The sequence below is a fragment of the Bombina bombina genome, chromosome 3 (assembly GCF_027579735.1).
Source record: "Bombina bombina isolate aBomBom1 chromosome 3, aBomBom1.pri, whole genome shotgun sequence".
Lineage (NCBI taxonomy): Eukaryota > Metazoa > Chordata > Amphibia > Anura > Bombinatoridae > Bombina > Bombina bombina.
In genome coordinates this window covers 1,097,489,429-1,097,561,517 of record NC_069501.1, presented here as the reverse complement: position 1 = coordinate 1,097,561,517, position 72,089 = coordinate 1,097,489,429, and the positions used below count along the sequence as shown (strand labels likewise).

The 72,089-nt window shown below is 37.8% G+C and overlaps 1 protein-coding gene across 3 annotated transcripts; it reads left to right on the top strand.

The window, feature by feature from the left end:
* Window positions 1-29,670: 29,670 nt before the first annotated feature.
* On the top strand, window positions 29,671-60,453 carry RFXAP (regulatory factor X associated protein). Of its 3 annotated transcripts, none has more exons than XM_053708437.1 (3): window positions 29,671-30,230; window positions 31,805-31,912; window positions 57,534-60,453. In XM_053708437.1, exons 1-3 carry the CDS (start codon window positions 29,769-29,771, stop codon window positions 57,639-57,641), a joined length of 678 nt encoding a protein of 225 aa, XP_053564412.1. In that variant the 5' UTR covers window positions 29,671-29,768; the 3' UTR covers window positions 57,642-60,453. The 3 variants fall into 3 exon arrangements, with proteins under 3 accessions (XP_053564412.1, XP_053564414.1, XP_053564413.1); XM_053708439.1 differs by lacking the exon at window positions 57,534-60,453 and adding an exon at window positions 40,296-40,384; XM_053708438.1 differs by lacking the exon at window positions 57,534-60,453 and adding an exon at window positions 40,051-40,287.
* Window positions 60,454-72,089: the final 11,636 nt, after the last annotated feature.

Sequence of the window (72,089 nt, the reverse complement as noted above, 5' to 3'; positions counted from 1 at the left end):
GACATAAATTACAAAAAACGATTGAATTGATTATCAAGTCCTACTATATAAACCTAATACTGGATTCTTAACTCAATCCCGACAAACAAACGTGTATATTCTAGTGCATGTAATATCTCATACCGCCTCACCAATGATTGATATTACTGTGAATACCTAAGTGTTTTATATAACGTATTCATGGTAACGTGAAAATATTATAATGTTAAAACTAAAAAATCTTCAACAATATAAGTGAACAATAGTAATCACATACATTCTTTAAATCATCTATCTATCAAATGTATATACTTAGGAAAAATTGTCCTTAGATGTAAAGAAAGTCCGGCAGCAACCTTTGGGCCGAAAAAACGGCAAAAAGTACAAACAGTTCAGGATAACGTCCTCCTATGTGGGTGCGCTCAGGGAACAAACAAAGATGGTGAGCAATATAACTACCGTAGACCCCATGTGAATGAGCAATGGCACAATACTAAATCAGTCCCTAGGGATCATTCTTCTTATTTAAGAATGCCTTTAGGGGTTGATAATCTTAATTCCCCACAAGATAGAAGAGAGGTCTTTTTTCCTGAGATGAGTACATCAAATAGGTTCAATGCTTTGAACAATATTGATTCACAAGAATATGATGGTAGACCATCTGATTGTACGGGGATTAGGAATGACCAACAAATAACAACTTCACACCATTTTTTTAGATCAGCGCCCCAGACAGCCAATATGGAAACAAAAAAAGATTGCCAGCTACTTGGAGCCTGTCGTCAGCCTTACATCTACCCAAAAAGGAAAAAGGCCTCACACAAACGAGGATGTAGAGGACGAAATACAGCCCTCAAAAAGGCAAGATTACGGGCCCTAAGCAGTGGAATCTTTAATTTGTCTTCCCATCACCTAACCAACGATGAGGTGAGGGTTTTAGGGAAGGGATTGTCTTTCAGCCCGTCTAATTCGCACAATGTATTTTCCCTTTTTGTGGATTTGAACAGGTTCACCCAGAAGCTTTCTATGCAAAAATATTTTGCAGAGAAAAAATTAAAAGAGGAATCTAGTCTACCAATTTTAACAGATAATATGGACCCTAGGCTCAATAATCAAATTCTCCCGGTTTTTGAACCTGAATCTTTGGTGGATCATTTGTGTGAAGGATTTATCCACACATCATTCAGGAACAAATCTAACTATGCTCCAAAACCAGTAAACAATTCCCATATAGAAATATTTAGACAACTTGTGAGTGACGAATTTGATCGGATCCCCAAAGGTATAGATAAGAACAAAAGGGGTAACCTATATAGAAATGAGCAACAAGCTTTGGAAACCTTAAGGAATGACAAATCTATTGTCATTAGACAGGCCGATAAGGGTGGAGGAGTTGTCATTCAGGATCTGACGGACTACTTGACAGAGGCCGAAAAGATCCTGAATGACAAAACCTACTACATAAAATTAAAATCTGACCCCACATTGAAATATTTGGCAGCTTTGCGAGATATAGTCGAATGTGCCTTTAAGGAAGGTATTGTGAATAAGAAAGAAAAAGAATACCTTGTACCCATAGAACCTAATCGTGCATTCTACTATCACTTGCCAAAATTACATAAGGACCCCAGACGCCCCCCTGGCCGCCCGATAATATCGGGAATAGGCAATTTAACGGACAATGCTTCCTCATACGTGGATTTCTTTTTACAGAAATATGTCGTTGGCCTGGACTCGTATATACGAGATTCATCAGATCTAATCAGTAAACTTGAACAGATTCACATCACACGTGACCTGATTTGGATCACGTGTGATGTCCAAGCTTTATATTCCAATATTATACATGACTTAGGAATAAAGGCCGTATATGGATTTCTTGAAACAGACTTATACTTGCCAGATTCTCAAAAACAATTTATCATTTCATTAATCTCATTCATTTTACATCACAATTATTTTATTTTTCAGGATGAATATTATCTCCAGGTCAAGGGGACGGCCATGGGTACCAGGTTCGCCCCAAGTTATGCCAATCTTTTTATGGGGTCATTTGAACAGGAATATATATATGACTCCAGATTTGGGGCAAGCCTGGTATACTATGGCCGTTTTATAGATGATTTGGTAGTAGTATGGAGGGGCGATAGGTTATCAGCTGAGGAGTTTGTGAGACACCTCAACAACAACAATAAGGGTCTGAAATTTACTTGCACAATTGACACAAAAATGGTTGTTTTTCCGGATCTCAATCTATCCTTTGATGATGATAAGATTATTACTAATACCCACTTCAAACAAGTGGATTGCAATAGCTACTTAGATTATAGAAGCAATCACTATCTCCCCTGGAAAAAGAACGTACCATACGGTCAGTTCAAACGGGTTCGGAGAAACTGTAGTAGTCCACAAGATTATGAAATACAGAGCAAAATCCTAAAGGATAGATTTAAAGAAAAAAGATACCCAGAAGGAATTGTTAATAGTGCCTATGAAAGAGCAAAGAAGGATGATAGAAATAAATACTTTGAAAAAAAGCAAGTGAATACACAGTATCAGGATAAGAATAGGAACCAGCCACTCTTTATCACAGAATATAATAACAACTATGATGTGATCAAGAAGAGTATTAACAAGCACTGGAAAATTCTATTGAAAGACCCTATATTGGGCCCAATGTTAGACCCTACACCGAAGATTGTCTACAAAAGAGCACCCAATCTAAAAAGAATTCTGGCACCCAGTAAAATAGTGAAGAATAAGAACACAGATAGAAATAACTTATCTAAGGTAGGAAACGTTAGAAAAAATAATACAACTTGTGGGACACTAAGAAAGGGTAGTTATAAATGTCGCAATAAGAAATGTAAAATGTGTAAGTATATAACACACAATGTGAACACTTTTCAGTCCACTGTAACGTCCAGAACATACAAAATGGGGAGCCGGATGACTTGTGCATCTAATTATGTAGTCTATCTTCTGTCTTGTATTTGTGGGTGCCAGTATGTGGGGCGTACCTGTAGAAGGCTAAGTTTGAGATGGTCTGAACACTTTAGAAACATTAAGGCTAATTTTAAGCTACACAGTGTGTCCAGACATTGTAATCTAAAACACAGTGGGAACCTGCATTGTATGAAAATTACACCTATAGAACATATCCCTAGATCTGACTTCTACAACCGCTTTTTTAGGCTAAGACAAAGGGAGACGTTTTGGATCTATAGACTCCAAACGTTGTATCCCTCAGGCCTAAACATGAATATTGATCTTGCTGCATTTTAAGACTAAAAAAATAAAAAAATAAAAAAATGATAGCTTTTAAGTACATTCTAATGGCAGCGGGGATCATTCAATAAGACTGGTCTATAGTGACTTCGGTATATAGAACCAAGGTTCTAGAGAATACCAATTGGCACCCAACAAGTGGGACCTCCCAGTTGTCGAGTAATATTTTTACTCAATACAAGTGAATACACAAATATATAATTTGTAGCAGTAAGGAAAATAGAATGGATCACACCTAGGACTGATATGGGAATGGTTGGCATATAAAACAACTGTATGTATATGGGTAGGCTTTAGGGAGTCCAAAATAATCATCATGTATAGTGTTGTTAAAACGATTAAATTAAAACAAATCAAAACAAATTAAAACAAATTAAAACATTATTATCAACTAAAAAATATGACATACATATAAATAGTAATTTGTTTATCAGTTTTAGGTTCCTTTAACGTATAGGTATATCAGGTGCCCGTCTCACTGTTTAAATATAATGACAATAGAAGTATTGGTTAGACCCACAAAGAGCTGTAAATGATACATAAATAGATGGTATATGAACTGATATGGGTTGAAGTATGTGCTTCAAGGTATTTTTACAATTTTTACTGTAATGTGTAAATAATTTTAATTTTTTCTTTTTTTATTAATTTTACTTATTTTATACTATTTAGTGTATTAGACGAATTTGATTGTTACAGATTATATTTGTATGAAATGCATTTGTTGATATATGTTGTGCTTTTAATATGATAGCACTATATTATTTCCAAGCACTCAAGGGTTAACAAGAGTAATAAGTTACAGAGAATCCACTAAATTGGGTGTGTGCACTAGGACTGTTTTGATTGGATAGAGGAGGTTTATAAGCAGTAGGCTGTTTAGTAGATGTATTATAGCCTGATGAAACGGCTCTGTGTAGCCGAGAAACGCGTTGCTTTTTAAAAACATTTTAATAAAACTTGTTTTTATACCCTGCTGGAGTTCGTTCTCCCCTTTATCCAAGAATAATCCCTATATCACTACTGAGGAATCGGAGCTATTTCCCGGCACCTGTAGTGTATCATCTATCCTCAGCTGGAAGTGTAGAGACCCGTAGGTTTGAAAGGAAGGTGTGTTGCCGCTTTGGGCCCTGATTGGCTGTCGGCAGCTTGTTCCTGATCCATCGATTGGATTTCGCCTGGGTTGATCTTCCGGGCGACGCTGAGGTCCCGGTCCGCTTGTGAAGGCACGATTCAGTGCCGCTCGGCTTGTGAGTAATAGTCTTTGTTACTTTGCCTTTGTATGTGTTTTTTGCGATATCACCCTATTTGGCGCCTTCTTTCCCTCGCTACAAATACCATATTCCTTGTTTTCATCGGAAGAGCAGCCTGGCTTCTATGATATTGGAAGCCGTCGACCACCATCTTTGTTTGTTCCCTGAGCGCACCCACATAGGAGGACGTTATCCTGAACTGTCAGTCTTGACGTTTCAGCTTGTGTGTCTTGTTCAGTGGTGGTCGTCTTTCAGCCTTTCTTACCTTGGCCATGTCTCTGAGTATTGCACACCTTGTGCTTTTGGGCACTCCAGTGATGTTGCAGCTCTGAAATATGGCCAAACTGGTGGCAAGTGGCATCTTGGCAGCTGCACGCTTGACTTTTCTCAGTTCATGGGCAGTTATTTTGCGCCTTGGTTTTTCCACACGCTTCTTGCGACCCTGTTGACTATTTTGAATGAAACGCTTGATTGTTCGATGATCACGCTTCAGAAGCTTTGCAATTTTAAGAGTGCTGCATCCCTCTGCAAGATATTTCACTATTTTTGACTTTTCTGAGCCTGTCAAGTCCTTCTTTTGACCCATTTTGCCAAAGGAAAGGAAGTTGCCTAATAATTATGCACACTTGATATAGGGTGTTGATGTCATTAGACCACACCCCTTCTCATTACAGAGATGCACATCACCTAATATGCTTAATTGGTAGTAGGCTTTCGAGCCTATACAGCTTGGAGTAAGACAACATGCATAAAGAGGATGATGTGGTCAAAATACTCATTTGCCTAATAATTCTGCACACAGTGTATATATATATATAATAAATATTATTTATATATATATATAATATTATATATATATATATTATATATAATATATATATTATATATATACTGTGTGGCGGACACCTGGCAACCCTAGCTATAATGGTTACTGTACCAAAGTGGGGCTTCGCACAACATAGTAAACCAGTGGTGGTTCTGTATAATAAATCAAACTGTGGTGACAATATATAAAACACACAACCCTGAATGCTTTTTCACCATTATATCTAGACTGATACTAGCATTTCTAACAGGAAAATCAATCAATTTTCCTATAAGTATAAATTCCTCCAGCCCGACAATAGATAAAATTAATTTGCAGTGGCGTACTGGCAAGTTTTTGCCAGGGCACCTGTACAAATCCTATTTATTTAGCAAAAGTGTCACTGTATATTGATGATGATGAACATTTATACACTAATAAACACAACAGTCTGTAGTGCATTATATGATCACGTTAGGCATCTATTTAATAGTAAACATGCTGCACTGTATAATAAACATTGCAGAGAACCTATACTCTGATAACATATATGGAGCACTGTATAAGTATGTTGAGGGTTCATACACTAAAAATCAGAGCAGGCTGCCCTCTATAATGATAATGGGTGCATATACACTGATGGTGAGCACTCTGTGATGCATAATATACACAATAAATTAACACACTATACTGTATAATTATGCCAAGTATATTCACACACATATATAGGACGTTGTGCAGCTTAAAGGGACACTGTACCCAAAAAAATTATTTCGTGATTCACATTGAGCATGAAATTTTAAGCAACTTTCTAATTTACTCCTATTATCAAATTTTCTTCATTCTCTTGGTATCTTTATATGAAATTCAAGAATGTAAGTTTAGATGCCGGCCCATTTTTGGTGAACAACCTGGGTTGTCCTTGCTGATTGGTGGATAAATTCATCCACCAATAAAAAAGTGCTGTCCACAGTACTGAACCCAAAAAACCTTAGATGCCTTCTTTTTCAAATAAAGATAGCAAGAGAACAAAGAAAAATTGATAATAGGAGTAAATTAGAAAGTTGCTTAAAATTACATGCTCTTTCTGAATTACAAAAGAAAAAAATTGGGTTCAGTGTCCCTTTAATGATTATAGCTATCTATCCACTTTAAAGGGACATAAAATTCAACTTTTTTCAATATAATTCAGACTGAGCATGTAATTTTAAATTTACTTCTATTATCTAATGTGCTTTGATCTCTTGCTATCTTTTGTAAAAAAGCATACCTAGGTAGGCTCATGAGCAACAAAGTACTACTAGGAGCTAGCTGCTGATTAGGGGCTATACTTGTATTCCTGTTGTAATTGGCTCACCTAATGTGTTCAGCTAGCTCCCAATAGTGCATTGCTGCTGCTTCAACAAATAATAGCAGGAAAAATTAAGCACATTTGATAATAGATGTAAATTGGAGAGAAAAAAATGTATGCTCTATCTATATCATTAAAAAAATGGGGTTTAATGTCCCTTTATTTATAGATATTAAGAGTAGACAGTGCAATTATGACTTTTATGTTTACAGCTCAGGAAAACGACCACTGCAAACTTATCAGTTTCTCTGGTTTTGATATTTATAAGTATGTGTTTGAGTAAAATTACCATTTTTCTTTTGTTCTATAAACTACTATTTGTCATTTAGAGCATTTATTTGCAGAAAACGACAACTGGCCAAAATAACAAAAAATGCTGTTTTTCAAACCTTGAATAATACAAAGAAAACAAGTTCATAATAATTTTGAATTTGTTTAACTTATCAAGAGTTCAGAAATCAATATTTTGTGGGATAGCCCTGATTTTCAATCACAGCTTTCATGCATCTAGGCATGTTCTCCACCAGTCTTTCACATTACTGTTGGGTGACTTCATACCACTCCTGGCACAAAAACTCAAGCAGCTCGGGCTGCTCGTGTCTCTATGATATCTTGGGACCATCCATCTTCCTCTTGATCACATGCCAGAGGTTTTCAATGGGGTTCAGGTCTGGAGATTGTGCTGGCTATGACAGGGTCTTGATCTGGTGGTCCTCGATCCACACCTAGATTGACCTGCTTTGTAGCATGGAGCATTGTCCTGCTGGAAAAAATAATCCTCAGACTTGGGGAACGTTAGAGTAGAAAGAAGCAAGTTTTCTTTTAGGATAAGTTTGTACGTGGCTTGATTCATACATCCTTCACAAAGATAAATCTGCCCAATTCCAGCCTTGCTGAAGCACCCCCAAATCATCACTGATCCTCGACCAAATTTCACAATTGTTGCATGACACTGTGGCTTGTAGGCCTCTCCAGGTCTCCGTCGAACCATTAGATGTTCAGTTGTTGGGTAAAGCTGAATATTGGACTAATCAGAGAAGATGACCTGAAATCGGGCAGATTTATCTTTGTGAACGACGCATGAATCAAGCCATGTACAAGCTTATCCTGGAAGAAAACTTGCTTCCTTCTGCTCTGACAATGTTCCCCAACTCAGAGGATTGTTTTTTACAGCAGGACAATTACTGGAGATTAAATCCTTTTTCATCTGGCCTTAAACTATAAATATATTTGTATAAAGTAATCAAATCACCTCTAAAGTGCCTTTTTTTCTAAAATAAATCGACCCATAGCATGCATTACATGCAATATATTAGGCTATCATCATTAATATTGAATTATCCGTCACGTCCTACTTTTGATTTGGCCAAGAATATTTTAACTTCTACTAATAATCTACATGAAAATCTTCTTTACAGTTTGTTTTTCACGTGTTTACATACTAGATTTAAAGTGGCACACTAAAGTTATTGCGGGCTGCGATAATCAATATGGCGACCATGCAAACTAGTGCTCCTAAAAGTAAATGGTGTTTGAATATAAACAAACGGCTAGATTACGAGTCTTGCGTTAGGCTTAAAAAGCAGCGTTGGCCGGTCCCAACGCTGCTTTTTAACGCCCGCTGGTATTACGAGTTTTGAAGGTACAGGTGTACCGCTCACTTTTTTGGCCAGACTCGGAAATACCACAAATCCACTTACGTCAATTGCGTATCCTCTTTTTTCAATGGGACTTGCATAGCGCCGGTATTACGAGTCTTCCAAAAAGTGAGCGGTAGACCCTGTCCTGTCAAGCCTGGTACTGCATTTTTAAGTCAGTAGTTAAGAGTTTAACACTACAACGCCGTAGCATTAAACTCTTAACTAAAGTGCTAAAAAGTACACTAACACCCATAAACTACCTATTAACCCCTAAACCGAGGCCCTCCCACATAGCAAACACTAAAATAAAAATTTTTAACCCCTAATCTGCCGAACTGGACATCGCCGCCACTATAATAAATATATTACCCCTAAACCGCCACACTCCCGCCTCGCAAACATTAGTTAAATATTATTAACCCCTAATCTGCCGTCCCTAACATCGCCGACATCTACCTACATTTATTAACCCCTAATCTTCCACCCCCAATGTCGCCGCCACTATATTAAAGTTATTAACCCCTAAATCTAAGTCTAACCCTAACCCCCCCCCAAATTAAATATAATTTAAATAAATCTACTAACTAAATTATTCCTATTTAAAACTAAATACTTACCTATAAAATAAACCCTAAGATAGCTACAATATAACTAATAGTTACATTGTAGCTATCTTAAGGTTTATTTTTATTTTACAGGCAAGTTTGTATTTATTTTAACTAGGTACAATAGTTATTAAATAGTTATTAACTATTTAATAACTACCGAGATAAAATAAATACAAAAGTACCTGTAAAATAAAACCTAACCTAAGTTACAATTACACCTAACACTACACTATAATTAAATTAATTCCCTAAATTAAATAAAATTATCTAAAGTCCAAAAACAAACAAACACTAAATTACAGAAAAAAATAAACAAATTACAAGATTTTTAAGCTAATTACACCTAATCTAATCCCCCTAACAATATTAAAAAAAAAAAAAAAAAAAAAAGCCCTACCCTACACTAAATTACAAATAGCCCTTAAAAGGGCCTTTTGCGGGGCATTGCCCCAAAGTAATCAGCTCTTTTACCCCCAACATTAAAACCCACCACCCACACAACCAACCCTACTCTAAAACCCACCCAATCCCCCCTTATAAAAATCTAACACTAACCCCTTGAAGATCACCTTACTGGGAGACGTCTTCATCCAACCGCGCAGAAGTGGTCCTCCAGACGGGCAGAAGTCTTCATCCAAGCCGGGCAGAACTGGTCCTCCAGACGGGCAGAAGTCTTCATCCATACAGCATCTTCTATCTTCATCCATCCGGCGCGGAGTGGGTCCATCTTCAAGACATCTGACGCGGAGCATCCTCTTCTTCCGACGACTAACACAGAATGAAGGTTCCTTTAAATGACGTCATCCAAGATGGCGTCCCTTCAATTCCAATTGGCTGATAGAATTCTATCAGCCAATCGGAATTAAGGTAGAAAAAATCCTATTGGCTGATTGGATCAGCCATTAGGATTGAACTTCAATCCTATTGGCTGATCCAATCAGCCAATAGGATTGAGCTGGCATTCTATTGGCTGTTCCAATCAGATTTTTTTCTACTTTAATTCCGATTGGCTGATCACTTTTTTGTGGTTAACGCCGGGTTTGTAAAAACCCGTAATACCAGCGCTGTCTGTAAGTGAGCGGTGAGCATAAACTGCTCGTTAGCACCGCACCCCTGTTACCGCAAAACTCGTAATCTAGGCGAAAGTTTGCATTCAACGGATTAGTGTAACTGAAGACCTAGCATAAAGTGTAAGGGTTAAAAAAAAAGTTGCACCAAGCACAACATAAAATACACTTTCTGATAAAAAAAAATATTTAATATACTGTAAATATTAATATTTATTTTATAAGGGTTAAAAGGTTTATGACAAGGTATTTAATGGGAAGTGGCTATATTATAATGTATGCATGCATGTATATATATATATATATATATATATATATGTATTTATGTGTATATACAGTATGTGTATATATGCATATACCTACATATATATACACATATAAACACATGTAACTCTGGCCCTAATAAAGTGAAAAATGTCATAATTATAAATATCAGAATGCACCTTAGGTGTTTTTCCAATTGATTTGCCAGTTTCACTGATTTATTAGAAATGCAATAAAATTGATAATAAAAAAAAATAACCTGAGAAGCTTATCAATTAATTTCTGTGACACGTAAAAAAGAATGAAATTCAGGTCTTTGTTTGCTAAAGCATGGAGGCTCCACTTCATCCGATGTCCGTTGTAGACTGAAGATTGAATGCAGAGTATTAGCTCATCATAGACAATACTCTGTCAAAATGGTACTTATTAGAAACTAGGCAATAAGTCTGCCCAGAGGGCACTCTATGTTTAAAAACTACAACCCCCCCAAGCTAAAGTTACAAAAAAAAAAAAACAAAACTAAAATTACAGAAAAAAATAAACAAAGGTAACCAAAATAAAAAATTTAAACCTAAACTAATACCCCTATAAAAATAAAAAATCCCCCAAAAATAAAAACACCCCCTAATCTAATACTAAACTACCAATAGCCCTTAAAAGGGCCTTTTGTAGTGCATTGCCCTAAGTTAAACAGCTCTTTTACCTCTAAAAAATACTAAATCTCCCCTAACAGTAAAAAAACACCCACCCACCAAACCCCCCAAAATAAAAAAACTAACACAAAAAAAACCTAAACTACCCATTGCCCCTAAAGGGGCATTTGTATAGGCATTGCCCTTAAAAGGGCATTCAGCTCTTTCACTGCCCTTAAAAGGGCAAGCAGCTCTTTTTCAAGACCAAAAAAATCCTAATCTAAAAAAAAACCTCCCCAAAAATTTAAATAAAAAAGCCTAAACCTAAGCCTCAATTAGGTACTCATTGTTCCTGAAGTCCAGCGGAGAATGTCTTCTTCCAGACGCATCTATCATCTTCTATCTTCATCTGGAGTGAAGGTGGCGCGGAGGTGCAGAGCTGTGTTACCGATGCCTGGATCCTCAGCTGCAGTCCTCAACGGCAGGGGTCCTTGGCGGCAATCAACGGCAGCGGCGGTATGGAGGCTCCACTTCATCCGATGTCCGTTGTAGACAGAAGATTGAATGCAAGGTACCGTAATCATATTTGGGTACCTTGCATTCCTATTGGCTGAAATTTTGAAATCAGCCAATAGGATTAGAGCTACTGAAATCCTATTGACTGTTCAAATCAGCCAATAAGATTTCATTAGCTCTCATCCTATTGGCTGATTTTAAAAATACAGCCAATAGGAACGAAAGATACCCCAATAAATATGGGGTACCTTGCATTCAATCTTTATTGTGCGGCGGACAATTGCATGAAGAGGAGACTCTATGCTGTCGAGTAGCGCCACCACCGAGGATCACCGCTGAGGATCGCCACATCTGGGAAGACCGCTCCACACCTCCGCTCTGCGCCGCCTTCTCTGTGGATAAAGATAGAAGATGATGGACCTGTCTGGAAGAAGACCTTCTCCATCGGACTTCAGGAACCATGAGTATCTATTTGGGGCTTAGTGTTATTTTTGGGGGGGGGGTTATTTTTAAAATTAGGGATTTGGGCGCTGTAAAAGAGCTGAATGCTCTTTTAAGGGCAGTAAAAGAGCTGAATGCCCTTTTAAGGGTAATGCCCATTTAGGTCTTTTCAGTGTTAGGTTTTATATTTTGAGGGGTTTGGTGGGTGGGGGGTTTTACTGTTTGGGGAGACTTGGTTTATTTTTAATGTAAAAGAGCTGATTTTTATTTGGGGGGGTAATTTCATAGGGATTAGGTTTAATTTTTTATTTTAGATAATGTGGTTTATTATTTTGTGTAATGTTAGACTTTTTTATTTTCTGTAATTTTAAATTAGTTAAAACTTAGTTTTCTTTATTTTTAAAGTAATGTTAGTTTTTTTTTAATTTTAATTGTAATTTAGGATTATTTTAATTTATGCAACTGGGTTAATTTAGGGGGTGTTAGGTTAGGGGGCTCAGTGATTAGTTATTTGCGTTGTGGGGTTTGGCGGTTTAGGGGTTAATAGATTTATTATGCTAATTGCGATGTGGATTAATGGCGGTTTAGGGGTTAATAGATGTATTAGGTAGTTTGCGATGTTGGGGTTTGCGGATTTAGGGGTTAATAATTTTATTAGGTAGTTGGTTATTGTTTTTTTATTATTACTTATTGCGGGCGGTTAGGTTTTTTCTTAATAGTTATTGCGGGAGGTTAGGTTTTTTTCTTAATACTTATTGCGGGCGGTTAGGTTTTCTTTTTCTAATGCTTATTGCGAAGCTGCATCCAGGTGAATTATTTTGGCTGCGCACGCAGTCAACATTCTTTTGGCTACCTCACTCTGCCAGCATTCCTTTTAGGATGCCTGCGTAACTGGCGATGGACGTGTTACAAACGCGATTATAGTATAGATGCCTTGTGATTTTTAAGACCCTTTCCCCACTGGCATCAGTACATTTTGTTGGGATTTTTTTCTAAACCAGTCAATTAAGTTGGAGGGCTGAATAATGGCATTGACATTTATTTCTGATTAGAGGTAGGGCCAGATTTATAATTAGACAGAGTATGCATGTGCCTACAGGCGCCTCTCCATAGAGTGGCCCCTGTCTCTGCCTATTATAAATATCAGTCAGCTTAAAATTACCTTCCTGAAACCACTGTAGTGAGAGCTGGAAAAAATAGTAACAGCTAGTTTGTTTTTATCTAAAGGACCTCTGATGTCAGAGCTAGCTGCTTCCTGCGCCTTCTATCATTTGTTAGCAGCTATCATGCGCCTACTCTGACATCACAGGACAGGTGACTTAGTTAGATGGGAGCTCGCTGCTACCTGCAATATGATATCTTAAAGGGACAGTAAAATCCAAATTAAACTTTCATGATTTCGGATAGGGCATGTAATTTTAAACAACTTTCTAATATACTTTTATCATCAAATTTGCTTTGTTCTCTTGTTATTATTTGTTAAAAGTTAAATCTAGGTAGGCTCATATGCTAATTTCTAAGCCCTTCAAGGCCACCTCTTTTTTTCACAGCTAGAGGGCGTTAGTTCATGTATTTCATATAAATAGCAATTGTGCTCACGCATATGGAATTATTTAAGAGTCAGCACTAATTACCTGAAATGCAAGTCTGTCAAAAGATCTGAGATAAGGAGGCAGTCTGCAGAGGCTTAGATACAAGGTAATTAGAGAGGTAAAAAGTATATTTCTTTAACAGTGTTGATTATGCAAAACTGAGGAATGGTACATTTTTAAACAATAACATTTTGGTGTTTAATGTAGGTAACTATAAGCATATTATTATTTATAATAAAATAATATAATATAAAAATAATTTATGTTCTAATAGGGTCTGCACCATATTATTGATGCTATTATGTGTTAAATAATATTACATGATTTTTGTAGCCCCCACAAATAGAAGTCTTTAACTATAAGCACAGCTGTGTTTCCAGTTGGTAATCTGTCTGTATAATTTAATGTATCTTTATTCTTTATAAACTAAATACAGGATTTACATTGCACTTTCGTATACCCTTATCCTAATGAAAGTATGGAGCCTGCAGAGGTGCTGTTATTTCACTGCCATTAACCATCTTAGTTAAGGTCCCCGGCACAGCAGTGAACAGGGAGCTCTGATTAGAGAATGACTTTTCCACACCACTCAATAGATGCCAAAATGTGTTGCACTAATGGTGCTTTTAGGAGTTTTTATTTTATTTTAAATTCACGCCCATGACATGTCACTATCACAAGCCCTTCCTGCCATGGCCCTGTCCACAAGTCCTTAAAGGGACAGTATAGTCAAAATTAAACTTTCATGATTCAGATAGGCCATGCAATTTTAACCCCTTAAGGACCACAGCACTTTTCCATTTTCTGACCGTTTGGGACCAGGGCTATTTCTACATTTCTGCAGTGTTTGCGTTTAGCTGTAATTTTCCTCTTACTCATTTACTTTACCCACACATATTATATACAGTTATATACATATACAAATTATATACAGTTTTATCTCTTAATTTACTATAAAAAATTATAAAATATGATGAAAAAATGGAAAAAAACACACTTTTTCTACCTTTGACCCCCAAAATCTGTTACACATCTACAACCACCAAAAAACACCCATGCTAAATAGTTTCTAAATTTTGTCCTGAGTTTAGAAATACCCAATGTTTACATGTTCTTTGCTTTTTTTGCAAGTTATAGGGCAATAAATACAAGTAGCACTTTGCTATTTCCAAACCACTTTTTTTCAAAATTAGCGATAGTTACATTGGAACACTCATATCTGTCAGGAATCCCTGAATATCCCTTGACATGTATATATATATTTTTTTTTTTTTTAAAGACAACCCAAAGTATTGATCTAGGCCCATTTTGGTATATTTCATGCCACCATTTCACCGCCAAATGCAATCAAATAAAAAAAAAAATCATTCACTTTTTCACAAATTTTTTCACAAACTTTAGGTTTCTCACTGAAATTATTTACAAACAGCTTGTTCAATTATGGCACAAATGGTTGTAAATGCTTCTCTGGGATCCCCTCTGACTTATTTGGCTTTGGCGTTGCTTTTTAGTAATTAGAAGGCCGCTAAATGCCACTGTGCACCACACTTGTATTATGCCCAGCAGTGAAGGGGTTAATTAGGGTTCTTGTAGAGTTAATTTTAGCTTTAGTGTAGTGCAGTAGACAACCCAAAGTATTGATCTAGGCCCATTTTGGTATATTTCATGCCACCATTTCACCACCAAATGTGATCAAATAAAAAAAAATGTTCACTTTTTCACAAACTTTTTTCACAAATTTTAGGTTTCTCACTGAAATTATTTTAGCTTTAGTGTAGAGATCAGCCTCCCACCTGACACATCCCACCCCCTGATCCCTCCCAAACAGCTCTCTTCCCTCCCCCACCCCACAATTGTCCCTGCCATCTTAAAGGGACATTATACACTCATTTTTTCTTTGCATAAATGTTTTGTAGATTATCTATTTATATAGCCCATAAAGTTTTATTTTAAAATAAATGTATAGTTTTGCTTATTTTTAAATAACATTGCTCTGATTTTCAGACTCCTAACCAAGCTCCAAAGTTTTATGTGAATACCGTCAGCTACCTTCTTCAGCTTGCTGCTGTTTGTGTAAAGGGTCTTTTCATATGCAAAAGAAGGGGGAGGGGGGAGTGCCTTATTTGCCACTCGCAGTGGGCTTTCCAGCTACCTTTTCAACAGAGACAAACTGACAGCTTATAAGTAAGTTTTTAAACAGTTTTATACTGGATTTTTATATCAGTATCTGTGCATCTTATTCTTTATAGTAGTGTCTATTACATGCAGTTATATGAAAATGAGTGTATACTGTCCCTTTAAGTACTGGCCGAAAGTCTGCCAGTACTAAAATAAAAGTTGTTTTTTTTTAAACTTATTCTGCTGTGTAGGATCCCCCCTTAGCCCCCAACCTCCCTGACTCCCCCCCCCCCAACCCTCCAAACAGCTCTTTAGCCCTCCCACTCTACCTTATTGTGAGCCATCTTGGGTACTGGCAAAATTCGGTAGTTTAGCTGCCCCCCCTCAATATCCAACCCCCCACCCGCTCCCAGATCCCTTAGCCAAAAATTCCCACCCTTCCCAGTCCTTTCCCCCACCGTATCCTAGAAATTAATTGTTTCATAATGTAGCGTTCCCACCCATGACCCCGCCCCCCTCTGACTCAGATCCTACCATCGATGGCCGCCCACCCGCCTCCCACATCGGCTCCCACCCACCCACAACAACAGATTGGCTCTCTCTGCATCGGGTGGCTAACAAATGTTATTGCAGGATGCCTCGATATCGAGGCATCACTGCAATAACATGAAAGCACCTGGAAGCGATCAGGATCGCTTCCACCGCTTGGAAACACCAACAACGACATTTTTTTTGTAGGACGTAACCTGTACATCGTTGGTCCTAAAGGGGTTAAAGTGAATGTAAAGTTGAGCGTACTTGCTCAAGTCATAGGATAGAATTTAGAAAATTAGTGAGACTTTCATACATCCAATTGGTAATATATCCTAAACTTCTGAGATTTTTACCTTTTAATGCTATAAGGATAAGTGCTGTTCCTCCGCCTGCCATAGTCCTCAATTGATTGACAGATGACGAATCTGCAGGGGGCGGCATTGCACAAGCAGGTCACAAGAACTGCTTGTGCAATGATAAATGCCGACAGTATATGCTATCTGCATTTGTCGATGTGCGGCCGACATGATACGTTACATTGTATCATGTCTGTCCGCACTTTAATAAATCGGCCCCATAGTGAATAATTCAGAATACTGTCTAAAGTCATGGTAATTAATCTGCTTAATGTAATGGAAGTATCAGTATCTAGTTTATTGTACCCAAACCCAAGTGAACAGAGACCAACACTGGAATAATAATAATAATTAATTAGATCATAAGTGCACAGCTTAAAAACAGTAATAGTACTTTCTCTGTTTAGCTATTACCTCACACTCTAGTAAAAAAAACCTGCATGAAACCACTGCTGTGGGGAGAAAAAAGAAAGAAAAAAAGAAAAAAGCCTTTAAAATCGTTTGAAGGCTGCATCCCATTTTTTATTTATTTTTTTATCAGCTTTTTAGTTAATATAAGTGGACTTGTGTTAGGGGAGGCAAACAGATTGATTCTACTAAAGTAAAGTAGATGCTTTTATGCATTTTAAGTTTACACAGAAAAGATTAAATATCTTCACCCCAGTGAGACATTAAAAAAATCATTAATAAATGGTTCTCCTTTTCACCAGTAAAATCACTTGTCTTTATGTGTTATGATTAGTGATAGCTAGCTATGCTACAATTATTGATCTGTATGTGTTTCTGGTACTTTGTGCACAGTGGTGTACTTCATTTTAGAGCCCCCCTCTAAATACTGACAACTCTGCTACCCCCACACCCAGATATTTTAGCTCATTTTGCTCTAGGCAGCGGCTATATTGTCCTAGGCCACAGTACTTCCCTGCTTGTGCAAGCTGAAATCACTCATTTGTATGTGCTACTGAGTGCTGGCAAGGGGGTAGATGATCACTCTAATCTGTATGTGTTACTGGCAGCTGGATAGGACAAATCACTTAAATAAATATATATATATTATAAACAGTTTGTTTAGTTTATGAAACTATTATTTTTTTTATTTTAACCCCTTTGCTACTGGGAATGTCAGAGAAAAACTTGCCCAAAGTACAGGAGAATTTTTAGCATTTTTGCTATCACTCTGTTTAAAGGGACACTAGACCCAAATTTTTTCTTTCGTGATTCAGATGAAACATGCAATTTTAAGCAACTTTCTAATTTACTCCTATTATCAACTTTTCTTCCTTCTCTTGCTACCTTTATTTAAACAGCAGGAATGTGATGCATAGGAGCCGGACCATTTTTGGATGAGAACCTGGGTTATGCTTGCTTATTGGTGGGTAAATCAAAAAGTCAAATTGATAATAGGAGTAAATTAGAAAGTTTCTTAAAGGGACAGTCTAGTCCAAAATAAACTTTCATGATTCAGATAGAGAATGTAATTTTAAACAATTTTCCAATTTACTTTTATCACCAATTTTGCTTTGTTCCCTTGGTGTTCCTAGTTAAAAGCTAAACCTAGGAGGTTCATATGCAAATTTCTTAGATCTTGAAGGCCGCCTCTTCTCTCAGGGCATTTTGATAGTTTTTCACCACTAGAGGGTGTTAGTTCATGTGTGTCATATAGATAACACTGTGCTCACGCACGTGGAATTCAGGTGAGCCAGTTCTGATTGGCTAAAATGAATGTCTGTCAAAAGAACTGAAATAAGGAGGCAGTTTGCAAAGGGTTAGATACAAGATAATCACAGAGGAAAAAAGTGTATTGATATAACTGTGTTGGTTGTGCAAAACTAGAGAATGGGTAATAAAGGGATTGTCTATCTTTTTAAACAATAACAATTCTGGTGTAGACTGTCCCTTTAAACTTTCATGCTCTATCTGAATCATGAAAGAGAAAAATCGGGTTCAGTGTCCCTTTAAACAGAGATAGAGCCTGTTTTTTTGTTTGTTTGTTTTTTGTTTAGTTTTTTATTACCTATGAAAACTACATATATATTTAAGTAAACAAACCAAAAGATGTTCATCTAGGCCCATTTTGGTATATTTATTGCCACTATTTGGCTGCAAAATGCTATCATATAAAAAAAAATTATTTGCACATCACTATTGCAGTCATAAGACAAATGGAGTCCCCTTTGTTCAGAAACAGCAGACAATCATGGCTTTGCATGTTAAACACCATATTTGTTACTGTCTGTCTGGCTGCCAGTAGCATTTAACCCCCCCTGCAAACTATCATTCATTTTCTGTAGTGTAGGGCTCACTTCCCTCTCCTTCCAAGAACACAGTTTCTGTGGTGTAGGGTCTATCCCTCCGTCTCCCCTCCTGTGATTTTTGTGTTGGGAACCCTATCTCTCCCCCTTCATCAACGAGCCGTCCACGCACATCCCACCAGCTCCACTGTACCATCAATAGAGACAGTGCCAATTACTTCATATGGTAAAGGAGCACAATCAACGCTCCCTTACTATATGAAGGTAGATGCCTTCTGCCCTCAGCATCAGTCTCCCCTGAATTTGTATGCTAGGCAAACTACCGTGTGAAAAAGTACCTACATCCAATTGACTGAAGGGGTTAAATTATTTGTGTTATCATTATTTTAAATTTAAATATGGAGATATAATATATATTTAAATAATTATTGTATACATGCAGTAAAATACTGTAGCAGAGGAGACTACATTGTTCTAAATTGAAAAAAGGAAAACTCTGACACCTACAGTTTAAAAAAATATCTTTGTAGCAGTTCTGTTCATTGTGCAGTATCCTTCCAGTCTTTTTTTTTTAAATAATTTTTATTGAGGTAATAAAAAGGAAAAATATAACAGTACATAATAATCACTTACAGAAACCCTCAACCCGTGAGGGTAAATAATAGAGCTATACAGTACTGTTCATAGACCAAACATCGCCACAAAGTTAGAAAACATAAATGGAATCTTACACTTCAATATGTAGAGAAAACAGAAACTAAGAACCAAACCAAATGCTAATATTGAAGTTCTACCTATGTAGTTGATAAAAACAAAAGAACTAACCTCAGTTTTTCAAAATAACAAATAGGGCCATTTCAATGCCCTTGTGTCTATAAATGCCCATATGTATGAAAGGATTTCAAATATGTGTCATATAGGGCCATATTTGAGCCCATATATATAACAATCTCCTCAGACTAGAGAGGCCACCCTCGGGCCTCTAACCACTAGGATATATATTTAATAAATAAAAAAAAGGAGGAGAACAAAACTATATTTACATAGTAAAAGGGTGGGAATATTACAGGCCGCTATATTGTGTCAGACAGATTATAAATAGCAGGAAAATGTTATGGAATCTGTGTTCCTTGGTTTACTTAGTAAACAGGGACTAAAAGAAGACCCTTATGGGGGGGCCACCAACTTATAAAATAAAACTAATCTGATGGGACTGTAAGGGAAGGAGTTGTTCTACCTTTTAAATCCTAGTAGATATTGGTTTGTGAGAGGCATTATATAACAATAGAACATTGCATACAACAAACTGTGCAAAACACATAACAATAAACTTGTCACCCAGAAGCATCTAAAAAGACATAATCTACCAAGAAACAAAAACTACAAAAGGGTGGAGCTAAAATTATTTCAATTTGTCAGAGAATATTGTAAAAGGCGGGACTTACTCATTTATCTTGGTAATAAACTAACATTGATGTATCTCTAATCTGAGAACTGCTGTGCGCAACTACCTGCTCTGAGGTCAAAGGAGACTACCTTGGGGTGTGCCTACAACAGGAATGTTACTAGAATAATTAAACTCTGAAATTAAACATAACATCATCAAACAATGGACACATTAACCCCCAAAAGAAATTGAATTATGTCCGAGCACCTAAGTGAGATTTCTAGGCCTATATAAAACTATATGGATATGATATAGAGTAACCTATAATTGAAGACATCTTATAGCTCATATCTCTGCCATAAGGGTATGGGCCCTATACCCCTCCACATAGGACACACGGTCTAACATTAGTTTACATATAAGCAGTTAAAAACTCTGCGTCAAAAAACTGAAATCATAGAGCTACCCATACCACACAACCCAAATCTGCCATTCAATGGTCAAAAGAAAAACAACACATAGACTTAGAATATATTTCCTATCAGATGAGCATGGGACATGGAAGTACTTGTACTATGTAAATATCCACGTAAAAGAATAACTAGAAAGGAAAAAGGTATCTATAAGATTAGTAATATTAAGGTATATAGGGGGTATGTGGAAATGAGTACTTCCAGGACACAAGATAAGTGTAGAACCTGCAATGATCTCATGCAACCTTCAAAAAATAAACTAAATATAAACATACTTGTATAAAACCTTGCAAAGCATATCAACCTAAGCAGACCCCCTAAACATCTCATAGAAGTGATTAGCGATAACACCTAGCTGCATTAGGGGGTAGATCACAAAATTAGGCTAACTGGTTAGAATGTATTGTAGGACTCAAGAAAACCTGTGTATGTGGAACAACGTAATTCACTATATAATACCATAATAATAGTAAATCGCTATCCAGGTACTGCTAAGACTAAAGTAAAATGAAAGGAAAAGTAAGTAGAAAAAGATGCAATATAGTGTTCACCATCACCTTCTAACATTAAGCACAGTTCCAGTACTTATCCCTTCTCATGATAGTTCAACTGCGGGGGAACGCATGTGAAGGATCTTCTATATTGAGAGTATTGAGTCACTAGGTAGTCTGCGCGGTCCTTTACCCAAGCAAACACTCCTCTCAGTGCCAAATTGATCCTTATATTAGGATTGTGTTCTGGGCTCATGCCATCAAATATACTGAAAAAATCCAACTCCAGCAGCTTCTCAATTGCACTCATCTCCCAAACCGCCACCATAGTAAATAAACAACTGACTCCCATGTTCTCCTCTTCAGTTGGGGATTGTGAGGCTAAGACAACACCCTGCATCTTATGCACAGCTCTGGCTGTGTGGTCCGCATCCCAGGTCCCATCTGGAACCGATAAAACAGAGAACTGCCAACCCTGTTGGCTCTGTCGCTCCCATTCTCTTTTTCCAAGGGCAGGTTAATTCTCTAGTTTCGCGCGTAGCTCAGTAGGGGAGAGTAGAGGAGAAGCACACGTTGCGATCATATTGAAAAGCTCCCTCTTTATATCCATGAATATTGTTTCCTCGATGTTGCAAAAGTCCGCCATGACCATGTGTGGAAAGAGATACGGAACGTCACTGATTTGGTCTATGTTTCGCCACGTGGGCCAAAAGGAGGTCTCTTCCTGGTGGCTTCTGTAGCTGGCAGATCACTATCAATCTGTACCGCTCGATTATCACAATAATTTCTAAATTTAGATCACCGCACTGAACTAGTTGGGATCAAGTAATCGAGATGGGCTTTCTCAAAAATCTCCAGTCCAGCTGGGAAATGGCCACTCTCCAGAATGCCGCTCCGTCTCAGTCTCCTGAGCAGGACAGTTACCCCTTCAAATTTTGGTGCAATAGGCTATCAACTTAATCTGTTTGCCAAGCCACTAGCCGTTACTTGGTGTGAATAGGAGCCTGAACAGTCGCCAAACTTAATTTTTATAGAGATCACCGTCGGAGCAAGTGAAACATGCGACCGTTCAGCTCAGGTGCTGGCTGCGCCCCCCCCTTCCAGTCTTTTTAAAGATTGTTTCTCTTATTTGTTTTGCAATAGTAAATCATTTTTCTACCAAAACATTCCTTCCTGGCGTGGCTTTGTTTTTTTTTTAAATATGTTGCAGGGTTGTTCTTCTGAGCTGGATAAAGCTATGGGATGCTTTAGCTCTTTTCCAGCTTTATAGCACCAGTTTTAACCGCTGAACAAACCAATAAAATATTTTTTTTCACATTTATTTGTTTATTTATTTTAATAATTTTAACTCTTTGGATGCCAGTAATACACATAGGGCAAGATTACAAGTTGCACAGTATGGGTTTTCCGCGCGCGATGTGGTCTTTTTGCAATCAATTTCCATTGCACAGCTATAACAAGTCTTGAAAAATCAAGATTGCGCACGTGAACTTGCCTTTTATGCAACAGTCCTTTCCACGCTTGAAGAGCTGTAGTTAACAGTTTTCCATAACATAAAAGTTTCACGAAACACTTAAAAAATACATTACAAAGTACGGTTACACTCATATTAACACTGTCTAATAAAAAATATTTATAAAAATACTGCAAGTTATAAGGGCTAAAAGAAAAGAGATCTCAGGTGTTTGAAAAAAAAAGCTGACACACAGATTTTACATTGACATACGATCTCCTTTCTGCTAAAAACAAAGGCTACTACTCTATACTCATCTTACTGGACCTCTCTGCTGCTTTTGACACTGTTGACCATCCCCTTCTCCTACAGACTCTCAGCTCTCTTGGGGTCTGTGACACTGCCCTCTCCTGGATTCACTCTTATCTCTCTAACAGATCCTTCTCCGTCTCTTCTGCTGGTGACTCCTCCTCTCTTTTGCCTCTGTCTGTTGGAGTACCTCAAGGCTCTGTTCTGGGTCCTCTACTCTCCTCTATTTACACTTCTTCACTGGGTAAACTTATCAACAGCTATGGCTTCAGCTATCATCTCTATGCTGACGATTCTCAGATCTACCTTTCCACCCCTGCACTCTCTCCTTCTGTCAATTCTCACATCAGCGACTGCTTATCTGGCATTTCCTCCTGGATGGCCTCTCACCACCTAAGTATAAACATGTCCAAGACCGAACTACTTCTAATTCCCCCCTCTAACTATACTCCAGTTTCTAATTTTTCCATCACTGTTGGCGGCACCACTATCTCCCCATCACCCCAAGTCCGCTGCCTAGGAGTCACGCTTGACTCAAATCTGTCCTTCATTTCCCACATCCAATTGTTATTCTTTATCCTGCCGCAACCACCTACGCAATATCTCCAAAATTCGTCCGTTTCTAAGTGCTGAAACTACTAAACAACTAATCCACTCCCTGGTAATTTCCGACTTGACTACTGTAACAACTTACTAACTGGTCTCCCGCCTCTCTCCCCTCCACTCCATCCTTAATGCATCTGCCAGACTAATCCACCTCTCTCGACGCTCTGTTTCTGCTGCACCTCTCTGTGAGTCCCTTTACTGGCTCCCCATTCACAACAGAGTTAAATTCAAAATTCTCACCATGACCTACAAAGCCCTCACCAATGCTGCCCCACCCTACCTGTCCTCACTTATCAACAAATACACTCCTGCCCGTCCCCTGAGATCCAACAATGACCTGCTACTTGCATCCTCTACCATCACCTCCTCTCATGTTAGACTACAGGTCTTCTCTCGGGCGGCACCAACCCTCTGGAACGCACTTCCTCGTGCTGTCAGACTTGCCCCTAATCTCTCCTCCTTTAAACGTTCCCTAAAGACCTTTCTGTTCAGGGATGCTTATCACCCGACTTATTAACATACTAACTTCACTTAACTAACAACTGCCCTCTATCTCCTCACTAATATCATTCTCACCTCTGCAGTCCCCACCTCCTGTTTCCCATCCTACCCATCTAGATTGTAAGTTCCCACAGGAATAGGGCCATCAATTCCCCCTATTTTTTTTTCTGTCAAATTTTGTCGGATTGTTTCTCCATTGTACTGTTATCCTTGTACCCATGGGCAGCGCTGCGGAATCTGTTGGCGCTTTATAAATAAAGAATAATAATAATAATACAGATACATAGAGAAACATGGACAGATATTTTTAACTATGGAGATAATGAAACTATTCACATTACAATCGTATGCACATTAAACAATATCTCAGAGGGATTTTCAAAGAGATATTCGCATATAGATCTCGAGATATCTAGACATATATATATATATATATATATATATATATATTCATATACATATCGCACTATAACTATATATATCAGTCCAAAAATCATCACATATATAGTGAAATATTTAATTATAAATAAATAGAACATATTATTTTACGAAAATGTTCTTGCAATATGAAATATTCACATTTTCATGTACACTTTTCGAGGAGAAAACGTCATGGGCTTTGCGCAACAGTTTAGGGTTTTTGTGGGGGGGGGTTTCCATTTGTCTTCTCTATTGAATTCTATGGGGGAATACGTGAACGCGCACGCGATTTAGCTGTTTGGATTACGCGGCTTAACGTGTGCAAAATAAGTTATTTTGCAACTTGTAATAGCTGCGCAACCCCAAATGCGAAAAAGCCATAATGCGCGCAGTGTTTTCGCAACTGATTTGCCGTGCGACTTGTAATCTTCCCCATAAACAGTAGTGATTTGACCCCTTGAATAACCCTCACTTCATTCTGCTCCATATTTGTATTTCATTGAGGCATAGGAAGCCTTTTACATTTAGCTAACACTCTGTAGTCCAGTATTTTTGTGAAGATTTTTCTTGGTCAGCCAGCTTAAATACTGGACTGTCCAATTGAATATTTGGCACCTGGCAACCCTACCTGTGGGATATATGTATAAATAGAACTCAAACTACAAAAATACACATATACTCTACAAACATATTTTTTTTTTTATATAAGAATAAAACTAAAAATTCAACCTCAATAAAAAATAACATTAAAGGGATAGTCTAGTCAAAACTAAACTATAGCGCCGTTAGAACAGCATGGAACGTACTAGCCGTTTGGCTGTACTGATGCCATAATGGCTTCCTATATGGGATCTCACGGGCTGGAAGGCGTGCCTAGCATCATAGGCACTCCCCACTGACCAATACCATCATTGAAATCATGTGATCGCATGAGCCATTGCGTGATTTAATTTTTTTACTTATTTGTTTACATCGGAACTTTGTTCCGATGTAACAAATAAATATTGTCATGAAAGGGTTTAAAATGTAAATTATTGTATACAAGACCCAAGGTGTAAATAAATAGATTATATTTAGCAACAGCAGACACATAATACAATCCATTAGATAAAGAAGATGGGAGCACAGAACCCTTGAGGCCTACTTATCAAGCCGTCAACTTACTTGCATTCAACGGCACCAATACGCTCGCCTGACATCGCATAACATCGCGGCCACGGACCTGAATACGCTATCCATATTTATAAAGAAAGCTGTCAAAAAGCCGCACACCAAGTACGGGGCGATGAGCAGCGGACTGTTGTTAACTGACAGTCATCGATCTCGCTGCTATTCAGCTTTTTCCCAGCTTTATTTATATACTGTCACAAAACACTGCCACTATACTAAACTGTTTAACCCCTATCCCGCCGCTTCCCGACCCCGCCACAACTTTAATAAAGGTATTAACCCCTATCCGGCCACTCCCGGACCCCGCCGCAACTCTAATAAATGTATTAACCCCTATCCAGCCGCTCCAGGACCCCGCTGCAACTAAATAAAGTTATTAACCCCTATCCCGCTGCTCCCCGTCACCGCCGCAACTCTAATAAACTTATTAACCCCTATCCCACCGCTCCCGGACCCCGCCGCAACTAACTAAATATATTATCCCCTAAACCTCTGGCCTCCCACATTACTACCATTAACTAAACCTATTAACCCCTAAACCGCCAACCCCCCACATCGCCATAAACTAAATTAACCTTTTAACCCCTAAACCTAACAACCCGCTAATTTTATATTAAATATTACCTCATCCCTATCTTTTAATAAATTTAAACTTACCTTTAGATTTAAATTAAACTATATTAAACTATTAATTAATCTACCCTATTAGACTAAAATTACATTAAACTATATTAAACTAATAATTAATCTACCCTAACTGTTATACTCAAATTACAATAAACTATATTAAACTAATAATTAATCTACCCTAACTGTTATACTAAAATTACAATAAACTATATTAAACTAATAATTAATCTACCCTAACTGTTATACTAAAATTACATTAAACTACAAATTAAATTAAATATATTATATATTTAAAAACCTAACCCTACTCAAATAATTTAAATCTACTAGTAAAAATTACAAAGTTACAAAAAACTAACAACTAAGTTACACAAAATAACAAACACTAAGTTACAAAAAAATAAACACTAAGTTACACAAAATAAAAAAAAATTATCAAATAATTAAACTAATTACACCTAATCTAAGAGCCCTATGAAAATAAAAAAGCCCCCCAAAATAAAAAAAAACCTAGCCTACAATAAACTACCAATGCCCCAAAGAAATCAGCTCTTTTACCTGTAAAAAAAAATACAAACAACCCCCAACCCCCAACAGTAAAACCCACCAAATCCCCCAAATAAAAACCTAATCTCAAAAACCTAAGCTCCCCATTGCCCTGAAAAGGGCATTTGTATGAGCATTGCCCATAAAAGGGCATTTAGCTCTTTTTCAAAAGATCAAGCCCTAATCTAAAATTAAAACCCACCCAATAAACCCTTAAAAAAACCTAACACTAACCCCCGAAGATCCACTTACAGTTTCTGAAGAGCCGACATCCATCCTCAACGAAGCGGCAGAAGTCCTCATCGAAGCCGGCAGAAGTCTTCATCCAAGCGGACCGACTTCTTTATCCAACCAGGCAGAAGTCTTCATCCAGACGGCATCTTCTATCTACATCCATCCGGTGTGGAGCGGCTCCATCTTCAAGACATCCGACGCGGAGCATCCTCTTCCATCGACGACTTCTTCTACAATTAAGGTTCCTTTAAATAACGTCATCCAAGATGGCGTCCCTTAGATTCCGATTGGCTGATAGAATTCTATCAGCCAATCGGAATTAAGGTTGAAAAAATCCTATTGGCTGTTGCAATCATCCAATAGGATTGAGCTTTCATTCTATTGGCTGATCCAATCTCAATATCACACAGAACATTGGTTAGGGTATTCTGATTGGTGGCTATATTTAGCCACCATTCAGCAAGCGCTACCCAGGTTCTGAACCAAAAATGGGCCGGCTCTTAAACTGACATTCATGCTTTTTCAAATAAAGATAGCAAGAGAACGAAGAAAATTTATTAATAGGAGTAAATAAGAAAGTTACTTAAAATCGCATGCTCTATCTTAATCATGAAAGAAAAAATTGGGTTTAGTATCTCTTTAACCTTTTAAAGAGTCAGATTATCAGATACCAATACAGTATAAGTTTGTGTTTTCTATTAATAATCATATAGAGAGTTTTGTAATTCTTACTAGATAGAACAAACCGGCACTTCATCCTATATAATAAAAGGTCAAGTGTGTTTGTCTGAAGCTGTCATGCACAGTAGAGACTGTGCGCGAGGACAAACACATCTGGCCTTCCAACTGACCTCCCTGGCGTTGTGTGGTGGAGTGGGCGTGGCCGGGTGGGTTCTTATTTAGGAGTAAATAAGAAAGTTACTTAAAATCGCATGCTCTATCTTAACCATGAAAGAAAAACTTGGGTTTAGTATCTCTTTAACCTTTTAAAGAGTCAGATTATCAGATACCAATACAGTATAAGTTTGTGTTTTCTACTAATAATCATATAGAGAGTTTTGTAATTCTTACTAGATAGAACAAACCGGTACTTCATCCTATATAATAAAAGGTCAAGTGTGTTTGTCTGAAGCTGTCATGCACAGTAGAGACTGTACGCGAGGACAAACACATCTGGCCTTCCAACTGACCTCCCTGGCGTTGTGTGGTGGAGTGGGCGTGGCCGGGCGGGTGCATAGTGGGCGTGGCCTGACGATTGCGGAGTGGGCGTGGTCGGCGTGACATGGGCGTGGCCAGATGCCGGGCCAAGACAGAGAGCTCTAAAGAGGGGGATAGAGTGAGCAGAAGAGGGGGGATAGAGAGAGTGAGAGAGAGACAGCAAAAGAGAGAGGGAGAGATAGCAAAAGAGAGGGAGAGACAGCAAAAGAGAGAGGGGGAGAGAGACAGCAAAAGAGAGGGGGGAGAGAGACAGCAAAAGAGAGGGAGGAGAGTGTGCAAAAGAGAGGGGGGAGAGTGCGCAAAAGAGAGGGGGGAGAGTGCGCAAAAGAGAGGGGGAGAGAGCGCAAAAGAGAGGGGGAGAGCGCAAAAGAGAGGGGGAGAGAACACAAAAGAGACGGGGGAGAGCGCAAAAGAGAGGGGCTGAGAGCGCAAAAGAGAGGGGGAGAGTGAGCAAAAGAGAGGGAGAGAGACAACAAAAGAGAGGAGAGACACCAAAAGAGAGGAGAGACACCAAACGAGAGGAGAGAGAGAGCACACGAGAGGGGGGAAGAGAGAGAGTAAAAGAGAGGGAGAGAGACAGCAAAAGAGGGGGAGAGAGACAGCAAAAGAGAAGGGGGAGAGAGCGCAAAAGAGAGGGGGGAGAGAGAGCGCAAAAGAGAGGGGGGAGAGAGCGCAAAAGAGAGGGGGGAGAGCGCAAAAGAGAGGGGGAGAGAGCGCAAAAGAGAAGGGGGAGAGAGCGCAAAAGATAGGGGGAGAGAGCACAAAAGAGAGGGGGGAGAGCACAAAAGAGAGGGGGGGAGAGCGCAAAAGAGAGGGGGAGAGAGCGCAAAAGAGAGGGGGAGAGGGAGCAAAAGAGAGGGAGAGAGACAGCAAAAGAGAGGAGAGAGACAGCAAACGAGAGGAGAGCAAACGAGAGGGGGGGAGAGAGACAGCAAAAGAGGGGGAGAAAGCAAAAGAGGGGGATAGAGAGCAAAAGAGAGGGGGGAGAGAGAGCAAAAGAGAGGGGGGAGAGAGAGCAAAAGAGATGGGAGAGAGAGAAAACAGAAGAGAGGGGAGGGGGAGAGAGAGCAAAAGAGATAGGAGAGAGAGAGCAAAAGAGAGGGGGGGAGAGAGAGCAAAAGAGAGGGGGGGAGATTGAGCAGAAGAGAGGGGAGAGGGAGAGAGAGCAAAAGAGATGGGGGAGAGAGCAAAAGAGAGGGGGGAGAGAGAGAGCAAAAGAGAGGGGGGAGAGAGAGCAGAAGAGAGGGGAGAGAGAGAGAGCAAAAGAGAGGGGGGATAGAGGGAGAGCAAGGGGTGGGAATGCTGTACTGCAAAAAATGGCCTGTGTACATGGGATTTAGAACTAGTTGCTATATATTCCTGTTTTCATTAATCAACAGAAAATCCATGTTAACTAATAAGCTAATAGGAAGCGCATTGAGACAAATAGTAAATAGAAATATCGCGCTTTGCATAAAGCCGAAACCAGATCACGTGATCAACAAGTAGCTGATCCCACGCGCATGCGCAAATCTAGGCATTTTTAGTGCTGTCAATAAAGCGCGCTCTCGTGGTTGGAGGTAAATACAGTATTGGTCGCTGTCAGCACTATTAGGTTATTAGTTTTGTTTTGATTCCTGTGGCGCCGCTAAGCAATGCAGCAATCGACAAGGGACGAGGAGGAGGAAGAAGAACCCCAACCCGATAATCATAGACCAGGCTTGCTGGTTGTGTTGCAGCAGGATGACCGAGATGCTGGCAACGGGGAGCAGGAGCTGCAGCAGTATAGCCAGTACCAGGCCGATGGTGACGCCACGGTGCTCCTCTACAACATGATGGTCGCGGAGCCCGAAGACGAAAGCTGCGACTTGCTGGACACATCGGACCCTAGAGACAGCACCGCCAGTCCAGAGGAACTTGAAGACGATGAAAACTCCGGTGACAATGACAACGTAGTGACCAAAAGCTGCACCTACCAAGGCTGCCAGGAAACCACCAGCCAGGTGGCCAAGCAGCGGAAGCCTTGGATGTGTAAGAAGCACCGCAACAAAATGTACAAAGACAAGTATAAGAAGAAAAAGAGCGACCAGGCCATGACCTGCACCAGTAAACTGGAGGTCAGAGACAGGGGATCACTGGGGATCACAGGGGATCACTGCTCCCTCTGCTCCACGATCTCTTAATCTAGTTTGTAATTCTAGTCGAGATTAAAATATAGTCATTCGATATCGCTAGTTGGTAATATCTCTTAGTTATATCTTTTTCTGGCAAGCAACAAATGGATCATATGTTAATATGCTGCGAGAGCTCACGCGAGTATAACTGTTCAACTCATAAGATGTGCATTTCATTTTTTACAATACTGTCCCTTAAAATCAAATCCGAGAAAGCTAATTATATTATTGCTTAGCAGCTCACATGACCAAACATTTTAATAATTACTACGTGTTTTAAAAAATGAATTTCTATGAAATGGGGACAACCCAAGTTGAAAATAAAAAGTCTTTAATTTAAATCAATGCTTGACAAACCAGGTAGCCACTGGCACCCTGGTTTTGAGTCCCAAGACACCCATGGATTTCCGTCACAGCTGACCACTACCAGACACATCTAACATTTAATGATATCTGTAATAAATAAAATATGATGAACAATTCAATAAAAGAAAAAAAAATGTACTAGCACTATTTTTTTCTCTAGGGGCGCTCTTCACAAATATACAAAAAAAATAAAACAAAATATCAGCCAACCATTGGTAAACAAATAATGGTAAACATATTCAAAAGTCCAAAATATACTCCTAGGGGAGTAGAGGCAGCTCTCTGTCGTAGGGAGGTCAGGATCCTTAGGGTTCAAAACAATCTGGAAGAAGAAAAACACAGAAGCGCCAAATTTAATAAAAAACATTTAAACGTGATAAAAATAAAAAGTGAATTTAGTGAAAATATTTATGTGTAAATGGATACACTGCCCCAGATTTCTCCTCAAGTTCTTCTTATGATTCCAAAACAACACATCAGAAAGGAGAGAGGGAGACAATAGTGTAATCCTATTAGGAGAACCAACTGCAAAATTCAGTTTTTTATTACTCACGTGGTTCTGAGCTTTATCGTATTGGGGCAATGTTATGTTAGGCGCACAACCAGCCACACCTTCAGTGTATCTTCAAATTTATTTTGTTAAAATAACTCTAATTCCCTTACAGGCACATCAGTGGTATGTGGACAATGGTACGTATATTGTATCACAATCCCCAAAAATATTTGAGGACAAAACAATATTTCTTAATACCCAAATGTCCCTTCACTTGTCCCAGGATTAATAAATGTTTCGACACGTGTTTCGCCTTTCCTGGCTTTTTTTGGGACAGTGTATCCATTCACACATAAATATTTTCGCTAAATTCACAGTTTACTTTTTATTTTTATCACGTTTTTAGCACATCTAACATTTAGCTTGGTGTGACAGGATCCTTTATAGGCATCACAGCTGTCTATGAGTATACTATATTATCATATATATTTTATAGGGATTGCCAAAAGTTTCTGGCATTTTTCTAATATGTTGTTCCTATGCTAAAACTAAAAATGTAGCTAAAAGCCCACATGTTAATGTAACTTGTATCTTAAAAAAGATTATTGTGCGTCTTCTAAACTGCTTGCGAGTAGTTATTTTATCTTTTTCTACTTAGGATAACCCAGAATGTTCAATTGCCCTTACAAAGCAAAAGACTGGTTCTGTAGGGGATCGTCCAGCACGGCCCAGTTTGCTGGAACAAGTTCTAAACCAGAAGAGGCTGGTAAGTTTTTGTCTCGGAGAAACAACCTTGTTGACAAGTCTTTTTTTTGCATTATAAACCTCTTTCTAATCTCTATAAAATGTATGTTGGGTTTCTTGAGGTATTGAAAAACAAACATTCGCTACCACATGCGTGTTTCTTACATTTGTCTTGGTGAAACAAATCTACACCAAGAGAAGGCTGCAAATTTGGTAATAGAAGAAAGTTGTTTAAAGGGACAGGTCTACACCAAAATTATTGTTGTACAAAAAGATAGATAACGTCTTTACTACCCATTCCCGAGCTTTGCACAAACAACATTGTTATATTAATTTACTTTCTTACACGTAAACCTCTAAATTTCTGCCTGTTTCTAAGCCTCTATAGACAGCCTATTTTCACATGCATTTTTAGTAGCTTTTCACAAGAGACAGCTACTTCATACATATAGATAACATTGTGCTGACTCCCGTGGAGCTAAAGGGACCTCAAATCAAATTTAAACTTTCATTATCTAAATGTGCAAAATCTTTTTATTTGCACACTTTGTGAGGCACCAGCACCTACTGAGCATGTCCAAGATTCACACAATATTTTGACCAGATTTTACAAATTACAATCTCAATGCCACATTCTCCAATATGCTACATATTATTTTTCTTTATTAAAAAATATATATAATTTGGGTAAACTTATATTGTTTAAAAGATTTTGTACACCAGATGTTGGCCAGTTTATTCAAAATCTAGAATCAAGGCTAAACATTTAGGAGCCAAACATTTGTAAGGCATCCTTATTAGTGTATTTGTAGTATGCGTGTGTATATATAACACAGTAGAAAAACGAATCCTCCCTCCGAGTTCAGCCACCAGGGTGCAGCAAAGCATACAATAGTCCCATGAAAAAGTTGCACACTCTCAGGTTTTTTTCACATCAAAGTCAGCTTTATTTAGATGACATTTCAGAGAAATAGAATCTTTCATCAGATCAAAAGTAAAAATACAGTGTAAAAATCACAGAATATATAGTGTAACAATGTGTCATAACAAACTCTCACATACCCACCTCTCCAAAATCCGTGCCAAATTATGTGTTGGAACGCATATGCGTTCCACAAATCCGGAAGTAGAAAAACCTACACCTCCGGTCTCACCAGACATAGGACGAAATATAAAATTAATTTAAATAATATTCTTATTCAAACAAATGTGTACTTACATATTAAAGTGATAATTTGACGTGAAATTCTTAAGCAACTCACAAATAAGCCCCAAATTACGGGTGTGTGTTGAGAAACGGCAAAACGGAAGTTAAAATGATGTCACTTCCGGTATCGCAGAGTATTGTATAATACCAAAAGCAAGAAGAACATCAAATTGTATAAATCATACTAGTGATGCGTATCTACATGCAAGTCACACAATTTTACTGTCATATTGCTCGTTGTAAACAAGGTTATGAGTGTTTAAACATTGGTGTTGCCATGGAAACGTGAAAACGTAGTGCACTACACACCTATTGTGTCAGTGTAAAAGCATAAACATTAAGTCAAATTATTTTCAAATCTATCTACATGCAAGGATACTCTGAATCCAGACATGTACGATCATTGTATCTTATATTCAGTAATGACCAATCCTACGTATGCTTAATCTTAGGCTAAGTCATACATGGAAATAACATTTTCACAATTCTACAAATATACAAATAAAATGTAAACATATATATGTATCTCAGCATCCATGCCCAATAAATAGGGCTAACTATATACAATTTCAATCATTGATGCCACTTCCTAATGAGCGGTGGCACAACCTATGTGGAAAGTACCACATTACATGGAAAGTTAGCACTGCATCTCCTCCTAAACGTATCCATTTGGATAAGATCCATACAATTTGCACAGAATAGACATATTGTTTCACATTTTGCTTCACTGTTGGAATTTTAAGTTACTGTAGATTGTATTTACTGTCTCAATAGACCATTTCGCATCACATGTAAAACAGGCCTCATTCAAGATACTTCAAAGCTTTTTTGAACCACACAAGTCCAGTATAATGTACCTCCCAGATAGATCAATTTGAAATCTGATAGATAGATGTTTATGCTTTCACACTGACACAATAGGTGTGTAGTGCACAAAGTTTTCACATTTCTATGGCAACACCAATGTTTGAACACTCATCACCTTGTTTACAACAAGCAATATGACCGTAGAATTTTGTGACTTGCATGTAGATATGCATCACTATTATGATATATACATTTGATGTTCTTCTTGCTTTTGGCATTATACATTAATACATTTTACAATACTCGGCGATACCGGAAGTGACCATTTCAACTTCCGGTTTGCGGTTTCTCAACACACACCCGTAATTTGGGGCTTATTTGTGAGTTGCTTAAGAATTTCACTTCAAATTATCACTTTAATATGTAAATACACATTTGTTTGAATAAGAATATTATTTAAATTAATTTTAGGTTTCGTCCTATGTCCGGTGAGACCGGAAGTGTATGTTTTTCTACTTCCGGTTTTGTGGAACGCATATGCGTTCCAACACATAATTTGGCGTGGATTTTGGAGAGGAGGGTGAGAGGTTATGACACTAATTGATACACTATATATTCTGTATTTTCACTTTTGATCTGATAAAAGAGATTCTATATCTCTGAAACGTCATCTAAATATAGCTGACTTTGATGTGAAAAAACCTGAGAGTGCAACTTTTTGATGGGACTATATATCTCTAGAGAGAGATATAGAGAGAGAGATCTCTCTTCCCCAAGGCAGAACATGCTGTGATCTGAGATGTCATCGCAGAAAATGCAGCGTCTCTGCAGAAAGAATGGGATACATGCAGGAGCTGTTAGCACTTTAACTTTGCAGCACTGCTCTACATTTGACTGTTCTCTTCAAGCAGAGCTTTGCTCTGGTCGCACTGTGTTTTCCTTAACACAGTGTATACAGAGCAAACTGCTGTTTGAAGAAAATGGTCAAATATGGAGCAGCGCTGCAAAGAAGCAGTGCATTTATTGTTCACTGGCTCTCAGTGATTTTTTTTCTTCTAAGTGTAAGATGTTGTTATGAGCAATGCACCCTTTTTTATTACTATGAGAGAAAAGGAAAAACATTTGAGACATTTTTAAAACTTTGCTTTACTCTCCAGTTAATCAACACATTGCAATTGAGCTGGTGCTTTAGTATAACTGCCTAATTTGTATTTAAAAATGACCTGCAGAAAAATTTTCACAAAAAAAAAATCTCATTGCCTCTGGGATATATAATTTTTTTTTTTTTTTAATTTAACATAGATTTAGCTGTGGTTTTGTTGATGTAGACACACGCATACACAAGCCATTTATTTTTAAATGAAAAATATAAAAAACGTCTAAATAGCATACGCCTGCCATCAATGAAAGCAATTCAGATTAAATCTAGATAAAAATTAGCTGTTGCTGTAGGATTTGCTTGAATGTTTTGGGTTGCATCCTACTGATAGAGGCATGGTCCAGAAATAGTTTGCTAGAGCTAATTGTTGAAAATTCCCAATCAGGAGAGGGATATAAAAGAATTTCAAATGCACTGTATGTACCATGGAGTACTGTCAAAACTAGAGCTGCAACAACTAATCAATATAATCGATTATGAAAATAGTTGTCAACGAATCTCATTATCGATTAGTTGGTCTGTGATTAGTTGGTTTGCACACAGCACCAGCTGCTTCACTCCGATGAACTTCGGCCCATGGTTTGTGTTTAATGATTATGTCCTTAGCCTAAAGGGTGTCTATAGAAGTTTACTTTTCACTTTTTCAGGACAGTATACGTTTCTTTTTAAGTTTACAACTACTCCTGGATTATGTGCAACCCAGAAATAACAGGAGTCATCATTTGAATTGTTTATTTTAAATCAGGTGATTTAGGACTATGCTTTGCATGATATAGTGCAGAGCTTATTATTCACACTTAGCCCTAGATTGATGGGAGTTGTTATTTGAATTGATGTGCACTATTATCTGTTTGCACAATTATTAGCTGATTGCATGCTATTGCTTTGTCCTGTTATCAATACATAGGGGCTGATTTATGAAAGTGCGAGCAGACATGATACGATGTAGCATATCATGTCCACCGCACATTGATAAAACTGCTTGTGCAATGCTCCCCCCCCCCCCCCCCCTGCAGATTCGAGACCAGTCGGCCGCTAGCAGGAGGTGTCAATCAGCCTGATCATATAGGATCGGGCAGATTGATGTCTGCAGCCTAAAAGCAGGCAGACAAGTTATGGAGCAGCGGTCTTTAGAACGCTGCTTCATAACTGCTGTTTCCGGCTAGCCTGAAGGTTCGTGCGGAAACAGCCCCTAGTCCTTAGCACTTTTGACTTTTTTTTTTTTTTTTTTTTTTTTTTTTAATAAATTATGAAATATCCCACTTTGGCAAAATTGGCAAAAACCCTACTTATGCATCTCAGGCACCTCAACACCATATGAGCGTCTCTTCTCTGCTAAAGGCAAAATAGCTTGCAAAAAGAGTGCCAGCGTCAGCCAGGACATGTTGACATATTTGCATTTCAATACAAAGTTTCTGAAAGAGTGAATAACAGAATGTTATAAACAGTGATAGTCTACCTCTTTCTAGTTCTTCCTCTTTTTAAAAAGTTTGTAGTTTGGTTTGCTTAATTATAAAAATGTGCTCTGCTGCTTTAAGATTGGACAAACAGTTGTGTTATTGTAACGTTTTACTCTAAAGTTTTATATTTGTAACACTCAGTATGTGGATTTTATTTAACCCCTTAAGGACAAGGCCATTTTTCAAGTCTAGTCAAAATTAAACTTTCATGATTCAGATAGGGCATGTAATTTTAAACAACTTTCCAATTTACTTCTATTATCTAATTTGCTCAATTCTTTAGATATCCTTTGTTGAAGAAATAGCAATGCACATGTGTGAGCCAATCATACAAGGCCTCTAGGTGCAGCAACCAATCAGCAGCTACTGAGCTTATCTAGATATGCTTTTCAGCAAGTGATATCAAGAGAATGAAGCAAATGAGATAATAGAAGTAAATTAGAAAGTTGTTTAAAATGACATGCTCTTTCTAAATCACGAAAAAAAAAAAATTGGGTTTCATGTCCCTTTAAGGACCATGGCAATTTTTACATTTCTGCTGTGTTTGTGTTTAGCTATAATTTTCCTTACTTATTTACTGTACCCACACGTATTATATACCGTTTTTTCTCGCCATTAAATGGACTTTCTAAAGATACCATTATTTTCATCATATCTTATAATTTACTATAAAAAAATGATAAAATATGATGAAAAAATGTAAAAAACATACTTTTTCTACCTTTGACCCCCAAAATCTGTTATACATCTACAGCCACCAAAAAACACCCATGCTAAATAGTTCCTAAGTTTTGTCCTGAGTTTAGAAATACCCAATGTTTACATGTTCTTTGCTTTTTTTGCAAGTTATAGGGCAATAAGTACAAGTAGCACTTTGCTATTTCCAAACCATTTTTTTTTCTCAAAATTAGCGATAGTGAAATTGGTACACTGATATCTTGTCGGGAATACCTGAATAATTCTTCACATGTATAAACCATTTTTAGTAGACAACCCAAAGTATTGATCTAGGCCCATTTTGGTATATTTCATGCCACCATTTCACCGCCAAATGCGATCAAATAAAAAAAATCGTTCAATTAGTTTTTTTACTGAAATTATTTACAAACAGTTAGTGCAATCATGGAACAAATGGTTGTAAATGCTTCTCTGGGATACCCTTTGTTCAGAAATAGCAGACATATGGTGTTGCTTTTTGGTAATTAGAAGGCCTCTAAATGCCGCTGCGCACAACACTTGTATTATGCCCAGCAGTGAAGGGGTTAATTAGGTAGCTTGTAGGGTTAATTTTAGCTTTAGTGTAGAGATCAGCCTCCCACCTGACACATCCCACCCCCTGATCCCTCCCTGACCCCCCTCAAACAGCTCTTTTACCTCCCCCACTTCACAATTGTCACCGCCATCTTAAGTACTGATAGAAAGTCTGCCAGTACTAAAATAAAAGGCAATTTAAAAAAAAAAAATATTTATTTTGCAGTGATGGATCCCCCCTCTACCTATCTTCCACCATCTTGGGTACTGGTAGCTGTCTGCCAGTACCCATTTCGCCATATTACATGTGTTTTTGGGGGGGGTTTTGTGGGGGTTTTTTCCATAAGTCATTTTCTGTAGTGTAGCTGCCACCCTACCCCCCCTCCCAGATCCCTTTACAAAAATGATATTTCCCTCCTACTCCCTCTATCATATTAATGTAGCGTGCGCGCACACACCCCCACACGCTCCTGATGTATTGCACGCACAGCATCAGGAAGTCCCTGCAGCGATGGCCCGCCTCCCTGCTACTGCTCCCACCCACCAATGAATGGCACCATCACTGGCCGAAGCAGAAAGGGCCACAGAGTGGCCCTCTCTGCACCGACAACTCTGCAACTTTATTTCTGCAGTGCCCCACTCGTGGGGCATGCAGAAATAGTGCGATCTCGCTATTTTGAGCGAGATCGCGGCAGAGAGAAGCCCAGGACTGCAGCAACGTACAGGGTCCTTAAGGGCATAACGACCAACATCGTTGAGGGGTTAAATAGAGGGGGGGATATATAGATTAAATAAATGTAAAAAATATGGCACCACAAAGGCACTGCATAGATCACGATGACCCTCTAAAGGTTGATGAGAGGATGAGGTGAAAACTTATCAGGGAGGCTACAAGAGGCCAACAGCTACATTAATTTCTGGCAGCTACTAGTTACTCCTTGCATGTGACCACATGTCTGGGCTATGGGGTAGGGTGGCAAGATAAAAACCCTTTCTTGTAAAAAGGAACATCCAAGCCTAAATTTTGTCAAATTACTCATTGTCACCATAAGCCATATTGGAAAATGTGCTACGGTCTGACATGACAAAGATTCATCTTTTTGGCCTAAATTGTAAAAGATATGTTTCTCACAAATCCAAGTTCATTATCCAAAGAACACCATACCGACTGAAGCATGGCTGTGGTAACATCATGGTTTGAGGCTGCGGCTGTTGTCAAGATAGATGGGATAATGAATAGCTCCAAATATCAATATATTTTGGCACAAAACCTGTTGGCCTCTGTCAGAAAGATGAAGAGGAATTTCACATTCCAACATGACAATAACCCAAAGCACACATTTAACTTGATCAACGCATGGCTTAAGAAAAGGAAAATCATCAAAGTCTTGGAATGACCCAGTCAGAGCCCAGACCTCAATCCCATTTAAAACTTGTGGAATTAACTAAAGAGAGCTGTACGCAGAAGACCCCCTCATAAAAAGATTGGGATAAAATTCCAAAGTCTAGATGTGCAAATTTAATAGAGGCTTAGTCACAAAGACTTGCTGCTGAAATAAACGTAAAAGGTGCTTCCAAAAAGTATTAGTTGTACAAGGTGTGCAGACTTAGTTGTTGTTTTTTAATTTAAAATGTTCCTAATAATTAAAGGTAAATGAAACCCAACAACTTTCCTTTTGTGATTCATACAGAGCATACGATTTAAAATAAAACAAAAAAAAACCTTCTGTTATCAAATTTGTTTTGTTTCTATAGTATTCTTTGTTAAAGATATACCTAGGTAGATGTCTGGAGCACTACATGACAGAAATAGTGCTGCTATATAGTGCTCTTGCAAATGGATAACTTGCAGAACTGTTGTCAAATAGTGCTCTAGACATATGCATGCTTCTGAGCTTAAGTCCCTTATTTTTCAAAAAAAGGTACCCAGAGAACAAGGAAAACTTCAGAATAGAAGTAAATTTAGATAGTATTTTAAGATTGCATGCTCTGTCTGAATGATGAAATAAAAATTATATTTCGTGTCCCTTTTTAACTATTAGTTTCTTTCCTCTGGATTGACCTTTAAATAATAAGATAAACATTTTATTAAAGGGATTGGAAAGTCAAAATTTAAATTTGCATGATTCAGATAGAGTATGTAATTTTAAGACACTTTTAACCCTTTGAGTGCTAAGCACTTTCCCACCTGGGTGCTAAGATTTTTTTTAAGTTTTTTTTTTTTTTTTTTTTAACAAAATTTTTTTATCTTTTTTTTTTTCTTTTTTTTTCAGATACCCAATACAATCCTATGCTGCAAGTTCTTTGCCCTTCCTAACTCTCCCACCACCACTTACCACCTCAAAAGAGGATAGCAATACTTAGAACTTGATAGCATTGACATACTCGAGTGAGAATTATTGATATGTGACTCTTTTTATAGCGATGTTTATATAATTGCAACTTGTTGTTATTTCCTTCTTGTTAAAATAAGCTTGATTCTTTATTTTTCATAATTACATATAAGATATCACTCTAGGAGGTGAATATGTCTCTCAGGGAGAAAAAGTTCAACTCTCTAACTTTAGAAAATGGGGTATCATAGTATTATCTACACCGTACAACCAGGCATGAAGATTTGTGAGTACATATACTGTTACGTTGTCTTTCTTAGATGTTAGTTGGCTTGGACTTGATTTTAAGGCAAATTTGGAAAAAGTAAGGGCGCTAGAAAAAGCTTAAGATACCCCTAAAAAAGCTTGATTAAAGACAAAAAATGACCGGGGACTTGATTAGACTATATATAAATTTTATAAAAATCAGATTAGACAAACATAAATTTAAAAGCAGCATACATAAAAAATATAATATATTTAAAAGGGACGTCTCCCTATAACTTCACAATTACACTTTTATCAGTGAAACAATGTATATAAAGATACCAGAGTGCAGTGGTAGATACTGTTATGTTAAAAAGGTCATTCCTTAGGACATTGCCGTTAATCGGATAGTGTCTATCTTTGGTTTCAAATGTCAAGTCTGAAAAAACTCTTGATGACCGGTCTATTAATTATTTGCAGGTATAAGCCTCTGCACTTTATCTGAGATTAAGCAAGTTAAACGTCTTACGTTTGTGGTAACACTTTACCGGTAGTCGATCTCTGTTCAATGTGCTTCGTGGATGTTCCTCGAGATCTCGGCGTCTGACGTCACAGTTCCTGAATCAAGGGCCCGTCTCTCCCAGCCAACCAGAGCCTCCGTGGGCTTCGGTCTATTTAACTTTTGTTGTCCGGTACGTTTCTTAGTACTTGAATAACAGTTGGAGATTGCTCTTATTGCTCAGCATGCAACCTCTGTTGGTGCTATCCGCCAGGGGATAGAAAAGGATTACAACCCGGGTTGATAACTTTTCCTATGTCTGATAATGATTCAATATGTGGTACTAGTGTTTTCTACGCGTTTCACTCCTTTCAGAGCTTTATCAAGAATGACTAGCCCACATTATCCTCCTCCTTTTAAAGAGATCCATTTGTTTTCATTGGTCAAAACTTCATAGAGGTCAAAGATGGTATTTCTTCTGATATTTCAAACTTTGTTCCTTTTGTATCTTTGGTGGAAGAGTCATTTTGTTCTTAAAGGGAAATTTATCTTTTATAAAGCTTATATTCCCTTCTTAATGTTATCAGCATAACCTTTACAGTATCTTTTAACCACTTTGTCCGATATTCTCTGATCATTTCTTGGAAAATAATTATTAGATATATACAAAAGAAAGTTAAACTAGAAATCAGTAAAGTTAAACAAGAAATTAAAATAAAGTTAAACAAGAAATTAAAATAAAGTTAAACAAGAAATTAAAATAAAGTTAAACAAGAAATTAAAATAAAATAAAAATAAACAGGTATTTGTTTTCCCAAGATTTTTTAGAGAGAAGAGTTTTTTCTAAAAAGTATAACTTTAGTCTAAAATAAATGGGGATACATCTAGTTCAGAATTTAAACCCCTAGGGTTCAACGTATCATATTTGAATATTAACTCAGCCTCCTTTATTAGCAGCTTTTTTTCAATATTCCCCCCTCGCCAATGTTTCTTTATGGTTTTAATTCCCCAGTATGTTAAGTCCTTTGTTTTCCCTTTATGAATGGTTTTAAAATGTTTATATAGATAGGTGTCCTCCAACCCTTTTTCTATGCTTCTTAAGTGTTCCCTAATTCTGTCCCTTATTGCTCTTTTTGTTTCACCGATATAAAACAAATTGCACGTGCATTTTAAAACATATATTGCACAGGTATGTGTACACCTAATCAGCTCTTTTATTTGAAAATGGTCTTGGGAATTGTTGAACTTAATTTCTTTGTTTTTTTTGCTATGCCCACAGGCCTTGCACAAATAGCATGGAAAAAAAACCATTGGTTTTGTTCCAAATAAATTTTTTTGTATTGTTAGTCTTTTGTTACTTTTCTGTCTTTTTAGTTCACTTGGTGCCAAGAGTGATTTTAGATTTGCAGCTTTTTTAAAGATGAAAGTAGGATTGTTTGGAATTTTTTCTCCTAGAATGCTATCCTCTTTTAAAATGTGCCAGTGTCTTTTTACAATTCTCTTTATCAGATTATTATCCACATTATATTCTGTAATGAAGGGTACCTTAATCTGTTCATCATCATTATTTTTTATTTATACGTTAAAAGAGTCTCCCTTTCAGTATTTCTGGCCCTTTGTATAGCTTTTTCAGTATGTTCTCTTTTATAGCCTCTTGAATTAAATCTTTCTTCTAGAATCTCAACCTGCTGTTCGAAGTCCATTAGTCTCGAACAATTTTTTCTAATTCTTAGGAATTGTCCCACAGGGATATTCTCTTTCCAAGTATTCAAATGACAACTCTCAGCATGAATATATGTATTACAATCTACCTTTTTAAAGTGTGTTTTTGTTTCTATGGTGTCATTAATGGACATAATCTCTAAATCCAAAAATGTTATAGATGTTTTACTATAATTATGGGTAAAAGTCAGACCATACGTATTATTATTCATATCATTAAGGAGAGCTAAAAGTCCTGATTCTGGACCTTTCCATACAAGCAGAAGGTCATCTATATATCTTTTATAGAGTACAAGGTTTGCACCATAGCTACCCCTGCCAAAGAAATGAGTCTCCCAGGCTCCCATAAATAAATTGGCGTAGCTAGGTGCAAACCTTGTACCCATAGCTGTACACTCCGCTTGTATGTAGAAAGTGTCGTTAAAAGAAAAATAATTATTTTCTAAAATGAATTTAATAGTTTTTAATATAAAGTTTTTTTGTGTTTCGGTCATATCTCTATCTGATGTTAGGAAAGTGTCTACAGCTTTAATACCTTTAGTATGATTAATTACGGTATAGAGTGACGAAACGTCGCAAGTCACTAAAAACATGTCATCCTCCCATTTCAGGGAGTTTAGTATATTTAGAACTTGTGTGGAATCTCTAAGATATGAGTCCAATTTTTGGACATATTTCTGCAGGTACCCATCTACATATTTTGACAAATTGGCTGATAGGGAATCAATCCCTGAAATTATAGGCCTCCCCGGGGGATTAATTATACTTTTGTGGATTTTTGGGAGGAAATAAAAAATTGGGATTCTTGGGTGTTTTGGAGTTAAAAACTGAAATTCCTTTTCGTTGAGTATTTGGGATTTCTTGCCTTCTAATAAAATTTTGTTCAGTGTCTGTGTAAACTTAGTGGTTGGATCAAAGTCTAGTTTTTTATAAGTCTTATTATCATTGAGTAATCTATGTGCTTCTTTTAGGTAATTATGTGTGTCCATAAGGACAATTCCTCCACCCTTATCAGCTGATTTAATGGTCAGCTCAGTGTTATTTTTCAGATTATCAAGTACGGTTCTTTCTTTTTTGGTCATATTATATTTTCTTAATTTGGGTGGATTACACTTTTTTAAATCACTTAAAACTAGTTTTTCAAATGTGTCCAGATAATTACCTTTGGAATGTACAGGATTAAAATAAGATTTCGGTTTCAAATTGGAATGTATATATTTTTCTGTATTTACAGGTTGGGCAATAAGCTCTTTCTCAGCAGGATTTTTTAAATAAAATCTTTTCAGGGTTAGATTCCTTACAAATTTTTTAACATTAATATAAGTGTTAAATTTATTAAGTCTATTTGTGGGGGCATAAGATAACCCTAGACCTAGAACCTTCTCTTCTTCTGTTTTTAAATTAATACTGCTTAAATTAAAAATTCCCTGCTGACCTTTAGTTATCGTAGTCTTTTTGCTTCGTTTGAGCATTCCCCTTCCTCTTTTTCCTCTAAACTTCTTTTTTTCTTTTGGTTTGGTTCTTTTTCTACCCTGATTGGAAACATTTGATTGCCCCCCTTTAGTGGGCTCTTCTCTAAAAAAAGAGGACTGGTATTGGTATTTCTGTCTTCCCTCCCTTCTGCTTCTCTAAAGGCATCGAAACGATTATAGGTAGGGGTCCTCCACTGTTCATATTGATTATTTCTATCCTCTCTAAAATTCTCAACCCTGTGGGGTCTTCTTGGATACTGCCATTCTTTTTCCCTATTATATGGAGTTCTATGATCGTAATTGGTGTTATAGTAGTTGTATGACCTTGGTTCCCAATTTTGATAATTTTTATTGCCATATCTTGGATACCATGGTCTTTCATTGTTAACATTCTGACTATAACTGCGACTTGTACCGTATTCATTTTGTCTATTATATCCCTGTGTTTTATTGTGCATATTCTCATTTCTATATTGTTGGTTACTTCTGTGTTCATAAGTGTTCGAGTTTATGTGATTTTCTTTCCTTACTCTTTTTTCATATATATTTTCATTTTTAGTGCTTTTATCTGTGGTTTCCATTACCTCTTCGTTAGTTATGTCTTGTTGTGCAAGATTATCTTTAGTGTCCCTTTCCATTTTGCCCCATTTCGTCCTTAGAAGGTCTTTATTTAAATTATCTAATTTTCCAATGATTACTCTGTCTTTCTTTGTATTCATTCTCATTTTTTCTATCTGTGAGTTTTTCTTTAATTTCCAAAATATTTTTCTCAATTTCTGCTAAAGTCCCTTTTCGTGATCTTTTCAATATATCTATTAAAGTGTTTGAAGCCTTTGTGAGTGTGTCCTTCCATTCTAATTGTAAATCTTCTTTTAAAGGAAAAGTGCAATTTTTCTTAATTTGTAAACCTCTTGGAATAATTCCTTTTTGTGTGTATCTGTTTAGAAAAACTAATTCCATTTTCTGCTTTAGTTCTTTAACTAGTGCATATTCCAAACTTTGCATAAGATCTGAAGTGTTATCAGATGAGATTGTGTCAGTGTGTGGGATATTATCATCTTTCATACCTAAGAAAATTTTGTCCCTAAAATCAAAAATGTCATCCATGCTTTCACTAGCCGCTACTAACAAATGAAGGAAAATAAAATAGTGTGTAGTGGTGAGTAATTGAAGTGCGCTAAGTGTAGGGTATCAGACACCTTAACTAAATAACAGATCCTTCAGACTGTTATAAATAAAAATGAGGCAAATTTGGGAAAAGAAGTAAGGGCGCTAGAAAAAGCTTAAGATACCCCTAAAAAAGCTTGATTAAAGACAAAAAATGACCGGGGACTTGATTAGACTATATATAAATTTTATAAAAATCAGATTAGACAAACATAAATTTAAAAGCAGCATACATAAAAAATATAATATATTTAAAAGGGACGTCTCCCTATAACTTCACAATTACACTTTTATCAGTGAAACAATGTATATAAAGATACCAGAGTGCAGTGGTAGATACTGTTATGTTAAAAAGGTCATTCCTTAGGACATTGCCGTTAATCGGATAGTGTCTATCTTTGGTTTCAAATGTCAAGTCTGAAAAAACTCTTGATGACCGGTCTATTAATTATTTGCAGGTATAAGCCTCTGCACTTTATCTGAGATTAAGCAAGTTAAACGTCTTACGTTTGTGGTAACACTTTACCGGTAGTCGATCTCTGTTCAATGTGCTTCGTGGATGTTCCTCGAGATCTCGGCGTCTGACGTCACAGTTCCTGAATCAAGGGCCCGTCTCTCCCAGCCAACCAGAGCCTCCGTGGGCTTCGGTCTATTTAACTTTTGTTGTCCGGTACGTTTCTTAGTACTTGAATAACAGTTGGAGATTGCTCTTATTGCTCAGCATGGAACCTCTGTTGGTGCTATCCGCCAGGGGATAGAAAAGGATTACAACCCGGGTTGATAACTTTTCCTCTGTCTGATAATGATTCAATATGTGGTACTAGTGTTTTCTACGCGTTTCACTCCTTTCAGAGCTTTATCAAGAATGACTAGCCCACATTATCCTCCTCCTTTTAAAGAGATCCATTTGTTTTCATTGGTCAAAACTTCATAGAGGTCAAAGATGGTATTTCTTCTGATATTTCAAACTTTGTTCCTTTTGTATCTTTTGTATAAAATTTATATATAGTCTAATCAAGTCCCCGGTAATTTTTTATCTTTAATCAAGCTTTTTTAGGGGTATCTTAAGCTTTTTCTAGCGCCCTTCTTTTCCCAAATTTGCCTCATTTTTATTTATAACAGTCTGAAGGATCTGTTATTTAGTTAAGGTGTCTGATACCCTACACTTAGCGCACTTCAATTACTCACCACTACACACTATTTTATTTTCCTTCATTTGTTAGTAGCGGCTAGTGAAAGCATGGATGACATTTTTGATTTTAGGGACAAAATTTTTTTAAGTATGAAAGATGATAATATCCCACACACTGACACAATCTCATCTGATAACACTTCAGATCTTATGCAAAGTTTGGAATATGCACTAGTTAAAGAACTAAAGCAGAAAATGGAATTAGTTTTTCTAAACAGATACACACAAAAAGGAATTATTCCAAGAGGTTTACAAATTAAGAAAAATTGCACTTTTCCTTTAAAAGAAGATTTACAATTAGAATGGAAGGACACACTCACAAAGGCTTCAAACACTTTAATAGATATATTGAAAAGATCACGAAAAGGGACTTTAGCAGAAATTGAGAAAAATATTTTGGAAATTAAAGAAAAACTCACAGATAGAAAAAATGAGAATGAATACAAAGAAAGACAGAGAGTAATCATTGGAAAATTAGATAATTTAAATAAAGACCTTCTAAGGACGAAATGGGTCAAAATGGAAAGGGACACTAAAGATAATCTTGCACAACAAGACATAACTAACGAAGAGGTAATGGAAACCACAGATAAAAGCACTAAAAATGAAAATATATATGAAAAAAGAGTAAGGAAAGAAAATCACATAAACTCGAACACTTATGAACACAGAAGTAACCAACAATATAGAAATGAGAATATGCACAATAAAACACAGGGATATAATAGACAAAATGAATACGGTACAAGTCGCAGTTATAGTCAGAATGTTAACAATGAAAGACCATGGTATCCAAGATATGGCAATAGAAATTATCAAAATTGGGAACCAAGGTCATACAACTACTATAACACCAATTACGATCATAGAACTCCATATAATAGGGAAAAAGAATGGCAGTATCCAAGAAGACCCCACAGGGTTGAGAATTTTAGAGAGGATAGAAATAATCAATATGAACAGTGGAGGACCCCTACCTATAATCGTTTCGATGCCTTTAGAGAAGCAGAAGGGAGGGAAGACAGAAATACCAATACCAGTCCTCTTTTTTTAGAGAAGAGCCCACTAAAGGGGGGCAATCAAATGTTTCCAATCAGGGTAGAAAAAGAACCAAACCAAAAGAAAAAAAGAAGTTTAGAGGAAAAAGAGGAAGGGGAATGCTCAAACGAAGCAAAAAGACTACGATAACTAAAGGTCAGCAGGGAATTTTTAATTTAAGCAGTATTAATTTAAAAACAGAAGAAGAGAAGGTTCTAGGTCTAGGGTTATCTTATGCCCCCACAAATAGACTTAATAAATTTAACACTTATATTAATGTTAAAAAATTTGTAAGGAATCTAACCCTGAAAAGATTTTATTTAAAAAATCCTGCTGAGAAAGAGCTTATTGCCCAACCTGTAAATACAGAAAAATATATACATTCCAATTTGAAACCGAAATCTTATTTTAATCCTGTACATTCCAAAGGTAATTATCTGGACACATTTGAAAAACTAGTTTTAAGTGATTTAAAAAAGTGTAATCCACCCAAATTAAGAAAATATAATATGACCAAAAAAGAAAGAACCGTACTTGATAATCTGAAAAATAACACTGAGCTGACCATTAAATCAGCTGATAAGGGTGGAGGAATTGTCCTTATGGACACACATAATTACCTAAAAGAAGCACATAGATTACTCAATGATAATAAGACTTATAAAAAACTAGACTTTGATCCAACCACTAAGTTTACACAGACACTGAACAAAATTTTATTAGAAGGCAAGAAATCCCAAATACTCAACGAAAAGGAATTTCAGTTTTTAACTCCAAAACACCCAAGATTCCCAATTTTTTATTTCCTCCCAAAAATCCACAAAAGTATAATTAATCCCCCGGGGAGGCCTATAATTTCAGGGATTGATTCCCTATCAGCCAATTTGTCAAAATATGTAGATGGGTACCTGCAGAAATATGTCCAAAAATTGGACTCATATCTTAGAGATTCCACACAAGTTCTAAATATACTAAACTCCCTGAAATGGGAGGATGACATGTTTTTAGTGACTTGTGACGTTTCGTCACTCTATACCGTAATTAATCATACTAAAGGTATTAAAGCTGTAGACACTTTCCTAACATCAGATAGAGATATGACCGAAACACAAAAAAACTTTATATTAAAAACTATTAAATTCATTTTAGAAAATAATTATTTTTCTTTTAACGACACTTTCTACATACAAGCGGAGTGTACAGCTATGGGTACAAGGTTTGCACCTAGCTACGCCAATTTATTTATGGGAGCCTGGGAGACTCATTTCTTTGGCAGGGGTAGCTATGGTGCAAACCTTGTACTCTATAAAAGATATATAGATGACCTTCTGCTTGTATGGAAAGGACCAGAATCAGGACTTTTAGCTCTCCTTAATGATATGAATAATAATACGTATGGTCTGACTTTTACCCATAATTATAGTAAAACATCTATAACATTTTTGGATTTAGAGATTATGTCCATTAATGACACCATAGAAACAAAAACACACTTTAAAAAGGTAGATTGTAATACATATATTCATGCTGAGAGCTGTCATTTGAATACTTGGAAAGAGAATATCCCTGTGGGACAATTCCTAAGAATTAGAAAAAATTGTTCGAGACTAATGGACTTCGAACAGCAGGTTGAGATTCTAGAAGAAAGATTTAATTCAAGAGGCTATAAAAGAGAACATACTGAAAAAGCTATACAAAGGGCCAGAAATACTGAAAGGGAGACTCTTTTAACGTATAAATAAAAAATAATGATGATGAACAGATTAAGGTACCCTTCATTACAGAATATAATGTGGATAATAATCTGATAAAGAGAATTGTAAAAAGACACTGGCACATTTTAAAAGAGGATAGCATTCTAGGAGAAAAAATTCCAAACAATCCTACTTTCATCTTTAAAAAAGCTGCAAATCTAAAATCACTCTTAGCACCAAGTGAACTAAAAAGACAGAAAAGTAACAAAAGACTAACAATACAAAAAAATTTATTTGGAACAAAACCAATGGGTTTTTTTCCATGCTATTCGTGCAAGGCCTGTGGGCATAGCAAAAAAACCAAAGAAATTAAGTTCAACAATTCCCAAGACCATTTTCAAATAAAAGAGCTGATTAGGTGTACACATACCTGTGCAATATATGTTTTAAAATGCACGTGCAATTTGTTTTATATCGGTGAAACAAAAAGAGCAATAAGGGACAGAATTAGGGAACACTTAAGAAGCATAGAAAAAGGGTTGGAGGACACCTATCTATATAAACATTTTAAAACCATTCATAAAGGGAAAACAAAGGACTTAACATACTGGGGAATTAAAACCATAAAGAAACATTGGCAAGGGGGGAATATTGAAAAAAAGCTGCTAACAAAGGAGGCTGAGTTAATATTCAAATATGATACGTTGAACCCTAGGGGTTTAAATTCTGAACTAGATGTATCCCCATTTATTTTAGACTAAAGTTATACTTTTTAGAAAAAACTCTTCTCTCTAAAAAATCTTGGGGAAACAAATACCTGTTTATTTTTATTTTATTTTTATTTTAATTTCTTGTTTAACTTTACTGATTTCTAGTTTAACTTACTTTTGTATATATCTAATAATTATTTTCCAAGAAATGATCAGAGAATATCGGACAAAGTGGTTAAAAGATACTGTAAAGGTTATGCTGATAACATTAAGAAGGGAATATAAGCTTTATAAAAGATAAATTTCCCTTTAAGAACAAAATGACTCTTCCACCAAAGATACAAAAGGAACAAAGTTTGAAATATCAGAAGAAATACCATCTTTGACCTCTATGAAGTTTTGACCAATGAAAACAAATGGATCTCTTTAAAAGGAGGAGGATAATGTGGGCTAGTCATTCTTGATAAAGCTCTGAAAGGAGTGAAACGCGTAGAAAACACTAGTACCACATATTGAATCATTATCAGACAGAGGAAAAGTTATCAACCCGGGTTGTAATCCTTTTCTATCCCCTGGCGGATAGCACCAACAGAGGTTGCATGCTGAGCAATAAGAGCAATCTCCAACTGTTATTCAAGTACTAAGAAACGTACCGGACAACAAAAGTTAAATAGACCGAAGCCCACGGAGGCTCTGGTTGGCTGGGAGAGACGGGCCCTTGATTCAGGAACTGTGACATCAGACGCCGAGATCTCGAGGAACATCCACGAAGCACATTGAACAGAGATCGACTACCGGTAAAGTGTTACCACAAACGTAAGACGTTTAACTTGCTTAATCTCAGATAAAGTGCAGAGGCTTATACCTGCAAATAATTAATAGACCGGTCATCAAGAGTTTTTTCAGACTTGACATTTGAAACCAAAGATATACACTATCCGATTAACGGCAATGTCCTAAGGAATGACCTTTTTAACATAACAGTATCTACCACTGCACTCTGGTATCTTTATATACATTGTTTCACTGATAAAAGTGTAATTGTGAAGTTATAGGGAGACATCCCTTTTAAATATATTATATTTTTTATGTATGCTGCTTTTAAATTTATGTTTGTCTAATCTGATTTTTATAAAATTTATATATAGTCTAATCAAGTCCCCGGTCATTTTTTGTCTTTAATCAAGCTTTTTCTTCTGTTATGTGTGATCAGTCCACGGGTCATCATTACTTCTGGGATATAACTCCTCCCCAACAGGAAATGCAAGAGGATTCACCCAGCAGAGCTGCATATAGCTCCTCCCCTCTACGTCAGTCCCAGTCATTCTCTTGCACCCAACGACTAGATAGGATGTGTGAGAGGACTATGGTGATTATACTTAGTTTTTATGACTTCAATCAAAAGTTTGTTATTTTACAATAGCACCGGAGCGTGTTATTACTTCTCTGGCAGAGTTTGAGGAAGAATCTGCCAGAGTTTTTTACTATGATTTTAACCGGAGTAGTTAAGATCATATTGCTGTTCTCGGCCATCTGAGGGAGGTAAAGGCTTCAGATCAGGGGACAGCGGGCAGATGAATCTGCATTGAGGTATGTAGCAGTTTTTATTTTCTGAATGGAATTGATGAGAAAATCCTGCCATACCGTTAAAATGACATGTATGTATACACTTCAGTATTCTGGGGATGGTATTTCACCGGAACTACTCTGCTAAAGGTCACTAATACTTTTAATAACTATTTATCATGTTAAACGTTTTGCTGGAATGTAGAATCGTTTACATTGCTGAGGTACTGTGTGAATAGATATTTGGGCATTATTTTCCACTTGGCAGTTTTTTGCTTGTAATTGTGACAGTTTCGTTTCTCTTCACTGCTGTGTGGGAGAGGGAGGGGCCGTTTTGGCGCTCTTTACTACGCATCAAAAAATTCCAGTCAGTCACTTTTATTTTTCCTGCATGATCCGGTTCATCTCTGACAGATCTCAGGGGTCTTCAAACTTCTTTGAAGGGAGGTAACTTCTCTCAGCAGAGCTGTGAGAATTCTTATAGTGACTGTGCATAAAAACGTTGCTTTGTACTTTTTATGTCAAATTTAATTATTGTTATTTTACTAATGGGAACAAACCTTTGCTAAGAGTTGTGTTGTTTTAAAGTTTGATGCTATAACTGTTTTTCAGTTCATTATTTCAACTGTTATTTAATCGTTTAGTACCTCTTTGAGGCACAGTATTTTTTTGCTAAAAAAGATTATAACCAAGTTGTAAGTTTTTTGCTAGTGTGTTAAACATGTCTGACTCAGAGGAAGATATCTGTGTCATTTGTTCCAATGCCAAGGTGGAGCCCAATAGAAATTTATGTACTAACTGTATTGATGCTACTTTAAATAAAAGTCAATCTGTACAATGTGAACAAATTTCACCAAACAGCGAGGGGAGAGTTATGCCGACTAACTCGCCTCACGCGGCAGTACCTGCATCTCCCGCCCGGGAGGTGCGTGATATTATGGCGCCTAGTACATCTGGGCGGCCATTACAGATAACATTACAAGATATGGCTACTGTTATGACTGAAGTTTTGTCTAAATTACCAGAACTAAGAGGCAAGCGTGATCACTCTGGGGTGAGAACAGAGTGCGCTGACAATGCTAGGGCCATGTCTGATACTGCGTCACAGCTCGCAGAGCATGAGGACGGAGAGCTTCATTCTGTGGGTGACGGTTCTGATCCAAACAAATTGGACTCAGATATTTCAAATTTTAAATTTAAATTGGAGAACCTCCGTGTATTACTAGGGGAGGTCTTAGCAGCTCTTAACGATTGTAACACCGTTGCAATACCAGAGAAACTGTGTAGGTTGGATAAATACTTTGCGGTACCGGCGAGTACTGACGTTTTTCCTATACCTAAGAGACTAACTGAAATTGTTACTAAGGAGTGGGATAGACCCGGTGTGCCGTTCTCACCCCCTCCAATATTTAGAAAAATGTTCCCAATAGACGCCACCACTAGGGACTTATGGCAGACGGTCCCCAAGGTGGAGGGAGCAGTTTCTACTTTAGCTAAGCGTACCACTATCCCGGTGGAGGATAGCTGTGCTTTTTCAGATCCAATGGATAAAAAGTTAGAGGGTTACCTTAAGAAAATGTTTGTTCAACAAGGTTTTATATTACAACCCCTTGCATGTATCGCGCCGATTACGGCTGCGGCAGCATTTTGGATTGAGTCGCTGGAAGAGAACCTTAGTTCATCTACGCTAGACGACATTACGGACAGGCTTAGAGTCCTTAAACTAGCTAATTCTTTCATTTCGGAGGCCGTAGTACATTTAACTAAACTCACGGCTAAGAACTCAGGATTCGCCATACAGGCACGTAGGGCGCTGTGGCTAAAATCCTGGTCAGCTGATGTGACTTCTAAGTCCAAATTACGTAATATACCTTTCAAGGGGCAGTCTTTATTTGGGCCCGGTTTGAAAGAAATTATCGCTGACATTACAGGTGGTAAGGGCCACGCCCTACCTCAAGACAAAGCCAAAGCTAAGGCTAGACAGTCTAATTTTCGTCCCTTTCGGAATTTCAAAACAGGAGCAGCATCAACCTCCACTGCACCAAAACAGGAAGGAGCTGTTGCTCGTTACAGGCAAGGCTGGAAGCCTAACCAGTCCTGGAACAAGAGCAAGCAGGCCAGGAAACCTGCTGCTGCCCCAAAGACAGCATGAACCGAGAGCCCCCGATCCGGGACCGGAGCTAGTGGGGGGCAGACTCTCTCTCTTTGCCCAGGCCTGGGCAAGAGATGTTCAGGATCCCTGGGCTCTAGAGATCATATCTCAGGGATACCTTCTAGACTTCAAATTATCTCCCCCAAGAGGGAGATTTCATCTGTCAAGGTTGTCAACAAACCAGATAAAGAAAGAAGCGTTTCTACGCTGCGTACAAGATCTGTTTTTAATGGGAGTGATCCATCCGGTTCCACGGTCGGAACAAGGACAAGGGTTCTACTCAAACCTGTTTGTGGTTCCCAAAAAAGAGGGAACTTTCAGGCCAATCTTAGATTTAAAGATTCTAAACAAATTCCTAAGAGTTCCATCGTTCAAAATGGAAACTATTCGGACAATCTTACCCATGATCCAAGAGGGTCAGTACATGACCACAGTGGATTTAAAGGATGCTTACCTTCACATACCGATCCACAAAGATCATCACCGGTACCTAAGGTTTGCCTTCTTAGACAGGCACTACCAGTTTGTAGCTCTTCCATTCGGACTGGCTACGGCTCCAAGAATCTTCACAAAGGTTCTGGGTGCCCTTCTAGCGGTACTAAGACCGCGAGGGATTTCGGTAGCTCCGTACCTAGACGACATTCTAATACAAGCTTCAAGCTTTCAAACTGCCAAGTCTCATACAGAGTTAGTTCTGGCATTTCTAAGGTCGCATGGATGGAAGGTGAACGAAAAGAAGAGTTCTCTTTTTCCTCTCACAAGAGTTCCATTCTTGGGGACTCTTATAGATTCTGTAGAAATGAAGATTTACCTGACAGAAGACAGGTTAACAAAGCTTCAAAATGCATGCCGCGTCCTTCATTCCATTCAACACCCGTCAGTAGCTCAATGCATGGAGGTGATCGGCTTAATGGTAGCGGCAATGGACATAGTACCTTTTGCACGCCTACACCTCAGACCGCTGCAATTATGCATGCTAAGTCAGTGGAATGGGGATTACTCAGATTTGTCCCCTACTCTGAATCTGAATCAAGAGACCAGAAATTCTCTTCTATGGTGGCTTCATCGGCCACACCTGTCCAGGGGGATGCCATTCAGCAGGCCAGACTGGACAATTGTAACAACAGACGCCAGCCTACTAGGTTGGGGCGCTGTCTGGAATTCTCTGAAGGCTCAGGGACTATGGAATCAGGAGGAGAGTCTCCTTCCAATAAACATTCTGGAATTGAGAGCAGTTCTCAATGCCCTTCTGGCTTGGCCCCAGTTAACAACTCGGGGGTTCATCAGGTTTCAGTCGGACAACATCACGACTGTAGCTTACATCAACCATCAGGGAGGGACAAGAAGCTCCCTAGCAATGATGGAAGTATCAAAGATAATTCGCTGGGCAGAGTCTCACTCTTGCCACCTGTCAGCAATCCACATCCCGGGAGTGGAGAACTGGGAGGCGGATTTCTTGAGCCGCCAGACTTTTCATCCGGGGGAGTGGGAACTTCATCCGGAGGTCTTTGCCCAAATACTTCGACGTTGGGGCAAACCAGAGATAGATCTCATGGCGTCTCGCCAGAACGCCAAACTTCCTCGCTACGGGTCCAGATCCAGGGATCCGGGAGCAGTTCTGATAGATGCTTTGACAGCACCTTGGAACTTCAGGATGGCTTATGTGTTTCCACCCTTCCCGCTGCTTCCTCGATTGATTGCCAAAATCAAACAGGAGAGAGCATCAGTAATTCTAATAGCACCTGCATGGCCACGCAGGACTTGGTATGCAGATCTGGTGGACATGTCATCCTGTCCGCCTTGGTCTCTACCTCTAAGACAGGACCTTCTGATACAGGGTCCATTCAAACATCAAAATCTAACTTCTCTGAAGCTGACTGCTTGGAAATTGAACGCTTGATTTTATCAAAACGTGGTTTTTCTGAGTCGGTTATTGATACCCTGATTCAGGCTAGGAAGCCTGTTACCAGAAGGATTTACCATAAAATATGGCGGAAATACCTATACTGGTGCGAATCCAAAGGTTACTCCTGGAGTAAGGTTAGGATCGCTAGGATATTGTCTTTTCTACAAGAAGGTTTAGAAAAGGGTTTATCAGCTAGTTCATTAAAGGGACAGATTTCAGCTCTGTCCATCTTGTTACACAGACGTCTGTCAGAAGATCCAGACGTCCAGTCCTTTTGTCAGGCTTTAGCTAGGATCAAGCCTGTATTTAAAGCTGTTGCTCCACCATGGAGTTTAAACTTAGTTCTTAACGTTTTACAGGGTGTTCCGTTTGAACCCCTTCATTCCATTGATATAAAAATGTTATCTTGGAAAGTTCTGTTTTTAATGGCTATTTCCTCGGCTCGAAGAGTCTCTGAGTTATCAGCCTTACATTGTGATTCCCCTTATCTGATTTTTCACTCAGACAAGGTAGTTCTGCGTACTAAACCTGGGTTCTTACCTAAGGTAGTCACTAACAGGAACATCAATCAAGAGATTGTTGTACCATCCTTGTGTCCAAATCCTTCTTCCAAGAAGGAACGTCTTCTACACAATCTGGATGTAGTTCGTGCCCTCAAGTTCTACTTGCAGGCAACTAAGGATTTTCGCCAAACTTCTTCCTTGTTTGTCGTTTACTCTGGACAGAGGAGAGGTCAAAAAGCTTCTGCTACCTCTCTCTCTTTTTGGCTTCGTAGCATAATACGTTTAGCCTATGAGACTGCTGGACAGCAGCCTCCTGAAAGAATTACAGCTCACTCCACTAGAGCTGTGGCTTCCACTTGGGCCTTTAAGAATGAGGCCTCTGTTGAACAGATTTGCAAGGCTGCAACTTGGTCTTCGCTTCATACTTTTTCCAAATTTTACAAATTTGACACTTTTGCTTCTTCGGAGGCTATTTTTGGGAGAAAGGTTCTTCAGGCAGTGGTTCCTTCTATATAATGAGCCTGCCTATCCCTCCCGTCATCCGTGTACTTTTGCTTTGGTATTGGTATCCCAGAAGTAATGATGACCCGTGGACTGATCACACATAACAGAAGAAAACATAATTTATGCTTACCTGATAAATTCCTTTCTTCTGTTGTGTGATCAGTCCACGGCCCGCCCTGTTTTAAGGCAGGTAAATATCTTTTAAATTATACTCCAGTCACCACTTCACCCTTGGTTACTCCTTTCTCGTTGATTCTTGGTCGAATGACTGGGACTGACGTAGAGGGGAGGAGCTATATGCAGCTCTGCTGGGTGAATCCTCTTGCATTTCCTGTTGGGGAGGAGTTATATCCCAGAAGTAATGATGACCCGTGGACTGATCACACAACAGAAGAAAGGAATTTATCAGGTAAGCATAAATTATGTTTTTAGGGGTATCTTAAGCTTTTTCTAGCGCCCTTACTTCTTTTCCCAAATTTGCCTCATTTTTATTTATAACAGTCTGAAGGATCTGTTATTTAGTTAAGGTGTCTGATACCCTACACTTAGCGCACTTCAATTACTCACCACTTGGACTTGATTTTATGTGAGGAAATATGTCTTAATCACATGTATTCATGATTTGATGTACCAAATATTGTTAATTGATTATGGTTGTTTCGAAATACCTCAATAAAAAAACGTTGATTAAAAACAAAAAAAAAAACTATAGAGTCGGGTAGCTGCCTTAGTGATTGCCTAAGCTGTAGACTAATTTGTGCTTCGCCTATTCCCTTGTTCATGGTCAGCTAACTTCTTTAATCTCTGATATACATTGGTGAAAAATTATACAGTGTGTACATTTATCTTCTGTGTATAAATAGTCCATATTTGCAAAAGTCAAGTTAAAGTGTACAATATTTAAACTGATATAATGCACAGTAATTTAATGTGGTCCTATCCATGTAAGGTTTTTTTTTGTTTTGTTTTTTTTTTTCTGAAAGAAAGATAGGTGTTTATATTTCTATGTGATTGCTAATACTTTTTTTTTTCTTTCTCTCTCTCTCCTTAAGTCACTGTTAAGAAGTCCAGAAGTTGTTCAGTTTCTCCAAACTCAGCAGCAGCTTCTAAGTCGTCAAGCTATTGAGCAAAGACAGTCTTTTCAAGGGGCTTCTGTGTAAATGGATTCAGCTGAAGACTGAACATTTTTTAATGTGGCTATAGAAATTCTATACGAATATAACAAAAACTTCAGTCTTATCTGATGTCTTGCTTTGTGGTCTACTATGGCAACAGTGTATATTAGACTTTCTTGAAACGGATTCCTGGGAAGATTTTATCGATATACTGTAGTCATGTTTAATTGCTGTGCTAGAATTTGATAAACTTAAGTTCTCTATCATGACATTTTTAAAAGCACAGGATTAAAACATGTTAGAGGGACATGAAAACCCCTACAGCGAAAATGGCAGTTTAAGCAGATACCTGGTAAAATGTACCCTTCACTGCATTGAATAATTTTTACTGATTTTTCCACTCAATAAATAAGCTCACTCCATGAATGACTGCCAATCTGGCTCTGAAAAGGCTGCAGACACGCAAACAGCCTATTAGGAGACAATGCAACTAATTCATGGGATCATACTGTTATTTTACTGGCCTTGAGGCGGACATTTTGACAAGTGCTTTGTTTTTATGTATTTATCCGTCAGTTATTTAAAGAAATAATTTTTATAGTAGGGACTTTTAAGTTCCTTTCATTTACTACAACTTTTTTTAATTACTATTTAAACAGGAAATGTATATCTGTTTCCAACCAGTTTAGTGACTCACTACACACTTGGTGACCAGTGTTGTAAGGCCACTTGCTTTGTAGAGGGACATGCGCCCCTCTTTTGAATGAGGAAGTCTGCACTTTCAAATAAGGGGTTATATGTCACTGTAGGTGGTTCGAGGACAGGAATACGGTAAATGCACCACTAGCAATGAGGAAGTGCCTTTGGGTATTTCCTCACTGCATGTGATGTCATCGTGTACTATTTGATGTCACTCTGTATTGCTAAAAAATTCATGTTAATGACAAAGCCTTTGTCATTTATTCCTTGAGCTATCTTTCACACCACAAAAGAAAATGTAATGTTCTTTTAAAGTTGTTTTTTTTTTTTGTGGTGAGCTAATAATGTAACAAACTTTTTTTTTTTAATGATTGTATTTTTTTTTTTATCTTCCTACGTAACATTTTCTTGTATATATGGTATTTTGAACAAATTTGTCTGTGTATTGTATCCATAATCCAGTTGTAAAGTGCTATAGAACATTTTATGAATACAAGATGCCTGCTGATTCACATTTTCAACTCTACTGTTTTCCCGACAGTGACGGTAAAGGGACATAATCGTGCTGGGTTACTTGTGCATAAAATCCTTTAGCACCAGATTAAGGTGTTCATGTCAGTTGTATAGACTTGTATGCAGTACAAAGCTCACCCTTTTAAAGTAAAATAGTCCCTTTTTCTGGGACTCTAGAACTGTCTGGGTTTTGTCTTGCTTTGTTCTTGTCAAATCAAGCAGCATATTCTATTTGCTTTTGTGAGTGTACTCTGATGCATTGCAGTTCAGTTGCAATTAGAGCTGTATCCTCATCTCCTTTGCCATCACATTAAAGGTAAATAAGCAGCGAAAAGGGGGTTTATTTAGAGGTGCATTTGCCAAAGAAATTAGGTTAAAAATATTGCTAATTTAAAAATGCTATTTAAATGTATTATACAGGCATAGTTTTAAAGTTAAATTCCTTGTCTCATTCAGTATTCCCCATAAAATTATTTATGCCTGGTTTTCCTGTAAATGACCTATGGATTTCTTCCCCTCATTGTCAGCAGTGGTGCTTGAGCACATCTCAATATACTGCAGTTTGCCCTATGTACTGAAAGGCTCAAATAATGCTACAGATCTCCAGCGGCTACTGAAAATAGCACAGGCACACAAATTCCAGCATGGTTTTAAGGGGTATATCCATGGACTTCTCTAAACTTATAAAACTCTGAAAATTAAGAAGGGGGGATATTTTTTTGTATGCAGATCTTCTACAGTGCGTATTTGCTGAAATAGAATATGCATATGATACTACAAAATGACTTTAATCAATATTTGTCTTATTTTTATATTAACAATATTATTCTAGGGAAGACTACACCATAACACTTTTATATAAGCTCTCTATAAGAGAGCTTACACTGCCTTTGAGTGTTGATTGAGCATCCAGACAAACAAGTTCACTGCGTTAATTTGATCACAGAATATTTTTTTTCACATGCTTTCCAAAATAATTACATTTTGGTGCTGAAAATGTATGTGTCAAAAATCAATGTATTCCAGTTTTATAGTTTATATGCTGTAAATGTTATTGTTATAATGTGTGTGTTTTGTATTTTTTTAATTAAATTCTCACTAAGGGGTGTTTTTTTTATTTTAACATCAGTACCTGGAAGGAAATCAGCCTTATACACAAAGGCAACAAAGATTTGTGTTAACTGAGACTCAAGCTGTAACCAGACTTGCCAACCTTCTAACTGCACTTCTCACAAATTGTGCAGTTGAAAATGGGAGCTCAAAAAAACATACAGAGATTGGAGGTGGCGCCTACGGCCGTCGGGCATTAATGGATAATTATTATTATAATTAAAAATATGTATAAACACAAATTGTTAAGTAGTACAGAATGACACTAATGTAAATTGCTATGATTGTAACAAATGATTAAAAAGTTTATTGACACATAAAAACACCAATTTATAATAATCTTTTTGAACAATTCCCTGTTACAAAGAAGATAAATAGTTATAAGCAATCCCTGTTGATGGGTCGTATTGACTCAATGACACCGGTGTCTAACTGGCTGGAATTTAATCCAGAATTACGCTTTGACGTTTCTATTCAAAATCTCACATAAAAACTATTACATTAAAATCCTTACTACTTGTAAGTTCTAAGAAAAGTGTGTATGAGTTATTAATTCTCGTGTAGCACAAGTGACTGTCAGTCAATCTTTTCTTGTTCACAATTTATGTGCTAAGTAACTACACAGGTTGACAAGTGCGTCCTAGTTCCGTTACCAAGGAGGCTGGGAGAAATTGTTTATTCACTCAATAAGATGATCAGGCAAAGTCTTTTTGCAAATAATGATGTGTTAAAGTCATTGATAAACCCCAATAGCAGATTCCCAAAAGCTGAGGACATCCCTTGTTATGAACGTCTACCCTTTGGAACGTTTTGTTCTTGCAAAACCTTCTTGAATCAGACTTTAAGTAATTGGTCTGTATGTGTGATTACACACTTGAGATTAATACGAGAAATAGAACAGAGGCATTGTTGGGCACACTTAAGGGGATTATTACTCAAGCTGTGTGTGGTGGAGTTTATTCCACGTGTAATATGAAATTCATTAAAACATAACATTTATTTATAGTCAGTTTAAAATTTTATTGTTGTGGACCATGCCACCATTTAAGCTAAAATTCATCACACATTATTTACAAAAAAGAAAATTCCACTATAATGAAAAAAAAAAGGGAAAAAAAAAAACCAAGAAAAAAAACACACTGTGTGTTCTCAAAAACGGAGTAAAACTTGTACCATATTTAAGTAGTTCATATCAAAAACTAAATATTGTGCTGGCAGCTCTAACGATAGATTAAATTGTATTGCGATACACTGGGAGAGGTGCGGATAAAGGAGACAATTACGAATCTCTCAGTGGCTCAGACTCTAATCAGAACTATACATCAGTCGCCTGTATCATAATTCTATCCATTAATGTGAATCACTGCACCGCAACCAAATACCGCCCCATCTCCCATTTAAATCAAGTTCTTTCTGCTCAAAAGATTGAGCCAACAAATTTACCACTAAATTAATTTTTAAAAGTTACCAGCTATGTCTAGAGTTTCTAATATTTTTAACAAGTAGTGAGAGCAACAGTGCAAACGCCTAACGCGCGTTTCGCATAAGCTTTGTCAAAGATCTTGACAAAGGCTCCCTGGAGAGCTGAAATGCGTAGACCATTATCCGGCTTTGTGAAAAACAGACAGACAGCAGAGTGATTACAGCTGCTAACTCCCAGGACCGCCACGCCAGCTTGATATTGAGCCTGTTTGTGAGACAAGCGTGGAAGACGGTAGGAGTATTGAAAATTATTGGATATAAAGACTCCAGTGTGCACACTGAGAAGAAGATCCTTAAGAGAGGATTCACATTAATAAGTCCGGCATTACACTAAGCCCAGGTGGATCTTGACAAGTAAGCGGGTAAAGAGAGAGACCACCCCCATCGCCGAGACACTGGGTAAGTGTGTAATCACATATACAGACCAATTACTTAAAGTCTGATTCAAGAAGGTTTTGCAAGAACTGAACGTTCCAAAGGGTAGACATTCATAACAAGGGACATCCTCAGCTTTTGGGACTCTGCTATTGGGGTTTATCAATTACTTTAACACATTATTTGCAAAAAGACTTTGCCTGATCATCTTATTGAGTGAATAAACAATTTCTCCCAGCCTCCTTGGCTTGGAACTAGGACGCACTTGTCAACCTGTGTAGTTACTTAGCACATAAATTGTGAACAAGAGAAGATTGACTGACAGTCACTTGTGCTACACGAGAATTAATAACTCATACACACTTTTCTTAGAACTTACAAGTAGTAAGGATTTTAATGTAATAGTTTTTATGTGAGATTGTGAAGAGAAACGTCAAAGCGTAATTCTGGATTAAATTCTAGCCAGTTAGACACCGGTGTCATTGAGTCAATACGACCCATCAACAGGGATTGCTTATAACTATTTATCTTCTTTGTAACAGGGAATTGTTCAAAAAGATTATTATAAATTGGTGTTTTTATGTGTCAAACTTTTTAATCATTTGTTACAATCATAGCAATTTACATTAGTGTCATTCTGTACTACTTAACAATTTGTGTTTATACATATTTTTAGATTATAATAATAATTATCCATTAATGCCCGACGGCCGTAGGCGCCACCTCCAATCTCTGTATGTTTTTTAGGAAATCAGCCTGTCTTTCCTCTCGTTATTTAGGTTGGCTCACTACAAAATTTAAGACAGCTGCACTTCGCAACTAAATCTAATTATGACCAAATTGCTTGGGCAAACAATGTCTAAAAAAATTAAATGTGCTTTTAGTTGTTGGAGAACAAGCTAATCACTGTATGCCACCCTTTGTCCATTTGAATCAGACATCCTGAAACTTGGCCCTCCAGAGGTTTTGAAACTACATTTCCCATGATGCTCAGCCAGCATATCAGATGGCTGAGCATCATGGGAAATGTAGTTCCAAAACCCCTCTGGAGGGCCAAGTTTCAGGATGTCTGATTTAAACAGTGCAGCATAGAGTAGTCTTTCACAACTCTGGAAATACCCTGGTTGATATCAGGTTAGCAAATAATAATTTTATTGTAAATTATTTTCTTTGACTCCTATTTTCTTTCTTGACTCCTTTAAACAGTCTCTGCAGACTGCCCCCTTATCTAATTTCTTTAGGCAGACTTGCCTTTTAGCCAATCAGTGATGACTCATAAATAAATCCTTGGGAGTGAGCATAAGGTTATCTATATAGCACACTATATACAGTACACTACATAACACTGTCAAAATGTCCTGAGATAAGAGGTGGACTTCAAAGGCTTATAACTTAAAATATGAGCAAACCTAAATTTAGCTTTCAACAAAGCATACGTACAGAACAATGCAAATTAGATGATAAAAGTAAATTGGAAATCATGAATGTTTAATTTTGACTAGACTGTCCCTTTAACTATAAACTTTGAAGCTACAAGTCATGTTACATTCATTCTGTGGTTGGTATTTATGTTCTAAATGTAAAATCTTAATCTGGTGCAGTATTAATGCCTATAAATGCATAAAATACAAACTGCCAGACGTCTAGATCTTTTATATATAACAGTTAAATATTGCTAAATGCTTAGTAGTGGATTTATACTTGCAAAACCCTAAAGCTCCCACAGGTTTTCATTAAGTAGATATCATGCAGCTTTTAACTGATTTTCAATGCAATTGGTCATTTTAAAATGGTAGATTAACCAAACAGCAGAACAATATTCAATCTTACAATGTCAGAATTCAAGCTAGAGGTGAGTAACATTTTTTTTTCCTTTCATAAAATTGTGATGGTCCACAAGATCATCACATTAGGACATATGTTCATTAGAAGGAGGCAAAAACACCACTAGATACAGGAGCTTTAGTCCCTTCCACTTTCCCAGAATCCCTTAGTCACCAAATTTTTGCCTTCAAGATAGAGTGAGGTTAATTCTGAAGTGCTGATCTGCATGCTCTTGATAGGGGTTCTCTAACCAATCTGAGGCCCATTTACCCATGACTGCCTCTAGGAAGGCGGGATTTTCAGCCACGCAATGAGAATCTTGTCCCAGCATGAAGATTTCACAGCCCTTCCAGGTAAAATACAGATTCATTTGCCAGTCCCCTATTCTACAATGTGCTACCCCTTGTGTGATCCACAGCCCTCACAGGTGAAATGAGGATTTATTTGCCAATCTCCTACTCTACAGTCTACTGCTCCTTGTAATTTCTTATGTGTGAACTGCCTAAGATGGGCAACTGTGGTAAGCATGGTAGAGAAAGGTGCTTTACAGGTAAGTACATTACACCTGCGGCCCACCTGATATTAGCATGAACATATTCTCATAATACATAAAGAGTTACTTGTCTTGAGTCCCTGCACTGAAGTGGGGTGCATTGGAGTCTGACTGTTCCTCTTCTGAGGATGTGGGGGTAAATGTGTCCTTCAATTTCAGGCTACAGCATAGTCATGCCTTTTCATATTAAGTGTTAAAGGCTTTATAGGTGGATGATTCTCTCACCTTTTTTAAGCCTGCTCCTTAGCAGCTCTCTTCTATTACTTTACCTGATTTAGTTGACTAAGGAATGAAACAAACCAGATGTACCCTTTTGTTTCATCCACCAAATTTAAGGCCATGTTCCTGCTACCCCCTTCCAAGTTGGAATTATGGAAAACAGACCCTAAAGTGAATGGGGCCATTTCTATCCCTGCCAGGTGGACCATCTTTCCTTTGTTTAGAGGATAGTGTCTCTTTTAAGCACCCCATGGATAAGGAACTTGAAGATTTCCATAGACAGGTCTTTTCAGCTGGCAGGTTTCCTGTTTCATCCTGTTTTCAGTGTGGTAACCTTTTAGAGCTAGTATCTGGAGAAGTATCCTTGGAAGAAACCCAGGAATGTTTGAAGCTGCTCGAGACTATAAACAACTTTGTGATGCAGCAGTAGAGATGGATACTCATAAATGCTAAGAATGCTGTTATTGCTGTCCTAGCCAAATGTTTTCCTTTTAGAGTACGATTTTGTTTGGACCCGGACTAGCTTCAGTCATTGCCACAGTCACTGGTTTGCTCTAGCTTGGTCTCACAGGACTTGGTATGCAAACCTGTTTTAAGCGTCTTCTTGCTTGTCTTATGGCTTCCTCTCAGAAAAGATCTTTCACAATCTGCCTTCTGTCACCAGGATGTAAGAATTCTGGCTTTGACAGCCTGCTAATTAAGGGCGCGATTACATATATGGCGCAGGTTTCGGCGCAAGCGTGGGAACCCGCGCCGCCCGTAATTTCACCTTGCACATCGGGGTATTACATATACTGCGTCGTTAGATGCTAAACTGGCGTAAGTAGGACAAACTGGCGAACTTCTGAAATGTGCGCAAATACACATTTTAGTCATCACAAGTAACTTACGCCAGTAAAAATAGTTTAGAAAAGGTAATTATCTACCTGGTTGGGCAGAACTATGCTCACCTTTAAAACTTTCCCAAAGGGTTTGAATGTAATTAGTATCGATATAAGGTGGCGCAAATCAATGCAGTTCTGTCTTTAGTGGTGTGATTGGAGATATTCTCAAAATATATATATATATATAAAAAAGTAGACTAGTGTTTTATAAATCTAATAAATAATTTATTTCTTAAGGTATATACCTAGACATAGTAAATTCTCATAATAGACATCTGTATAATGAACAGTAAATGAATTAAAATAACTTTAAAAAATGCTAAACACCGGTGTTGCTATTTTAAGCTAATAAAACAATAATAAAAAATGCAATTGCATAAAAAATCTGGCATAAGAATACGAATAAACCTCTAATGTGTGATAATATAAATATTACTAATATTCTTGTACACAGAGGTGGGTGCAGTCACAGGTGGGCTGACAGTTGAAAATGGCAGAAAAATGTCCGTTTATTCTCAGCGGAATAAAATGCAGTTTGAGATAGACAAATACTTGAAAATATGCACAGATATGTCCGCTTTCTTGTGTGTCTGTGCTATGGCAAATAGGGGTTAATTGCTTCCCATCGGTTAAGTCTTATAGAAAACACACACATGTGGCAAAATCCTATTTCTATTGTGGCTCTTTAAACGGCAGCTTTTTGCCTTGCTGTTCACACTATTTGGCAACAAAGTATCGTTAGCTCAGCATCTCTGGTGGTATTATAATTAAGAAAAAGTTAGATCGTTACATACGGTTTTCAGCTGGATGTATGAGTTCCTTTCTGTAGAACAGTGTACTGTTGACGATCTCCTTATGTAGTACAAAAAGCCGGTGGAGTGCTGTGTCTCTTATCCTCCGTTTACCAGCTGTACTGATGATTGTGTCTCCGTAGATTGTCGGTTCCCCAGTAACGGAACTTGCTCACCAAGACAAAGGCAAGTTTGGGATCAGAGCTCACGGAGTCATAAGCAAGTTCCGTTACTGGGGAACCGACAATCTACGGAGACACAATCATCAGTACAGCTGGTAAACGGAGGATAAGAGACACAGCACTCCACCGGCTTTTTGTACTACATAAGGAGATCGTCAACAGTGCACTGTTCTACAGAAAGGAACTCATACATCCAGCTGTAAACCGTATGTAACTATCTAACTTTTTCTTAATTATAATACCACTAGAGATGCTGAGCTAACGATACTTTGTTGCCAAATAGTGTGAACAGCAAGGCAAAAAGCTGCCGTTTAAAGAGCCGCAATAGAAATAGGATTTTGCCACATATGTGTGTTTTCTATAAGACTTAACCGATGGGAAGCAATTAACCCCTATTTGCCATAGCACAGACACACAAGAAAGCGGACATCTCTGTGCATATTTTCAAGTATTTGTCTATCTCAAACTGCATTTTATTCCGCTGAGAATAAACAGACATTTTTCTGCCATTTTCAACTGTCAGCCCACCTGTGACTGCACCCACCTCTGTGTACAAGAATATTAGTAATATTTATATTATCACACATTAGAGGTTTATTCGTATTCTTATGCCAGATTTTTTATGCAATTGCATTTTTTAATATTGTTTTATTAGCTTAAAATAGCAACACCGGTGTTTATCATTTTTTAAAGTTATTTTAATTCATTTACTGTTCATTATACAGATGTCTATTATGAGAATTTACTATGTCTAGGTATATACCTTAAGAAATAAATTATTTCTTAGATTTATAAAACACTAGTCTACTTTTTTATATATATATTGGGAGAATATCTCCAATCACACCACTAAAGACAGAACTGCATTGATTTGCGCCACCTTATATCGATACTAATAACTTACGCCAGTATTTTGTTCACGGAAAGTGTAAATAAAGAGTCGTTTTATGCAAATTAGGCTAACACTCGTAAAAATGAACAGATTTCAAATAAAAATGCGACACGTAATTACGCAATTTAAAATTCATATATAAACCCATGCGCAGCCGCCATTTTCTTCAGTGTGTTTGGATTGTTCGTTGAGCTACAACACACTACACTGGAGTGGAGGATTAGTGAGAGTAGAGAGAGAGGCGCAAACGGAGGAGTTAGGTCGTATTGTTGTTTTATTAAGCTTGTACACTTACACATATTTTGCATACATACATATACAAAATACACCATACTTTTTTTTTATAACACCTCACACATTTTATTTTTACAGTGTGATAGGCTGAGTGTTTGGTTGTGATTGTGTGTGATTGAACTGGGAGTGAGTGTGTGTAGTGTGATTTAGTGTGAGGATGGCGGGGAGAGGAGTATTGAGGAGGAGCAGTGGGCCCCCTGTCAGGGAATAAGTGGAGTGGGGAGAGGGAGAGCTAGAAGGGATGATGGGAGGGGAGATGCCCGAGAGCCTCAGAGAGCAGGCACATCTAGGAGAGGGACAGAGGGTACACATGGGTACAGAAGGAGGGAGAGGATAGGGAGGAACCCACACCAGGGAAATCACAGGGAGGAAGTCAAGTGTCCATGGAGGATGAGAGGCTGAGATGTCCAAACTTCTCATTTGATGAAAATGTTGCCCTTGCCCAGGCCATCATGGACAATTACAGTGACCTCTTCGGGCAGGAGAAGGGCAAAGGCATTGCTAAAAAGCGAAAAACGGCATGGTTGGCGGTAGAGGATGCCGTCAACAGTGTGGCCCCGCAGAGGAGGACTGTTGAGGGCCTGAAAAAGCGGTGGAATGACTGCAAGAAGAGGGTCAAAGAAAAGATGGGGCAGGAAGCTATGCACCAGAGGGGAACAGGCGGTGGTCCATCCCTGGATATTGAGTATAACACCTGGCAGGAGATGATACGCAGGTCCCTGAGTATCACAGCAGTCCGTGGACTTCCAGGGGCTCATGACTCAGGGGCTGCAACCACAGCACATCATGCTGGTGAGTAACATCCCACACCCCAGTATTATATGTATTTGAGATATAACATCCTTTAATATCACATTCATGTACACAATGAGTAGCATGGTATTTGGCCTACTAACAAAAACATCTACAATTATATTTGACATTAATGCTACTTAACACAATGCAATTCATGATATGAGGTGGAATAGTGCAATACTAACATGTCTCAGAATAACAGTTTGACATGAGAATCAGTATAGGCCCTAGCATTTATCAATGTATATTGTATGCCCACGTGGACATATATCTGATTGTACTAATCCCTCTCATCCTTTGACTCCTTCACAGAACCTCCTGTCATGAGAATACAAACATCCATGCCACCACCACCAGTCTTCAGGCAACCGCAAGAACAGTATGCTCCCAGGCATGAGCATGGTTGGTTGGCTTCAGTTGAGGATCTGGGAGGGATGCCACCACCATTGCCATATGACCCCTGGCAAGATTCCTGGCCAAAGGAATATCCTCCATTTGGCTTTGAGGGGGAGCCAAGACAGCCACAAAGGGTCCATGTATTTACCTCCCCCACAACACAATCTCATGGCAGTCAGGGATTTTACCCACAGATAATGTCACAGGAAGTGCCAATTGGACAGGCTGAGTGGTCACACACTGGTCATCAGTGGGACTATCAACCAACCATGAGAGCTTCACCATCATCAGCAATTGGACGAGCTCCACCATCATCAGCAAATCGGCAGATGGAAATATAGCAGAATCTAAAGCTGCACCTCAAGCACCATCAGATGCAGGTGACCCTGCCCCACATGAACCAGCAGTTGAAGCTGGCCCTGCCCCACATGAACGATCAGATGCAGGTGACCCTGCCCCACATGAACCAGCAGTTGAAGCTGGCCCTGCCCCACATGAACCAGCAGTTGAAGCTGACCCTGCACCTCCAGCAACAGCAGATGCAGGTGACCCTGCCCCACAAGCACCTAAAAGCCCTGCTGCTCAAGAGCCTGTGGATGCATTGTATTCTCCCCTAGGTCAAGAATACATTGCACTCCAGAGGAGGCTCATAACAAGCCCAGAGAGCATACAAAGAGGCCAAGAGAGGTTCTTCAGGAATTATGAAAGGTTCATCAGGATCCAAGAGAGGATACAACAACGTAGCATAGAGTTACAGAGGGACATGGCAGCATCGTTAAGTGCAAGTGTTCATAACCAGTCACAGATTATGCAAATTCTGTCTGATATGCAGATGCAAATGGACAATAGATGGAGAGAACAATATCAACTCTTGGGTGTGTTGGTTGAGAATTTTACACACCAGCAGGACACTGCCTCCAGCCTATCATCTGTGGCCAGCACACCAGCAGAAACAGCAGAATCTTCTCAAACCAGAAGAACTAGGAAATCCACTACAGTCACCTCAGCTCCCTCATCCAAGAAGCCAAAAAAGAAAGAAATATTCTTATAGTTCACCATAAATCTTGTCCTCTGTTATTTACCATATAATTGTCATCCACAACCATGTGAGGTGTGTTTTAGTACACTAATATTGTTAAAACATATAATATGACCTGTGTGGAAATGGCAATAAAAACAGGTAATATTATCATGTTTATGACATATTCTTGTACTATAACTCACAATCACAATAGTTGTTTATTAAGGGTACATATAGTAATATTCACACAAAAAAATCAATGTATCTCACATCCAATATAAATTGACACATGGGTATATATAATAGTGATGTTACTGATAGGGTGTGCATTATCAGGTGTTTTAAGGCTGCAGGTGAGAGGTTGTGTTGTCTGTGATTGGTTTGACACAATTGCAAAGAGGTGGCCTTCAAGAAGGTCTTAGAAATTATCATATGAGCCATCCTAGGTTTAGCTTTCAACTAAGAATACCAAGAGAACAAAGCAAGTGTTAGGATTAAATCTGAAAGTAGTTTGAAATAACATGCCCTATTTGAAACAAGAAGGTTTTCTTTGGACTTGACTGTCCCTTTATATATTTTGGCATCAATGCCAAGCTGTGTTAACATTAGAATAAATTACCCTCCAGTGGGTTCTAAAGAGATGAAGGTAATACAATTATGATTTCCCATTGTTCTCTCCTCCAAGTATTGTTGATTGTTTTGAGAAGAAATTTAAAGTAAATAAGCAAGTATATGTCCACAATGTGATAAAGTGATGAGATCTGATTCTACCTACAAGCTCAATCCATTTGATTATGTTGTGGTTTCAAACAACAAAATCAGCTATTTCAAATAAACCTTAAAAAAAACAATATAGTATACTGTCCCTTTAACCTTGAGATGCTGCTTAAATATATGTGTTTGTTAAGTCTTCCAGGGAGTTACGTTGCTTTTTTAGTCCGTGCAAGGGTTGCTGCGCCTGCAATATGTAGCGAGATGAGAATGGAGTAGATTTTCTGAATTCTGCATGCGTAAGTCCTTACGCTGTATATTGGATACCAAATTGCGCGGCTGTTCTATGTTAGTCTATGGGGATAAAAATTACGGCCGAAGGGTGAAATATACGTGCGTAACTTGTATGCTACGCCGTATATGTAATACCAAAATCGCATAAAATCCGGCAGCGGCGGCTTTTGCGGCGACGCCGCATATATAATGGAACTCTAAATGCCTATTTTTTTCCTACAGATGTTTATCTGATAAGGTTATTGATACCTTAATCCCTTTGCTACCAAGAATTTCAGAGAACAACTTGCCCAAAATACCAGTGAATTTTTACCATTTTTGCTATCACTCCATTTAAACAGAAATAGAGACTATTTGGTTTTTTATTTACCTATCAAAACTATATATATTGATTTTTAATAGACAACCCAAGATATTGAGCTAGGCCTATTTTGCTATATTTCATGCTAGTGTTTCGCCACCAAAAGCAGTCATATAATTTTTTTTTATCTTTTTCACAAACTGTGTTTCTCACTGACATACCGCTTGTGTAGTTTATTATTTTTGTAGTGCAGCGGTTTTGTATGTGAAGGAGAGACACCTACATTACAATATAAGGTTTAAAAAAATCCCAAAGATTTTGCATGATTTCTTTCTGTTTTTCAACTCTACATTAAACCTATGCATTTGAACCTATGCATGGGTTGAACTATCAGCTTTTGTACTAATAATAGCTATTTCTTCCACCAGAAGGATATCTGAGTCTCCTTTTCATCAAGAATAAGCTGTGCTACAGACAAGTTATTTTTTTCTTCAAAAGGTGGTATTTGCAGATACTATTAATCAGGAAAAGTTTGGTTCCTTCTTTACAGCCTGCTCTTAAAAATTCTAAGGAGCCACTTCACAACATTGATAGTGTTGGAGCTCTTCAGTTATATGTGGAACCCACAAAATCCTTCAGACTCTCTTCTTAATATTTGTTAATTTCTAAAGCAGTTACTTTAGCAGCTTGGCTTAAGGCCTTTATTTATAAGCCATACTAGAAGACTCCCCCTGGGTGCATTACTGCTCATTCCACTTACGCAGCTGCCACTTGTTGGACCTTCCTTAATGAGACTTCTATAGACCAGATATGTAAGGCAGTTAGTTGGTCTTTACATGATTTCACTTAATTTGTATGTGTATGCCTCCCCAGGGCGGCTTTTGGCAAGTTGCCTTCCTGTCTTACCTGTATGTCTCCTCTGTTGCATGGTCTTGTGGACTTCACTGCTTGGTTATAAGATCCCATCATGTGGTGATCTCATGGACTTGCACATGAGTTGTATGGATTTCTACTTGTAAATATCCGTAAAAGCTCTGTGAAGGGATCATATTTTACCTCAGAAAATACATTATACTGTTCTTTATAATTCACCACTTTCCTACCTAATTATATAATAGTATTTCTAAAGGTTGTATTACTGAAACACAAAATAAATT

Coding starts and splice junctions, on each gene's coding strand:
- RFXAP (XM_053708437.1), top strand. CDS start 29,769: ATGCAGCAATCGACAAGGGACGAGGAGGAGGAAGAAGAACCCCAACCC. Junction 30,231..31,804: donor CCTGCACCAGTAAACTGGAG/GTCAGAGACAGG, acceptor TTTTCTACTTAG/GATAACCCAGAATGTTCAAT. Junction 31,913..57,533: donor TTCTAAACCAGAAGAGGCTG/GTAAGTTTTTGT, acceptor TCTCTCCTTAAG/TCACTGTTAAGAAGTCCAGA.